The sequence below is a fragment of the Triticum aestivum genome, chromosome 7B, assembly GCF_018294505.1.
Source record: "Triticum aestivum cultivar Chinese Spring chromosome 7B, IWGSC CS RefSeq v2.1, whole genome shotgun sequence".
NCBI classification, from domain to species: Eukaryota; Viridiplantae; Streptophyta; class Magnoliopsida; order Poales; family Poaceae; genus Triticum; species Triticum aestivum.
The window spans coordinates 379,032,470-379,104,558 of record NC_057813.1 but is presented as its reverse complement, the minus strand read 5'-3'; the positions used below and the strand labels follow the sequence as shown (position 1 = coordinate 379,104,558).

The 72,089-nt window shown below is 45.2% G+C and overlaps 1 pseudogene; it reads left to right on the top strand.

Annotated features, from left to right (window-relative positions):
* Window positions 1-25,954: 25,954 nt before the first annotated feature.
* On the top strand, window positions 25,955-52,385 carry LOC123156337 (uncharacterized protein At1g01500-like; annotated as a pseudogene).
* The last annotated feature ends 19,704 nt before the right edge of the window (window positions 52,386-72,089 follow it).

Genomic DNA, 72,089 nt, shown 5'->3' with positions numbered 1-72,089 from the left:
TGAACTACTAATCACATTCATGTTAGCCTCAATATATAGTGACGTTAGGGGGGCAGGGCCCTTGCTGCCCCCTGTCTTTGCCACTATGCGCGCGTCTGAGAGATGAAGCGGATGGCATGGATGAAGAGAGGGGGGCGTTGGATATATAATTAATGTGGGTGTATTAGCTATGTAATCCTACATAGAGAGGTATAGATTGATTAATGTGTATGTGGAAAAGAGGGTGAGACCTCACTAGATATATAGATTGATCGGTTTGTGTGGAAAACTGGGAAAGACCTAGCTATATATACACACACATAGAGGAATATTGATAGTTGCGCATGCACGTGAGAGATAAAGAATGCCCGATATGATGAAGAGGCGGACGTGTGTGTGTGTATGTGTGTGTGCATGCATGGGAGACCGACTTGAAGAAAAAGATTGGTGTGCAATGGATAATGTCGATTGGTAGTGTGTGTGCATGCATGCACGAGAGAAAGTTAGTGGTAGAATTATAAAGAGAAGACAACTGTGTGGGTGTAAAAGAGTAGGTGAGGTCATAATCAATGTAAAGTTGAATTCAAATATTTGAATAAGAGATCATGATGTTTGAAACCCATGCATGCATGAATATAACTGAGATATACGCGGTGTGGTTTGGAAACGAGCATGATATACTGTGTACACATTGAACAAGGTCGGACTGATTTGAATTTGAGATACCGATGGCAGACATCGTTTGGCCACATTGCATCCGTGCAGGGACACACTATTCTAATTGGAGATGATGGGTGGCTTTCGCATCACATATCTATATCTATACCCCTATATATTATATTTTATATTTTTTATATAGTGTGCGAACAACTTTAACTTTGAAAGATGGTCGTTGGATGAAGCCAACCCGACGTGCAGAGATGGCAAATTCGAGCACTACTGGCCGTTGGATATCATCTACATTCCACCAGATTTTGCCACATGTACAATCTAGAAGACTTCATGGTTGAACTTAAGCATAATGCACAAACTTCAAAACACAAGCACTTCTTCTTTGTTATAGAATCTTCCATATCATAATTGCTCAAATGTTTTTCTACATGATTTGCCATTATTTGTTTTTTACTTTATGCTTTACAACACACAATTCCATGAATCTTAAAATAGATTAGCTTTCTTATAAAAACTAGATGATTTTGAATGAGATGGACTATAAGAATTAAACGAACATCTACATCATGCATATATGACTCAAAGCTTACATGTTATATGTGGTATTTATTCATAATTTGGTTGCCAAACCTCATGTGTGCAATGCACGTGTACCTTACTAGTCTAAATGGTGTTTGTGTGTGTGTGTTGTGCGTGTTAAACACATTGTACGTAGTATCATACATGGTTTAGATTCCGAACATCTAGCTAGAGTACATGTACTATGATTTGAATTCAACATAAAACGGATATATATATTTGAATTTGAGATCGTATGTACATGTAGTTCGTATTTATTCAGGAATTTACTACTCCTATATTCATGTCATGTGTTGTGAAGATAATATTTAGATGGTTGTATAACTAACCCGAGTATAATCCCATTCAAACAGGGAAAATGTACTCAAATTTAGTCCATATGCTAGACAACATGAATTGTCTTTTTATTGTTGAGGGAAGTGCAAATTGATTTGGTATTGTACACATTATGTTTGTTGTCCCATTTTTTTAGTTTTTTTGTTGTTGTATTTCAATGCATTTCTAGTAATATAGTATACGGGACATGGCTCTCTCTAGTGATAAGGTGCGAATTTTCTTTTTTGTACACATTAAGCTTGTTCTCCCGAAATTTCAAGCCGCGCCTTGTTATGCCGAAATTTCAAGCTAGCATCTCTGTCTATCGTGCTGCGAAACTCCTGCCTCTTCAACCTGCGCCTTGTTACCCTGAAATATTTAAGATATATCTTTATCTCGTTGTGCTCCAAAAACTCCCTCCATCTCAACCGTGCCTTGCTATCCTAAAATTACAAGGCACGCAAAAACTCCCACCTCCTGCGAAATCCCGACACGCGAAATACCCGTGATACCCCTGAACCGAGAGAACCGCCTAGCTCAAATCAGTGGGGGTACTTTCGTAACTTACTTCACATTTCGGACAAGCGCGTCCCTAAGCCATGGTTTCCCCCTCCCATCCCATCCGCCGACCCATTCGTACACCGAGGCCGCAAAAACCTGCGAAGCCCCACACCCTCCTCCATCCGCCACCCAGCCGGAGCCTCTTCCCCAACGACGTCGTCCACAGCAACACCTCAACGTCCCTCGTCCACCGCACCGGATGAGGATCTGTCATCGATCTCGTCGTTCCGCCAGTTCAGCCACCCCGTCCTCCACCTCCAAGGAGTTGCCCCGATGTTCCCCTCGTATTTCACGCCACCTCCGTTTCCACACTGCCGTCTTCACCTGCACCACAGGAAGAGCAGCATCGTCATCGATTCCTCAGATGAAGTTGAGGCCTAATCGGCGCCACCAAAGAAGTTCTACACTAATCGCCGCATTTTCTTCTTGATCCGATCTCACCGTGCTGCCGGCGCTTGGTCACGAGCCAACATGGCGCGGCTCCATCCACGGCGATGTCGCGGGCCACTTCCTCCACGGTGTCGCTCCCTCGGCGGCGACGTCCACATCAGTAGGAGCTGCTGCTGCTCTGCTCTTGCTCTCAGTCCCCTATCTGGTCTGCTCTTGTTCTTGCTCTTGCTCGCATTGTTGCTCTCGCTCTTGCTCTTTCTTGCGCTGCTACTCCAATTTAGCTACACTTCAGTCGACTGAATCGACTTTTGGGTAAGTCGATTTTCAGGGGGTGGGGAGCTCGCCGGAGTTAAGGAAGAACCAGCCGCAGCAGGGAGGGGGGTTTGCTGGAGAGGTACCCCACTATCTATCTTAGGGTTCAGGGTGGGGGCGATGGTCATCGGCGATGGTGGGGCGGTGGCATGGGGATCGTCAGAGAAAAAGCTCGGCGCGGGGGGCCAAGAGGGATGGCCGGGGTGGCGGCGGACCGGTGGTGAGGAGTGGTTTTGGGAAAGGCGGGGTGGCGAGGCGGCGCGGAAGCGCAACCAGCCGGTGGTGGCTGGCGGCTCAGGGGGGTGGAGGTTGAAGATGAACTGCACGCCCTTGATTTCGTTTCCAACGGCTGGAAAATCGACTGACCAGAGATGAAAAAGTCAGTCGACTGCTATTGCACAAGCAGCAGATACTGCTCTCGCTCGAACCCCTACAGCTGCTACCCAAGATGCTGCTACACGACCTACTGCCCCGGCTCTCGCACGCGCTGCTGCTCCTGGCGCTGCTGCTACTGCCTTTCTGCTACTAGTGAGTTCGGTTTTGACAGTAAAATTCAGTTTCGATAGCAAAATTCAATTTTGATAGTTAAATTCGGTTTCGACAGTTAAGTTCAGAGATGAGCGGACTATGTATTTTACATCTAGCACTTTGTGGTTATGTATTTTACATCATCTATTGGAGATGCTATTAGAATTCCACTCATGTTAACGTTGTCTCTCTTGTCCTGCTTCAGCCTCGCCGTCGTACAACTCACCAGAGCTGCTCCAACGACGAAACCCTCCATCGCAGCGGAGCAGTACCCCGGGCTCCATCTCCAGACGCCTAAGATCTTCTTCCGCTCCTCCGACAGCCAAATCAGCCGGAGCATCCTCACCGACCAATCCAATCATGCTGAGATCGACATGGCTTCGCCAAAGAGGTTGTACACTTGTTGCATCTCGTTTTTACTCTAAAAGTTATATATATTGTCCACTGAGCACACGTAGTAACATGAAATATGATTAGTTTCTCCTACTATATGACAAGCAGTGAGGTACCAGGCAACTTAGCTATCCATGATGGACTCTCTTGAACGCCATCATTATTTATCTCTGCGCGTTTGAGCTGTGCATTTGTAGATGGGCCTAGGATTTGAGCTAGTAGGGCAGTGGCTTGGGTCCAAAGTAGTAGAAGTAGCACAATTTTTTTTGACTGTAGGATTTTCCCTGCTCAAGCCTGCCTACTAGAATCGCCAGTGCTTGAAAGGAAAAGTGAAGGAAAACATAGGAATTGAAACGTTTCCTGTGGTATTACTATTCATGCATTTGGTTCAAAGGAATGGAGCAAAGGAAACCTGTAGGATTTGTTCCTTTAGTGTCTCCTTGAAAGAAAAACCATAGGAATTTTAATATCCACTTGTCCTCCTTTTCAAATTCCTATTCATGAAGCACAAGACTAGGAGATAGTAGGATAATAGCATTATAACCGTACATTTTCTTGTGGTTTGACTTAATCTCCCCATGCTTCTTTGCATCCTATGATCTTCCAATTCTTATGAACCAAACATTTAGATTGGCAGAAATCCTGTGTTTCTAAATTCTCTATTTTGCACATGCATTCCTATTCTATTCTTGTGCATTTCCTATCCCTGCATTGTTAGAATCCTCAAATTCAAACAAGCCCTTACACAATTACTTATGTTACAGATATGTGTCAAAGAAAACCTTGTGTGGTTTATTCCGCTCCTGCTGCGCTGTGTTCCACCCCCGCTCAGCTGCTCCAACGACAAAAGGGTTCACCATAGTAGGGATCCACTCTCCTGACTGTCTTTCGTCGCCTCAGATCTTCTTCCCCACTGTCGGCAGCCAAGACAACTGAGCAGATGACCTTGAGGACTACACGGGTCCGCAAGAGAGGTCGCGCTCTTCCGTGTCTGCTTACGTTATGCATCACTTAATATGATGACATGCTACTTTATCGTCCTGTTCACCTATTAGACTCCGAGTCAGGTCCAAACTAATGCCGAGACTTGAGTTTTTAAATGGTTGTGCGGTACATATTAGGGCAGCAATCAGTACTATTTGTCTACTATCTGGTTAATCTTGGGTGTCTACTATGAGTTTCATGTTGGATGCAAACGAACATTAAAGGAGCCATTATCTGTATTTTTTAACTAAAACTATTATCTGCCTGCTATCATTGGTTTTGGGTCTATCCATAGTTTGCTACCATCACTCTAGATTTGTGCATGCACTCCTTACATAATCTCACTATGTTTTATTCTTGTGCATGTTAGTTATTGTACACAATGGAACTGAACATGTAGAGCAAAAGAGACGAGCCTTGTGTGGCAATAAAATTTCATGCAAACATCGCTCCATGGTGGGTGCAAAGGAAGCCCCCCTCCACCCATTTCAGATTGTAATCAAGAGGAAGATAACTGTTCCGAGGGGGATTCGGAAGGAGAAGACCACTCCTATTTACAACCTGAGGTCTTCGCTCTAACTTGGCATGCTGATGTTGGTAATATCATGCATATGGTGCCTTGCATTGCTTACTTTATACATCAAATATGTCATCTGCTTAGTTTATACATGCTTTGTGTGAATGACATATGTTTAGTTTCTTTATCGTATATGTGAATCATGCAATGCCATCTTGTTTAGCGAGGCATCATATATGTGAATTTTGCAATGCCACCCTGGTTAGCCAGTCATCTTATATGTGAATTATATCATGCCAACATTTTTTTATTATGTATTACATTTGTCAACAATTTTAGTACATTCAATTACTCTTCCTGTGCATCAGCCATTCGGCACAGTCATGGAAAAATCTGGAGTGGAAACAAGGTCTTCGGAGCAGACAATGCTATCTGATGGAGCGCGTGTCTTGCTAGTTACGGATAGCTCCTCAGAGGAGGATTCAGAGACAGATGACCAGTCCTATTTCCCCCCTGAGGTGCATGCTCTAACTTGGCAGGGTTATGTTGCTCATATCGTGCGTATGGTGTCTTGCATTGTTATGTCATTTGCTTACTTTAGACATGCTTTGTGTGAATGCCACCTATTTAGTGTCTAATTACCATATATGTGAATTATGCAATGCCATCTTGTTGCAAGACATTATATATGTGAATTATGCAGATATCTTGTTGCAAGGCATTATATATGTGAATTATGTAATGACATGTTGTTTAGCCAAGCGTCATATATGTGAGTTATATCATGTCGTCCTTTTTTGTATTTCTCATTGTAGTTGTCGACAATGTTTGTATATTCAACTGCTCTTCCTATGCATCAGCCATTTAAATTGGTGATGGAGAAATCTGGAGTGAAAACAAGGTCTTCAGAGCAGACAATGCTACCCGCTGAAGCAGATATCTTGTTGGTTACAGATAGCTCCTCAGAGGAGGATTTAGAGGCAGAAGACAAGTCCTATTTTTTCCCCTGAGGTGTATGCTCAAACTTGGCATGGTTATATTTGTCATATCATGCATATGTTGTATTGCAATGCTTAGTTTTTACATCATATACACAATATTGAATGTCATCTCCTTAGTTGACACATCATATATGTGATTGCCCTCTGCTCATGTGCTTAGTATATAAATCATATATTTGAATTATATGATGCCATGATTTTTACATAGACAGCATGTATCTGAATTATGGCATGCCAACCCATTTTTTAAAGACATAATATAGTTATATCATCTCATCCTGTTTACATAGTCGTCATATTTTGAATTATGTCATTCTATCCGTGAATTATATCATCCCATCATGTTTCCATCGATGGCATGTTTGTGAATTATGGCATGCCAACCACTTTAATAGACACATTGTATAGTTATATCATGTCATCCTGTTTACATAGTCATCATATTTTGAAGTATGTCATTCTATCCTATTTAGTTAGCCATCATACATGTGAAATTGTGTCATGCTATCCCGTTTAATTAGCCATCATATATGTGAAATTATGTCATGCTATTCTGTTTGGTTAGACAACATAAATGTGGATTATTTCATACCTAGTTTTGTTCCCTACTATCCATTGCACCTGTCTATCTTACAATGTTTGTACATTAAATTACTTTTCTTGTTTATCAGCCATTTGAATTGGAGGGGGTGATGGAAGTATCTGTGGGAGTGAAAACACAGTCTTCAGAAAAGATCGTGATACCGGTCAATGCAGATAGAACCACGGCTGTACTTGCCCAAGAACCAGCCCCACCACACATAACCCAGACTCACGCAGATTGTAACCCTACCCAGTTGGACAGAGAACCTGCTAGACCCCTTCTAACCCCAACCCCAGCAGATAGTAACCCAGTTCCAGTTGACACAACACCGTCTCCACCACAGAGCACCCAAACACGAGCAGTTAGTAAGGCAACTGCAGTGCCCAAAGCACGAGGACCATGATACGTCCATTTTGCATCATACTTTTATATCGATATTGAAAGTGCAACTATCCCTAGGTGGTTTTGGTAATTCATAACAACGTATAGCTCATTGAGCTAATGCTATTCCAAGACTATTATTTCAGGAAAGCTCAATGAATGGCATGGCATGGATGATGAAAGTGGATCCCTCAAAATACTAAGGACAAAGGATTGGCTCAAGCTCAAAAGCTCAAGACTCTTCATTTTACATTTTAGTGATCCAAGATCACATTGAGTCTATAGGAAAAGCCAATACTATCAAGAAGGGATGATGTGTTGCTTAATGAGCCTCTTGATTCATGTGCTTAGTGATATGCTCCAAAACCCTCAACTACTTCCCCACATCCACAAATGACCTAAACCTAAAGCCAAAATCGGTCACACCGATTCTTTCTATCCGGCGCCACCGATTCCAAAAGTCATAGCCACTACCACAAACCCTAAGCAAATCGGTCTTACCGATAGGGATCTCGGTCTCACCGAGATGGGGTTGCAATCTCTCTGTTTCCCTTCGTAACGTTTCGGTCTAACCGAAGTGAGTGATCGGTCCCGCCGAGATTGCAATGTAAACTCTCTGTTTCCTTTTTGTAACATTTCGGTCTCACCGAAAAGAGCAAATCGGTCCCACCGAGTTTACCTGACCAACTCTCTGGAAAGCTTATTACCAAATCGGTCTCACCGAGTTTGTGTAATCGGTCTTACCGAGATCACGTTATGCCCTAACCCTAACCAAATCGGTCTCACCGAGTTGCATGTCAGTCCCACCGAAAATCCTAACTGTCACTAGGTTTGCTAAATTGGTCCGACCGAGTCTGTTGAATCGGTCCCATCGAGTTTGGTAGATTGTGTGTAACGGTTAGATTTTGTGTGGAGGCTATATATACCCCTCCACCTCCTCTTCATTCATGGAGAGAGCCATCAGAACAAACCTACACTTCCAACTTACCATTTCTGAGAGAGAACCACCTACTCATGTGTTGAGGCCAAGATATTCCATTCCTACCATATGAATCTTGATCTCTAGCCTTCCCCAAGTTGCTTTCCACTCAAATCTTCTTTCCACCAGTTCCAAAACCTATGAGAGAGAGAGTTGAGTGTTGGGGAGACTATCATTTGAAGCACAAGAGCAAGGAGTTGATCATCAATGCACCATTTGTTACTTCTTGGAGAGTGGTGTCTCCTAGATTGGCTAGGTGTCACTTGGGAGCCTCCGACAAGATTGTGGAGTTGAACCAAGGAGTTTGTAAGGGCAAGGAGATCGCCTACTTCGTGAAGATCTACCGCTAGTGAGGCAAGTCCTTCGTGGGCGACAACCATGGTGGGATAGACAATGTTGCTTCTTCGTGGACCCTTCGTGGGTGGAGCCCTCCGTGAACTCGCACAACCGTTACCCTTCGTGGGTTGAAGTCTCCATCAACATGGATGTACGATAGCACCACCTATCGGAACCACGCCAAAAACATCTATGTCTCAAGTTGCGTTTGAATCCTCCAAACCCTTCCCTTTACTTTCTTGCAAGTTGCATGCTTTAATTTCCGCTGCCTATATACTCTTTGCATGCTTGCTTGAATAGTGTGATGGTTGCTTGACTTGTCCTAAGATAGCTAAAATCTGCCAAACTCTAAAATTGGGAAAAGGTTAAGTTTTTATTGGTCAAGTAGTCTAATCACCCCCCCCCCCTCTAGACATACTTCAAGGTCCTACAAATATTTATTGCATTATGGGTTGTTATTACACATTATGTCACAATACTTATGGCTATTCCCTCTTATTTTACAAGGTTTATCATGAAGAGGGACAATGCCGGCAGCTGGGATTCTGGCTGGAAAAGGAGCAAATATTGGAAACCTATTCTACACAGCTCCAAAAGACCTGAAACTCCACGGAAGTCATTTTTGGAATTAATAAGAATTATTGAGCGAATAAAATACCAGAGGGGGCCCACACCCTGGCCAGGAGGGTGGCCCCCCCTACTGGGCGCGCCCCTGTCTCCTGGGCCCCCTGGTGGCCCTCTGGTGCCCACGTTCTGCTATATGAAGGCTTTTACCCTGGAAAAAATCATAAGCAAGCTTACGGGACGAAACTCCACCGCCACGAGGCGGAACCTTGACGAAACCAATCTAGGGCTCCGTCGGAGCTGTTCTACCAAGGAAACTTCCCTCTGGGAGGGGGAAATCATCAGCATCGTCATCACCAACGATCCTCTCATCAGGAGGGGGTCAATCTCCATCAACATCTTCACCAGCACCATCTCCTCTCAAAACCCTGGTTCATCTCTTGTATCCAATCTTGTATCAAAACTACAAATTGGTACCTGTGGGTTGCTAGTAGTGTTGATTACTCCTTGTAGTTGATGCTAATTGGTTTACTTGGTGGAAGATCATATGTTCAGATCCTTAATGCATATTAATACTCCTCTGATCATGAACATGAATATGCTTTTGTGAGTAGTTATGTTTCTTCCTGAGGACATGGGTGAAGTCTTGCTATTAGTAGTCATGTGAATTTGGTATTCGTTCGATATTTTGATGAGATGTATGTTGTCTCTCCTCTAGTGGTGTTATGTGAACGTCTACATGACACTTCACCATTATTTGGGCCTAGAGGAAGGCATTGGGAAGTAATAAGTAGATGATGGGTTGCTAGAGTGATAGAAGCTTAAACCCTAGTTTATGCGTTGCTTCGTAAGGGGCTGATTTGGATCCACTAATTTCATGCTATGGTTAGGTTCACCTTAATACTTCTTTTGTAGTTGCGGATGCTTGCAATAGGGGTTAATCATAAGTGGGATGCTTGTCCAAGAAAGGGCAGTACCCAAGCACCGGTCCACCCACATATCAAATTATCAAAGTACCAAACGCGAATCATATCAGCGTGATGAAAACTAGCTTGACGATAATTCCCATGTGTCCTCGGGGGCGCTTTTCTCATTATAAGAAATTGTCCAGGCTTGTGCTTCGCTAAAAAAAGGATTGGGCGACCTTGCTGCTCCTTATTTACTTTCATTGCTTGTTACCCTTTACAAATTATCTTATCACAAAACTATCTGTTACCTACAATTTCAGTGCTTGCAGAGAATACCTTACTGAAAACTGCTCGTCATTTCCTTCTGCTCCTCATTGGGTTCGACACTCTTACTTATCGAAAGGACTACGATAGATACCCTATACTTGTGGGTCACCAAGACTCTTTTCTGGCACCGTTGTCGGGGAGTGAAGCGCCTTTGGTGAGTGGAACTTGGTAAGGAAACATTTATATAGTGTGCTGAAATTTTCTGTCACTTGTTACTATGGAAACTAATCCTTTGGGGGGCTTGTTCGGGGTATCTTCACCCCGACCAGTAGAGCAAAGAGTTGCTCCTCAACCTAATGAACCTATTGAAATGTTTACTTTGAGATTCCTTCGGGTATGACAGAGAAACTGCTAGCTAATCCTTTTGCAGGAGATGGAACATTGCATCCCGATTTACACCTTATCTTTGTGGATGAAGTTTGTGGATTATTTAATCTTGCAGGTATTCCTGATGATGTTGTTAAGAGGAATGTCTTCCCTTTATCTTTGAAGGGAGATGCATTGACATGGTATAGGCTATGTGATGATACGGGATCTTGGAACTATAAATGATTGAAGTTGGAATTTCACCAGAAGTTCTATCCTATGCATCTTGTTCATCGTGATCGTAATTACATGTATAGTTTCTGGCCTCACGAAGGAGAAAGCATCGCTCAAGCTTGGGGGAGGCTTAAGTCAATGTTATATTCATGCCCCAATCATGAGCTCTCAAGAGAAATGATTATTCAAAAAATTTATGCTCGGTTTTCTCTAAATGATCACACCATGCTCGATACTTCCTGTGATGGTTCTTATATGCTGAAGACTACTGAATTCAAGTGGGATTTATTGGAAAGAATTAAACGCAACTATGAAGATTGGGGTTCCGATGATGGTAAGGAGTCAGGTATAACACCTAAGTTTGATTGTGTTAAATCTTTTATGGATACCGATGCTTTTCGTGGATTTAGCGCTAAATATGGACTTGACTCTGAGATAGTAGCTTCTTTCTGTGAATCTTTTGCTACTCATGTTGATCTCCCTAAGGAGAAGTGGTTTAAATATAATCCTCCCACTGAAGTAAAAGTAGTTGCTCCTGTTACAGTTGAAGAAAAGACTATCACATATAATGATCCTATTGTTCCTACTACTTATGTTGAGAAAGCACCTTTCCCTGTTAGGATTAAGGATCATGCTAAAGCTTCAACTGTGGTTCATAAGAGTAATACTAGAACATATACACCTCCTAAGCAAATTAAAGTTGAACCTAGTATTGCTATGGTTAAAGATCTCTTGGATGATAATATAGATGGGCATGTTATCTACTTCTGTGGTGAAACTACTAATATTGCTAGACCAGATGCTAAGATACATAGACCTGTTGTAGGCATGCCTGTTATTTCTGTTAAAATAGGAGATCATTGTTATCATGGCTTATGTGATATGGGTGCTAGTGCTAGTGCAATACCTTTTTCCTTATATAAAGAAATTATGCATGATATTGCACCCGCTGAGTTAGAAGATATCGATGTTACAATTAAGCTTGCTAATAGAGATACTATTAATTCTTTTGGGATTGTTAGAGATGTAGAAGTTTTGTGTGGGAAAGTTAAATACCCTGCTGATTTTCTAGTTCTTAGTTCCCCACAAGATAGTTTTTGTCCCATTATATTTGGTAGACCCTTCTTGAATACTGTTAATGCTAGGATTGATTGCGAAAAGGATGTTGTTACAATTGGCTTGGGGGATATGTCTCATGAGTTTAATTTTGCTAAATTCGGTAGACACCCCCGTGATAAAGAATTGCCTAGTAAGGATGAAATTATTGGTCTTGCTTCTATTGTTGTGCCTCCTACTGATCCGTTAGAACAATATTTGCTAGACCATGAAAATGATATGTTTATGAATGAAAGAAGGGAAATAGATGAAGTATTCCTTCAATAGGGTCCTATTCTAAAACACAACTTACCTGTTGAAATCCTAGGGGATCCTCCTCCACCCAAGGGTGATCCCGTGTTTGAGCTCAAACCTTTTACCTGATAATCTTAAATATGCTTATCTTGATGAAAAGAAGATATATCTTGTTATTATTAGTGCTAACCTTTCAGAGCAGGAAGAGGAAAGATTATTGAAAACTCTGACGAAGCACTGTGCTGCTATTGGATATACTCTGGATGATCTTAAGGGCATTAGTCCCACTCTATGCCAACACAAAATAAAATTGGAGAAAGATGCCAAACCAGTTAGAGATCCTCAACGACGATTAAATCCTAAGATGAAAGAAGTGGTAAGAAGGAGATACTAAAGCTCCTTGAGGCAGGTATAATTTATCCCGTTGCTGATAGTGATTGGGTAAGTCATGTCCATTGCATCCCTAAGAAGGGAGGTATTACTGTCGTTCCTAATGATAATGATGAATTGATTCCGCAAAGAATTACTATAGGTTATAGGATGGTAATTGATTTCCGTAAATTAAATAAAGCTACTAAGAAAGATCATTACCCTTTACCTTTTATTGATCAAATGCTAGAAATACTATCCAAACATACACATTTCTGTTTTCTAGATGGTTATTCTGATTCTCTCAAATACCTATGTCAGCGGAGGATCAATCAAAAACTACTTTTACTTGCCCTTTCGGTACTTTTGCTTATAGACGTATGCCTTTTGGTTTATGTAATGCACCTACTAACTTTCAAAGATGCATGATGGCTATATTCTCTGACTTTTGTGAAAAGATTTGTGAGGTATTCATGGATGACTTCTCAGTTTATGGATCCTCTTTTGATGATTGCTTGAGCAACCTTGATCGAGTTTTGCAGAGATGTGAAGACACTAGTCTCGTCTTGAATTGGGAAAAGTGCCACTTTATGGTTAATGAAGGCATTGTCTTGGGGCATAAGATTTCTGAGAGAGGTATTGAAGTTGATAAGGCTAAAGTTGATGCTATTAAAAAGATGCCATGTCCCAAGGACATTAAAGGTATAAGAAGTTTCCTTGGTCATGCCGGTTTTTATAGGAGGTTCATTAAGGACTTTTCTAAAATCTCTAGGCCTCTAACTAATTTATTGCAAAAAGATATTCCTTTTGTCTTTGATGATGATTGTGTAGAAGCATTTGAAATACTTAAGAAAGCTTTGATCACTGCACCTATTGTTTAGCCACCTGATTGGAATTTACCGTTTGAAATTATGTGTGATGCTAGTGATTATGTTGTAGGTGTTGTTCTAGGGCGAAGAGTGATAAGAAATTAAATGTTATCCAGTATGCTAGTAAAACTCTTGATACTACCCAGAGAAATTATGCTACTACTGAAAAAGATTTTTTAGCAGTTGTATTTGCATGTGATAAGTTCAGACCTTATATTGTTGATTCTAAAGTTACTATCCACACTGATCATGCTGCTATTAATTACCTTATGGAAAAGAAAGATGCTAAGCCTAGAATTATTAGATGGGTTCTCTTGCTCCAAGAATTTGATTTGCATATTATTAGTAGAAAGGGAGCTGAGAACCCTGTTGCAGACAACTTGTCTAGGTTAGAAAATGTTCTTGATGACCCACTACCTATTGATGATAGCTTTCCTGGTGAACAATTAGTAGTCATTGATGCTTCTCATGCTGCTCCATGGTATGCTGATTATGCTAATTACATTGTTGCTAAATTTATGCCACCTAGTTTCACATACCAGCAAAAGAAAAGGTTCTTTTATGATTTAGGACATTACTTCTGGGATGACCCACACCTTTATAAAGAAGGAGTAGATGGTGTTATTAGACGTTGTGTACCTGAGCATGAACAGGAACAGATCCTACGCAAGTGTCACTCCGAACCATATGGAGGACACCATGCTGGAGATAGAACTACACATAAGGTATTGCAATTCGGTTTTTATTGGCCTACTCTATTCAAAGATGCCCGTAAGTTTGTCTTGTCTTGTGATGAATGTCAAAGAATTGGTAATATTAGTAGACGTCAAGAAATGCCTATGAATTATTCTCTTGTTATTGAACCATTTGATGTTTGGGGCTTTGATTATATGGGACCTTTTCCTGCCTCTAATGGATATACACATATTTTAGTTGTTGTTGAATACGTTACTAAGTGGGTAGAAGCTATTCCAGCTAGTAGTGCTGATCACAACACCTCTATTAAGATGCTTAAGGAAGTTATTTTTCCGAGGTTTGGAGTCCCTAGATATCTCATGACTGATGGTGGTTCACATTTTATTCATGGTGCTTTTCGTAAAATGCTTGCTAAGTATGATGTTAATCATAGAATTGCATCTCCTTATCACTCGCAGTCTAGTGGCCAAGTAGAGTTGAGCAATAGAGAGCTCAAATTAATTTTGCAAAAGACTATCAATAGATCTAGAAAGAATTGGTCCAAGAAACTTGATGATGCATTATGGGCCTATAGAACTGCATATAAGAATCCTATGGGTATGTCTCCGTATAAGATGGTATATGGAAAAGCATGTCACTTACCTCTCGAACTCGAACATAAAGCATATTGGGCTATTAAAGAGCTCAACTATGACTTCAAACTTGCCAATGAGAAGAGGTTATTTGATATTGGCTCACTCGATGAATGGAGAACCCAAGCTTATGAGAATGCCAAGTTGTTCAAAGAAAAAGTTAAAAGATGGCATGACAAAAGAATACAAAAGCGAGAATTTAAAGTAGGTGATTATGTGTTGCTATTCAACTCTCGTTTAAGATTTTTTGCAGGAAAACTTCTCTCTAAGTGGGAAGGTCCTTACGTCGAGGAGGTCTATCGTTCCAGTGCCATAAAAATCAACAACTTCGAAGGCACAAATCCAAAGGTGATGAATGGTCAAAGAATCAAACATTATATCTCAGATAATCCTATCAATGTTGAAACTGATATTATTGAGACCGTAACCCCGGAGGAATACATAAGGGGCACTTTCCAGAACGTTTCAGACTCCAAAAAGGAATAGGTATGTGGTACGGTAAGTAAACCGACTCCAAAACAATTCTAATGGCAATTTTTCTCCATTTTGGAATATTTAAGAATTTTAGGAAGCAACAAGTAATCCGGGAAGGACACGAGGCCTCCACGAGTGTGGAGGATGCGCCCACCCTTATTGGGCGCGCCCCCTGTCTCGTGGGCACCTCGTGTGCCTCCCGGACTCCGTTTTCTTACACGTTACTTCTTTTGGTCGGTAAAAATTCATTATATAATCTCCCAAAGGCTTTGACCACCGTATCACGCAAAAATCCTCTGTTTTTGTTTCAAGTTGTTTTTCTGACAGATCTATAGCATCATGATGTCACCCTCCTTCAACAATGAATACAAGGATGCTTGGCTATTAACGATAGAGCTGAAACGAGAAGAACCTGAGGATATCAACAAGAATGAAGGGATCAAGAAGGCCATGGAGGATCAAGCTCCGGCGGTGGAAGAAGAAAACATCCCTCAACCTCTACCTAACCTCTTTACTCCAACTAACATTGAAGCTTTCAAGATGATTGAGCTAGCTTGCATACAAAACAAGTATCTCACACAGGAAAGTATTTTGTTGAAGGATCATATTGTCGGACTCAAGGGCATTATCCGCAAGTTGGAGGAGCTTTTACGCTTGATGTGCGATTATCCACCATCATCATCACCACCTTCATCGCCTCCGAGGACATAATTACATGGGTATGGGCACTCCCCTTGGCAACTGCCAAGCTTGGGGGAGTTGCCCCGGTATCGTATCACCATCACACTCTTATCTTTACCATTTTACTTAGTTCGATCCTTTTAGTAATATCTTGATCTAGTAGAATAAAGTTTTGGTATGAAGTAGTTTTGGGTTTTGCTTTGTGATCTCTGTATGTAATCGAGTCCGTAAGCTATATAATAAAAATTAGTGTTGAGTCAAGGGCTTTGCTTTCTTGCTATGATCTTGAGAAAATAGAAAGAACAAAAAGAATAAAAGAGTTCATATTGATCTTATGGATAGTAATGACTTCACATATAAAGAGTATGAGGCTTAAAAGTTGTTGACAGTTGACAAGCATAGTTTTGGTCATCGTTGCAATTAATAGGAAGTAATAAAGAAAGAGAGGTTCTCACATATAAATATACTATCTTGGACATCTTTTATGCTTGTGAGCACTCATTAAGTATGACATGCTAAAGAGTTGATGTTGGACAAGGAAGACGACGTAATGGGTTATGTTTTCTCACATCCTAGTTAAAGTATATTGTCATGGATCATTCCAACATGTTGAGCTTGCCTTTCCCCCTCATGCTAGCCAACCAAGTAGAGATACTACTTGTGCTTCCAAATATCCTTAAACCCAGTTTTGCCATGAGAGTCCACCATACCTACCTATGGATTGAGTAAGATCTTTCAAGTAAGTTGTCATGTTGCAAGCAATAAAAATTTCTCTCTAAATATGTATGACTTATTAGTGCGGAGAAAATAAGCTTTATATGATCGTGTGATATGGAAGCAATAAAAGCGACGGACTGCATAATAAAGGTTCATATCACAAGTGGCAATATAAAGTGATGTTCTTTTGCAATAAGATTTTATGCATCCAACCCTAAAAGCACATGACGACCTCTGCTTCCCTCTGCGAAGGGCCTATCTTTTACTTTATGTCTTTTACTTTATGCAAGAGTCAAGGTGATCTTCACCTTTCCCTTTTTCATTTTATCCTTTGGCAAGCACCTCGTGTTGGAAAGATCTTGATATATATATCCAATTAGATGTAAGTTAGCATGAACTATTATTGTTGACATCACCCAAAGGTGATGTGACACCCCAAAAAATTTAACCTTGTTTTATTAATTAAAATTTTGCCAGGAAACTTAAACTTTTATTTTCTGGATTTCCTTTTGATTTCAGAACCATTCTTTTCTTTATTATTATGGAGTTTTACCCAAGTGAAAACTTTTCAGTCATTATTGGACTTATTTCCCCTCTCAAATAAAACAATTCTCTTATCAGTGGGATTATCTATATAATTATTTTCCCCTGAGTCTTATTTCTCTAAATTGGTTTTTCATAAGTTTTAGGGTTCCATTTGCACTGCAACCCTTTGATAAATTTATTTTAAAAATCCCACCAAAGCTTGGGGATGTCAGGTGATGTTTTTAAATAATTTTTGTGCAAAAATATATTTCATTCTTTGGATATTTTGAGCTCTACATCAAATTTTCAAATCTGGTCCAGTGGGCAATTTTGCACTACAACCTATTTAAATATTTCTTTAAAACTGCTACCAAAATTAGGGGAGGTCAATAGGAGCATATTATTCAACTTTATGCAAAAACCCAGTGATGTTTTTTGAAAAAATTGAGTAAATCATACTCATCTTCATTCTGGTGCAACTTGGTGATTTGTACTGCAACCATACTTTTTCTTGCCCTCTTTCCCTTGATTCTTTCTCCTGCTTGTAGTACACCCTACCAAACCCTTAAGTCCAGGAGATTGGACCCATTGGGAGATTTTTGGTCCATGAAATGGTGCCCTTAACCTTCTGTCTAGAATTGGTTTTCTTAAAATCTTGCACTAACAAGTTTCTAGTTTTGCCAAACTAACTTTACCACCCTCTTATTCATCCAAAGAGAGTATGATCTGGATATTTTGGCCCCTCCAAGAGTTGCCTAGATGCCATTGGCATTCTCTCAAACACCTAGAGTGCATGGACAGCTTTGGCATAATTTTTGTTTTGCACTGTGACCTTGCACCTATGGACAGACTAGCATGTCCACTAAGCTCCTAGGCGACCCTAAACCAGGCCTGCTAATCCCCAGCCTCATCCTAATCCTCTAGCACTCGCTGACATTGTGTCGAGCACCTGGCGTGCATGCTCTGGGTGCGGCCAGAGCGCGCGTTTTACACGTGCGTGCGCGCGAGTCGCCGCGTCCCGCTGCCGCCTCCCCCGCGCCCATTCTGGCCCCTCCCGTCTCCCAGTCGACGCCCCGACCCCCCCCCCCCTTGCCGCAGAGCCACCCCGACCACTCCTGGCACCCCACAGCGCCACCGTCAGGTCGGCCATGGCGGCTAGCTGACGGCCGCATGCAGGCCCCGGCCGTGTCGGCGCCGCCCGAGCCACAGCCGTGCGCCAGCTGCCCTCTGGAGCAGTCTGAACTTATCCCCTTGCTCGTCTACAAGCGGTCGTCGCCGCCACGTCCTCCTGCAGCAAACAGAGAGGCAATTCGTCGGCATCCTTATCCACCGCCGCGGAACCGACCTCGATGCGCTATAAAAGGGAGGCCCCGGGCCTGTCCAGCCACCCAGGCGACCTCAGGCCACCCCCATAGCACCCCCACAGCCAGCAAGCATCGGGGGAAGGCCGTCTTCCCCAATTCCGGCCGGTTCAGCCGCCGCCACGTCCCAGCCCCGTTCACCGCAACCAGAGCCCCTCCCATCCGTCCAACGCCACCACCAGACTCCACATGATCTTGCGGAGCCGCCCAGACCTTCAGCCTCGACGGAGAGCCACCGTAGCGCGGACCCCCAATCGTGCCCGAAGTCACCTCCGCCGCGGAGCTCGCCGCCGGCAACTCCCTTCACCCCCGCCGACCCAACAACCACTGGGAGGACCGCCCCGGCCTGGAGGAGCCATCCCTGCCCTTGGATCCCCATGGGGAGCCACCGTCCGTCGGCAGCAATTGCCGGAACCCCGCCCCGCTCGGGCAGAGGAGGGAGAAGACGCGGGCGACTGGTCAAACCTGACCAGTGGGCCCAGGGGACCCACTGTCAGTGACCAGCCCCGCCGCCTCGTGTTTTAAGTGGAGGCGTAAAGCGCAGAGTACGCCTTCCCCTCGAACCGTTTTTTTCTTTTCTGTTTCTTTTATTTAAATTGTTTTTAAACAGAAAATTGACTAAACTTTGACTAGCTATATCTTTTTAAATATAACTCCAAATGAGATGATTCTTTTTCCTACCTCTCTCAAATTTAATCTAGTTTATTTTAAGATTTATTTGAAAATTTTCCAAGCAACTTTTTATTACTGTTTTTGAAGTATGTGTTATTTGTATATTTTTGAAAATAGGATTTGTTGGAGAGAGAAGAAAACTTTCAAAAGTTTTGGGATACACCCTGCCTCTCCACAACTTGAAGGCAAGCATTTTGAACCCTGGCATGATATTTTTGTGTGTTAGTTGACACGATTATAACACCATCTCAATACGGAGAACTCGTTATTTTATGTGGTGACGCGATCATTTGCATGAATGCATATTGGAGATTTCGTTGCTGTTGGAAACAGATATACTTGTGGTGATATTCACCCTCGAATGCCTTGCATGCATGCCGGGAAGAAATCTGGGAAAGCGTCTGCCTTGGGTAGACGTGAGCTTGTCTCCGGTCTCCGTTGGGACGGTTATGTCCGGTATGGCATGGTGAGGTATAATGAGTGGTGATTTTGTTAGTTGGAATATATATTGGTTACACTTATCATGCAGGGAATTTATAAACCTCCTGAGTCGACCATAGATCGAGTCTTGTTCCAGTAACCCCCATACTTGTTTTCGTACTACCACTTGTCCCTGCCGCACGTAGGGTATGGTTTAGTAAGTTGTCAACCCCTTTCTTGGCACACACCGTACAGAGAAGCCATGGTGAAAGATACCGGATGCATCCGGTAGGCATGCCACCTGGTCCGGGGGCATGGGTGTTTCCGGTTGAGACTGAGAGGGGGGCACCCCTTAGAGCGCGTCATAAATTTGATCCCACGCTACGCGAGGTTGTAGCCTCCCCACTTAGAGTTTTACTTGCCAGGTGTCGTGGGTGATTCCATACACCGGTAAGTTAAGCTGGTGCGTGCAAGTCAGGTGTGTTCTCAATTAAAAGACCATAGACGGAATTAGTCCTGATGGACTAAAGGAAATCCGTTACTCGTGGGTAAAGAGTACACCCTCTGCAGAGATAATATCTATTCGAATAGTCGTGTCCATGGTTAAGGACTACAGTCTGGGATGGGTCAAGTGTCGGTCTTAGTGTCGGTCTTCGGAGGAGAAACTACTAAACTAGAACATTGATTATGACCGGTGACATATGATGATTATGATTATTATTATTGTGGACTAACTATTTTTATTACTTGATTTATTGAGTATCCCAGGGACGGTTCTACCTCCTGGATATTCACTATGATTGTTTCTTTATAAGCCCTTTATGTGGTGTCGCTGAGACGCCCGACTGTGGTATGCTTGTTATTTATTTACCCTATAAGCCCTTTATGTGGCATCGCACAGACGCCCGACTGTGGCATGCTTGTTATTTATTTACCTTATAAGCCCTTTATGTGGTATCGCTCAGACGCCCGACTGAGGCATGATCTATATTATTATCCTTTCGAGGCGTCGCTTCAGACACCCGATCGGTGCATTCCATTTTTATTCACTGATTGCATAGTCATGTTTTAATATAAATAACCCACTTGCATGCATCAAGGATTTTATTTTATGACTAACGTTATGATCATAGAATATTTCAGAGCATGATCATCGTTTGTTATATTATACCTGTGTTCATAATGTTTGTGAGTACATTCAAAGTACTCACTGGCTTGTCCCTGGCTATTGTCTTGGCCAGATTTCGTGCATGGAGAGGAGCGTTGCGATGACAGCCCCGAAAACTAAGCAACGGTGATAGCAGCCTCGCGAAGATAGGAGTTAACCTGGTCAGCTATTCCTGTGGGAAATGGAGTCCCATAGACACTGATGATCCACAAACCGCTTCCGCCATCAACCACTAGAAACCATTTGTTGTACTCATAGGCCAGAATGGTCTTGTACTACATATTTTGTATTTTGCTTGGAATTTCTGTACCAAGTTGGTGCCTCATCAACTAACAGTAATCTTGGGGCTGGTGAGCACAAGGGCCATTTTCTGGAAATTAATACCCGGAAAACCGGTTGTGACAGGTGAATACGTTGGGAGGCGAAACTATAAGCCCCTGTCTGTCTCAGTGTTCGATTAAAACTCCATAACCATAAGTATTGTGTGAGTGTTAGCAATTGTAGAAGACTATATGATAGTTGAGTATGTGGACTTGCTGAAAAGCTCTATTCTTGACTCTTTCCGATGTTATGATAAATTGCAATTGCTTCAATGACTGAGATTATAGTTTGCTAGTTCTCAATAAAGTTTATGATCCATACTTGACATTGTGAATAGATTGTTACTTGAGCATGAGAAATCATATGACAAAATCTATTTATGTTGTTGTTATAAGAATGATCATGATGCTCTCATGTCCGTATTTATTTTTATCGACACCTCTATCTCTAAACATGTGGACATATTTTTCGATATTGGCTTCCGCTTGAGGACAAGCGAGGCCTAAGCTTGGGGCGTTGATACGTCCATTTTGCATCATGCTTTTATATCAATATTTATTGCATTATGGGCTGTTATTACACGTTATGTCACAATACTTATGGCTATTCTCTCTTATTTTACAAGGTTTATCATGAAGAGGGAGAATGCCGGCAGCTGGGATTCTGGCTGGAAAAGGAGCAAATATTGGAAACCTATTCTGCACAGCTCCAAAAGTCCTAAAACTCCATGGAAGTCATTTTTGGAATTAATAAGAATTATTGAGCAAAGAAAATACCAGAGGGGGCCACACCCTGGCCAGGAGGGTGGGGGCGCTAGGCGCGCCCCTGTCTCCTGGGCCCCCTGGTGGCCCTCCGGTGCCCATCTTCTGTTATATGAAGGCTTTTACCCTGGAAAAAATCATAAGCAAGCTTACGGGATGAAACTCCGCCGCCACGAGGCGGAACCTTGGCGGAACCAATCTAGGGCTCCGTCGGAGTTGTTTTGCCGGGGAAACTTCCCTCCGTGAGGGGGAAATCATCACCATTGTCATCACCAACGATCCTCTCATCGGGGGGGGGGGGGTCAATCTCCATCAACATCTTCACCAGCACCATATCCTCTCAAAATCCTAGTTCAACTCTTGTATCCAATCTTGTATCAAAACCACAAATTGGTACCTGTGGGTTGCTAGTAGTGTTGATTACTCCTTGTAGTTGATGCTAATCGGTTTACTTGGTGGAAGATCATATGTTCAGATCCTTAATGCATATTAATACTCCTCTGATCATGAACATGAATATGCTTTGTGAGTAGTTACGTTTGTTCCTGAGGACATGGGTGAAGTCTTGCTATTAGTAGTCATGTGAATTTGGTATTCGTTCGATATTTTGATGAGATGTATGTTGTCTCTCCTCTAGTGGCGTTATGTGAACGTCGACTACATGACACTTCACCATTATTTGGGCCTAGAGGAAGGCATTGGGAAGTAATAAGTAGATGATGGGTTGCTAGAGTGACAGAAGCTTAAGCCCTAGTTTATGCGTTGTTTCATAAGGGGCTGATTTGGATCCACTAGTTTCATGCTATGGTTAGGTTTACCTTAATACTTCTTTTGTAGTTGCGGATGCTTGCAATAGGGGTTAATCATAAGTGGGATGCTTGTCCAAGAAAGGGCAGTACCCAAGCACTGGTCCACCCACATATCAAATTATCAAAGTACCAAACACAAATCATATGAGCGTGATGAAAACTAGCTTGACGATAATTCCCATGTGTCCTCGGGAGCGCTTTTCTCATTATAAGAAATTGTCCAGGATTGTCCTTTGCTACAAAAAGGATTGGGCCACCTTGCTGCACCTTATTTACTTTCATTGCTTGTTACCCTTTACAAATTATCTTATCACAAAACTATCTGTTACCTACAATTTCAGTGCTTGCAGAGAATACCTTACTGAAAACCGCTTGTCATTTCCTTCTGCTCCTCATTGGGTTCGACACTCTTACTTATCGGAAGGACTACGATAGATCCCCTATACTTGTGGGTCATCAGACCACCACTCTGAACCCCAAGTCAATGCTTAAAGCAGAAGAAGAATTGTTCTCATGTCAAGTTCCGTAGCTATGGTTCATACTCCTTTACTCTTGCATCACTATATTTACTCATACCAACTAATTTTAAATTTGAAGGATGCAATTGAAACTCCAATGGTGCAACAGGTATGATTTAAACCTGTTTCTTTAACGTGTTTGTTGTTGTAACTTGCTCTATGTTGAGTTCAGTTTCAATTGAATAAACAGTTATGTTCTCATGCCATGCACATTACAAGTGTTGTTATTGCTATGTAGTTTCCCACACTTATATTATGTCTATGTTGCTTTGTCTTAAATAGATATGATTTGAACTCTCTATCTTGATTTGGCAACATAAACTAGAATGATATAGACCATACTGTGACCATACTACATAGATATATGTTTGTTTCATGTTGTTATCCTATCCACCTTACTACTGAACTGGTTTACCAAAATGAGTTTCATATATAACGTGGTAAACCTGTGATGTGTCTGTTTGTTTCTCTTTTAGAATGCGGATAAAATATTGGAAGAGTGCCCCGTTATGCAATGGTAAAGGAAGTAATGAAGATAAGGTTCAAGATAGTGAGACATCCTTGTTGGTCTCCAAGAAAGATGATACAAATTGTATTGAAGACACTGAGACAACCCCAAAGTCCTGTCTGGATGTAGTGTTCGCGTTACTACTGCTGGCACTGATATGTCTCCAACGTATCTATAATTTTTGATTGTTACATACTATTATAATACCCGTTTTGGATGTTTATGGGCTTTACTTTACACTTTTATATCATTTTTGGGACTAACCTACTAACCGGAGGCCCAGCCCGAATTGTTGTTTTTTTGCCTATTTCAGCGTTTCAAAGAAAAGGAATATCAAACGGAGTCCAAACGGAATGAAACCTTCGGGAGCGATCTTTTTGGAACAAACGTGATCCAGAGGACTTGGAGTAGAAGTCAAGCAACTACCGAGGCGGCCACGAGGGTGGAGGGCGCGCCCCGGGGGGGCGCCCCTAAGGCTTGTGGGCCCCTCGAAGACCCCTTGGCCTCCTACCTTGGCCTATAAATTCAGAAATATTCTAGAAACCCTAAGCGTCCACCAAAATACTTTTCCGCCGCCGCAAGTCTCTGACCTCGTGAGATCCCATCTGGAGGCCTTTTCCGGTACTCTATTGGAAGGGGATTCGATCACGAAGGGCTTCTACATCAACCCTATTGCCCTTCCGATGAGCGTGAGTAGTTTATCTTAGACCTATGGGTCCATAGCTAGTAGCTAGATGACTTCTTCTCTCTCTTTGATCTTCAATACAATGTTCTCCTCGATGTTCTTGGAGTTCTATCTGATGTAATCTTCTTTTGCGGTGTGTTTGTCGAGATCGGATGAATTGTGGATTTATGATCAGATGAATCTTCTCTGAATTCTTATATGCATGATTTGATATCTTTGTATTTCTCTTCGAATTATCAGTTTAGTTTGGCCAACTAGATTGATATTTCTTGCAATGGGAGAGGTGCTTAGTTTTGGGTTCAATCTTGCGGTGTCCTCATCCACTGACAGTAGGGGTAGCGAGGCACGTATTGAATTGTTGACATCAAGGGTAAAAAGGTGGAATTTATATCATATTGCTTGAGTTTATCCCTCTACATCATGTCATCTTGCTTAAAGCGTTGCTCTATTTTTACGAACTTAATACTCTAGATGCAGGCAGGAGTCGGTCGATATGTGGAGTAATAGTAGTAGATGTATTTCAGTCTACTTGACACGGACGTGATGCCTATATTCATGATCATTGCCTTAGATATCATCATAATTTTGCGCTTTTCTACCAATTGCTCGACAGTAATTTGTTCACGCACCGTATTTATTTTCTTTTAAGAGGGAAGCCTCTAGTGAAACCTATGGCCCCCAGGTCTATTTTTCATATATTATTTTTAGATCTGTAAACCAAAAAAACCAAAAAATACCCCGCTGAGTTTTATTTACTTTTATTTTGTTTTACTTTTAGTAATTTTTTATATTTATCTCTATCATAACTCACCTTTGCAAGAGACCGTGAAAGAATTAACAACCCCTTTATCGCGTTGGGTGCAAGTGTTTGATTGTTTGTGTAGGTGCATACATTGGGGACTTGCGTGTTTCTCCTACTGTATTGATACTTTAGTTCTCTAATTGAGGGAAAGATTTATCTCTACTTTGTTGCATCATCCTTTTCTCTTCAAGGAAAAAACCAACGCAAGCTCAAGAAGTAGCATCTATCAGGGGACAAATGACTCATTGATTCTGGAAACATATGTTTGCAGAGAAGCTCTATCTCTTGCAGATGACTTTGCGGTTCTGAAAATTGGTGTGGCCTCGGACTGTCTGGGTGTAGTGAATGACATCTTCAGTGGGACAGGAGACCATCATGGAGCTATAGTACATGAAATCGTGCAGCGTAGTACTAGTTTTACTTCTTGTATTTTCATTCATGAGCGTAGGAACTTTAATTTCGAGGCTCATAATCTCGTCAAGTTGTAGTTTAGGCATAGGTAGGCATGTTTGGTTGGGCAACCACATGACCCAAACCGTGTATCTATGAACATTTTGTTCAATCAATAAAGTGGCGAGAATTCTTAAAAAAAACTTATGATCTAAAAAAACTTATGGTTCTAAAAAAAACTACCTTGTTTATTTACACCAGTAGTTGCTTTCTGTTCTGTAATCTCAAAATCAATTAACCGTACTCGTCCCCACCTTTAAGCCTCCCAATGGCGGAACCCTAAGCTAATTCCACGCCTCCCACCTCGCGCAGCGCGCATGGACCAGCCGGCGTCGGATGCCGGCGGCTTTCTCGAGGTCCGCCTCTTCTACGTGCGCCTATCGCCCCGCGGCTCCGTAGCTGCTGCCCCGCCACGGCTCTAGCTGGCCATCCACCACGCCGGGGCCGAGGCCTCCCCCTCCTCGCTCCCTCTCCGCCTCGACCGCCGCGACCCAGTCTCTGGCGAGGCCACCTACGTCTCCACCGCGGCTGCGCGCCTCCCCCCGCCCGACGCCTCCTTCGAGGTTGCAGACCACCGCGACGCCGCCCTCCTCCGAGGCACCCTTCGACGGTGCCCTGACGCCAAGGCCGATTCCCCTGCCTGGGCGATGGACTGCGTCCCCGCCGATGCAGCGGCGGCCTCAGCCTCGGCCTTTGAGGTCTATGTGTGACGCCCGGGTAATCAAGCTACAGTAACTCTCGGGTAATTATGCCACGTCACCTCGATTATTGTCGATAATCTCGCGTTAGTTCAGAACTGATTCAAATTCAAATTCAAAATCAAATCAAACGGTAAAAGTTTCCAAACTTTAAAACTAAAATGTTTGAGTTGAACCAAATAATACATAGGTAATTATGGTGGAGAAACCAAACTTTGATAAAATGTTTAAAGGCCCTAAAACAATTAAAACAATAGTGAAAACAATTAAACAAATGCCTATTAAATTTATAAAATGCTAACACTATTTTATTATGGGTTAAGAATTAATCTCGTAGTAGTTTATTGGTAAATACAAATTAGGCACTAGTGGTAATTTTATAAAACTGAAAATAAAAGAAACTACAAATAAAAAGAGACAAGAAAATATATATAAAAAGAAAAAAAGGAAGAAAACCCCCAGGCCAACTAGGCCTCGGCCCAGCCAGTGGCCTGACAGGCCGGCCCAACTGGCCCAGTCGGCCACACCTTATCCCCACACCCCCCGCAAACCCTAACACAACCACCCGCACTCCCCCCCCCCCACATCGTTCCCACCCTCCTCCCGATCCAGATTGGATCGGGGACGAACCCCCCACTCCCCCCTCGCTCCGCGCCGTTCCCCCCTCTGCCTGATTTGGGCCGGGCACGACGCCCCACCCTGCCGAAGCCGCCGGCGCTCCTCGCCGTCCTCGACCTCCTCCTCGCCGACCCTCCCTCTCCCTGCCCCCCCCCCCCCTCTGCCCGATTTGGATCGGGAGGGGGCCGTCCCGACGTCGCCGGCGCCCTCGACAACGCCGCCGCTCGCCGTCCCTGGGACCACCTCGACGCCGCGCCTCGTCGCCCGATGCCGTCCGAAGCTACTCCACCTCGCCAACCTCGCCGGACCGCCGTCGTCCTCGTCCTCCTCCTCGAGCTCGAGCCCGCTGCCCCGTCCCTACAACTCCCGGTGAGGCCACGGCCTCCGCCCTCCTCCTTACCCTCTCCCTCACGCACCTCATCGTTCCCTGCTCGTGGCCCCGCTCCCCACGGCCCTACTCGCCGGCCCGCGCGCGCCTGTCTTGTCCGCGTCCGGCCACGGCCCTCCGCCCCGTCTCTGGGCCCCGTCCCCGCTCACCACCGTCGCCACCTCGCACTGCTGCCGTGCTGCTCGCCCGTGACGGCCGCGCCCTGCGCCCCTCCTGGCGAGCCCCGTCGCCGCTCCCGCTGTTGCTTCGGCCTCCGGCGGCCGCCCCTGCATCACGCGGCCAGCCCCGCTCCGTGCCTCGCGGGCGCCCCCCCCCCCCCCCACCGTTCGCCTGGGCCAGCGCCCAGGCTCGCCCCATCGAGCGCTCGTGCCCGCGTGCTCGCACACCTGACCCGATAGACCCCAGTGGCCCACTGACATGGGGGCCCCACCCCACAGAACGTTTAAAAGAAGTATTAAAAATAAAAATAATAGATAAAAATAAAAATGATTTAATAAAATTAATTATTAATTAATTAATTATCTAATGAATTAATTAAGTTAATTAATCCTACTTAATTAGTAATTAACCTGTTAGTCTAACTAAGCAGTAGTTAGTTAACCTAACCCTAATTAATTAAACAGAGTATGACAGGTGGGTCCCACACGTAAGCCTGACCAGTCAACACCTCTGTTGACTGATGATGTCATGCTGACGTCATGCTAATGCAGTAATACTATTTTTTGAATTTAATTAATAATTAACGAATTAGAAAATGATTTAAAAACTTTAAAAATTAATATAAAATAAACCGTAACTCGAATGAAAATACTTTCTACATGAAAGTTGCTCAGCGCGACGAGACGAACCCGGATACGCAACCCGTTCGTCCGCCACACCCCCCTAACCTATCGAACCCGCAACTTCCCCCCCCCCCCTCCGGCTCCTCTGCCCGAAAACACGAAAACACCGGGGATATTTTCCCGGATGTTTCCCCCCTTAACCGGTACCACCTCATACCACGCTAGGGCACCCCTAGCATCGTTACTTGTCTTGTCATGCACCGCCATGCTTATGTTTGCATTGTAATTATTGTTTCTTCCCCCTCTTCTCTCCGGTAGACTACGAGACCGACGCTGATGCCACCGAGTACGACTACGTCACCGACGACCCCTCCTTATCTGAGCAACCAGGCAAGCCCCCCCCCCTTTGATCACCAGATATCGCCTACTCTTCTCTATACTGCTTGCATTAGAGTAGTGTAGCATGTTACTGCTTTCCGTTATTCCTATCCTGATGCATAGCCTGTCCTTGCTACTATTGTTGTTACCATTACCCGCAATCCTAAATGCTTAGTATAGGATGCTAGTGTTCCATCAGTGGCCCTACACTCTTGTCCGTCTGCCATGCTATACTACTGGGCTGTGATCACTTCGGGAGGTGATCACGGGCATATACTATATACTTTACACAGTTACATTACCTGTGATACTGTTCGGAGATGGGGGCTGAAGGGGCAGGTGGCTCCATCCCGGTAGAGGTGGGCCTGGGTTCCCGACGGCCCCCGACTGTTACTTTGTGGCGGAGCGGCAGGGCAGGTTGAGACCACCTAGGAGATAGGTGGGCCTGGCCCTGTTCGGCGTTTGCGGATACTTAACACGCTTAACGAGATCTTGGTATTTGATCTGAGTCGGCTACTGTAACGCCCGGATAATCTTGCTATAGTAATCCCACGCTAATCTTGGCACATCATCCCGATTACTGTTGCTATCCTCGCAATAATTCGAAACCGTTCAAATTCAAAATTCAAATTGATGAAAACAATAAAAAATTTCAAAATTTAAAATAAAATTGTTCGGTGGTTGACGAATATTACAAGGGTAATTATAGTGCAACAGGCATATTTTTATAAAATGGCTAAATGGATTAAATGATTTAAACAGAAAAGAAATAATAAAAGAAAATACAAAAGGAAAGAAAAACAAAAAACAAAAAAAAACAAAAGGAGGCAAGCCCCTCCCCTGCTGGACCGCGGCCCAGCTGGCCATCGGGCCAACCAGGCCGGCCCAGGTCGCCCCCCCCCCCCTCCTCTCCCTTATCCACTCCCCCCCCACTCCCCACCGACAGCCCCCCCCCCACTTCCCCCCGAAATATCCTCCCTTTCCCCCCCCCCCCCGATCTGGATCGGGAGGAGGCCGTCGCCACCCGTCGGACGCCTCCCCGCCCTCCTCCTCGCCGGTCGCCTCCAAGCTCCATCGCGCCCGCCTCCTAGACCCTACGCGTCCCCCCGTGAGCTTTCCCTCCCCCCTTCGCTCCCCCGATCCCCCTGGGATCGATCCCATCTCCCCCCCCCCCCCCCCCGCGCGCTCGGTCGCCGTGGCCGGAGCCCGCTCCGGTGCCGCGCTCCGGCTCGCGCCGGCTCACCGCGCCCGCGTCCCTCCCCTCGCGCCTCCTCGCTCGGCCGAGGTCCCCCTCCTCTTCCCCCTCGTTCCCCACCGCACCCGCCGTGGCCGCGTTTGGTCATCGGACCACACCGCCTCGCCCGCTCGATGCCGTGCTCCGGCACCCCGGAGCCCCTCTACCCCCTGCGGCCATCGGCCTACGCCCGCGTGCGCGCTCGACGCGCCGGGCCCGCGCCTCGGCCGCGCTCACAGCGGCGCCCCTGCCGAGGCCGCTCCTCCCTCCGTCCGCCCCTGTTCCGTGCGCCGTCGCAATCCCCGTCCTTCGCCCGGTTGGCGCCCGGCGAGCCCCGCCGTGGTCACCAACCCCCCTGCTCCGGCGATCTGCCGGCTCCGCCCGCCCCTGTGGTGCGCCCGAAAGAGCGGGTGCTGGGCACCGTTGCGCCCGCGCCCGTTCGGGCGACAACCGCGCGGCCATGCGCCCGAAAACCGCAAGGCCCCCTGGGGCCAATGACATGGGGGCCCCACGCCCAGAACGGTTTTATTAAAAAAAAAAAGAATTAAAAAATATATATATATTAAATAAATAAATAATAATTAAATTAATTAATTAATTAAGGAATTAATTAAGTTAATTAATCATAATTAGATTAACCTAATTAACTAATTAGTTTAATTAAACAGTAATTAGATTAGCTAAACATTAATTAGACTAAACAGTCAATGACGAACGGGACCCACCTGTCAGGTTGACCAAGTCAACCCTGTTGACTGCTGACGTCAGCATGACATCATGCTGACGTCATAAATCCATTTTCGAATTAAATAATTAATTAATTAAATTTCAGAAATTAATAAAATCTTTAAAAAATCATATCTTTTAATCAGTAACTCGGATTAAAATATGTTCAACATGAAAGTTGCTCAGAACGACGAGACGATTCTGAATACGCAGTCCGTTCGTCCGCCAAACACCCCTAACCTATCGAACTCGCAACTTTTCCCCTCCGGTTCATCTGTCCGAAAACACGAAACACCGGGAATACTTTCCCGGATGATTCCCCCCTTAACCAGTACCACCTCATACCACGTTAGGGCACGCCTAGCATCGCTTCTTGACATGTCATGCATCGATATGCATCTGTTTACTTGGTATTCATTGTTTCTTCCCCCTCTTCTCCCCGGTAGACTACGAGACCGACACTGCTGCTGCCCAGTTCGACTACGGAGTTGACGACCCCTCTCTCTTGCCAGAGCAACCAGGCAAGCCACCCCCCCCCCTTGATCACCAGATATCGCCTATTCTTATCTATACTGCTTGCATTAGAGTAGTGTAGCATGTTACTGCTTTCCGTTGATCCTATTCTGATGCATAGCCTGACATTGTTGCTACACCTGTTGATACCTTACCTGCAATCCTAAATGCTTAGTATAGGATGCTAGTTTATCATCATTGGCCCTACTTTCTTGTCAGTCTGCCTTGCTATACTATTGGGCCGTGATCACTCGGGAGGTGATCACGGGTATATACTATACATACATACATACTATACAGATGGTGACTAAAGTCGGGTCAGCTCGAAGAGTACCCGCGAGTGATTCACGGATTGGGGGCTGAAAGGACCTTTGTCCCGACGGCCCTCTGTGTGGATCTTTGTGGCGGAGCGACAGGGCAGGTTGAGACCGCCTAGGAGAGAGGTGGGCCTGGCCCTGTTCGGCGTTCGCGGACACTTAACACGCTTAACGAGATCTTGGTATTTGATCTGAGTCTGGCTACGAGCCTATACGCACTAACCATCTACGTGGGAGTAGTTATGGGTATCCCGACGTCGTGGTATCAGCCGAAGCACTTCAGACGTCAGCGACGGAGCGGCGCGCGCCGAATTGGACTGGAACGCCACTAGGCTAGGTCTGCTTTCGGCCGCCCTCGCAACGTGCAGGTGTGCTATGGGCGATGGGCCCAGACCCCTGTGCGCTTAGGTTTAGACCGGCGTGCTGGCCTCTCTGTTTTGCCTAGGTGGGGCTGCGACGTGTTGATCTTCCGCGGCCGGGCATGACCCAGGAAAGTGTGTCCGGCCAAATGGGATCGAGCGTGTTGGGTTATGTGGTGCACCCCTGCAGGGAAGTTTAATCTATTCGAATAGCCGTGATCTTCGGTAACAGGATGACTTGGAGTTGTACCTTGACCTTATGACAACTAGAACCGGATACTTAATAAAACACACCCTTCCAAGTGCCAGATACAACCGGTGGTCGCTCTACCTCAGGGATATGAGGAGGGGATCGCCGGGTAGGATTATGCTATGAGATGTTACTTGGAGATGCTACTTGGAGGACTTCGACCTACCCTCTTCTGCCTGTTGCAAGACGAAGGTGACCAGAAGCGTAGTCTTCGACAGGATTAGCTATCCCCCTCTTATTCTGGCATTCTGCAGTTCAGTCCACTGATATGGCCCTTTACACATATACCCATGCATATGTAGTGTAGTTCCTTGCTTGCGAGTACTTTGGATGAGTACTCACGGTTGCTTTCTCCCCCCTTTTTCCCCCTTTCCCTTCTTTCTGGTTGTCGCAACCAGATGTTGGAGTCCAGGAGCCAGACGCCACCGTCGACAACGACCCCTACTACACTGGAGGTGCCTACTACTACGTGCTGCCCGCTGACGACGACCAGGAGTAGTTTAGGAGGATCCCAGGCAGGAGGCCTGCGCCTCTTTCGATCTGTATCCCAGTTTGTGCTAGCCTTCTTAAGGCAACTTGTTTAACTTATGTCTGTACTCAGATATTGTTGCTTCCGCTGACTCGTCTATGATCGAGCACTTGTATTCGAGCCCTCGAGGCCCCTGGCTTGTATTATGATGCTTGTATGACTTATTTTATTTGTAGAGTTGTGTTGTGATATCTTCCCGTGAGTCCCTGATCTTGATCGTACACATTTGCGTCCATGATTAGTGTACGATTGAATCGGGGGCGTCACAAGTTGGTATCAGAGCCGACTGCCTGTAGGAATCCCCCTTCCACACTCCTTGGCCGAAGTCGAGTCTAGTCACTACAAAACTTTTACTAACATGGCTGTGAGCCTTACGGGCCCACGTCGCCATTGGGTGGTACTAGGATCTTTTACTCCTCGACCTTTACTCTGGGACTCTGAACTCTTTTCTACTCGGGTTAAACGAAATTACTAACTCTGACTTTAGGATCCCGTTACCACGTTCACCCCAAAGTTGGATAAGCCATAGTTATTCTGCAGGATAGCATTTTGAATAGTGCCCATGTTGTCATTTGACTCCATTGAAACATCTTTGTTTTCAGATGGAACCCACGAGGCAGGTCGTGCGCCACATTGCGGCCATTGGTGCCTCAGGATCACCTACTGTGCTAGCTGATATGATGACCTATCTGGGTTATCGCTGGCACCCTGAGTACACCGTCTACGAGGAGTACCAGGACTTTAACCAGGAGCAGTATCGTGCCATCGTCCACCTCTACTCTCGGGAGTATGAGTCCACTACCGTGCTGCACACCGCCCATGGTGTTGGAGTGACCATCGAGATGGCAGTCCACGATGCGGCTCATGCTGCTCTGACACGTCTTCGTGGAGAGTATCAGGCATTGGACACTTCCCCTTTCAGGCACATTCCTATCGCATCTGACGTTGGTGCGGAGGGATACTACACTGCCGCCTACTCCACCGTCACCCGAGAGCCTTTCCACCATCAGCGCCTGGTTCTGCATGCTGATGGGCTGGACCGAGCAAACAGAGCTCTTCGCCACGAGTTGTACACCACTCGTCAGCACCTTTACAGGGCTCTGACGCGGTTGCACCCCTTTGTCCGATCTGGACAGCTGCCGCGTTCTGCGATCTACCCAGCCAGGACCGTGATGCCCCACGGTGTCGGATGGCCAGAGGTGGGAGGCTACTCTCCCGCACTTGGTCCTCTTCTGCCACCTGAGCGTCGGGTTCTACACCAGAGTATCCGCGGCCCCCAGGCCACTGACGTGGAGGACTATCCGTTGCCTCACTACCAGCTGTCAGGTTACAGCTACCTTCACAGTACCTCCTGGGACTGATGTAGTCTTGCTCATTAATCTTAGATGCACTCGCGAGCCTGCGTGCCACCTATGATGACTTAGTCTATGTACGGAACTCTGTGTACTGAACTCTATGTCCGACCCCTTTTGTAAGTTATGCCGACTATCTATGTGGTATCTGTCGTGCTCCTTTCATTATGCATGTTTCATCATGAATGACTCTTGTCTATGCAAATTTCTCAATACTGAACTACCCCTGTTATATATTAGCAGGATGGTTAGACCAGCTGGTCGTGGTCGTGGTGGCAACTTCCCACCACCGCCTGAGTACATGGCTGGTATGATCCAACAGCTTGAGATGAATCGCCAGTTCATGGAAAACATGATGGCTCAGTTTCCTCGCCCCAATATGAACCAGCATCCAAACACAACAACTCTGCAGGATTTCATACGCCTCAACCCAAGTGTGTACCGCAGCTCAACCCAGCCGCTGGATGCTGATGACTGGCTCCGTGACATCACCTATGAGATGGAGTCTGCTGATGTAGCCCCTGCCAGCTATGTCACTTTTGCTTCCTTCTTCCTGAAGGGACCCGCAGCTCAATGGTGGGACAGCCATAGGCGTACTCTGCCAGTTGGGACAATCATCTCCTGGCCAGACTTTCAGGCTGCCTTCCGTGCCCGCTTCATTCCTCAGGGAATCATGGACAGGAAGAAGCGTGAGTTTCGCAACCTCACCCAAGGCAACAAGACTGTTGAAGCTTATCAGCGGGAGTTTCTGGACTTATCCCGCTATGCTGAAGAAGACATTGCAACTGATGCTCGCAGACAGGAGAAGTTCCGTGAAGGCCTTCAAGCTGACATCAAGCTCACACTTCTAGTGCATGACTTTGCCGATTTCGCCACCTTGGTGAACAAGGCCATCAATGTCGAGACTGGTCTGCAGGAACACCAGAGCTCTCAAAGGCGCAACCGTGACACGGGCTCATCTTCGGGCCCGCCCTCGCAGAAGCGTAAGATATGGATCCCGAACAGCATGTACCGTCCAACTGCACCTGCCCCAAGGCAGTCTTATGCTGCACCTCGTCTGCCGGCTGCTCCAACTAGGCAGCCGAGGCTTCCAGCTCCACCACCCCAAGCTCCTGTTCCTACCCCCGAGAATGGGTTGTGCTTCAGGTGCGGACAACCAGGGCACCGTGCTAGGGAATGCAACCAGAAACAGAATCAACTGGCCCTTCCAGCAACTGGCCGTGGGAACAACCAGGCCCGCAACAACAATGCCAAGTCTTATGGCCGTGTTCATGCCAACCACATTGATCTGAATGAAGCTCAAGACCAGCCTGCTACTGTGATGGGTACACTCCTCGTAAATTCAGTACCAGCATCTGTTTTATTTGATACAGGAGCATCACATTCATTCATGTCAGAAGATTTTGCATTCATGCATGGCATTAAAAGTGAAGACATGAACGCTTCTCTATTAGTGCACACCCCTGCGGGCCAATATCAAACCTCCATGATTTGCAACGACGTCCCTGTAGAAATTGAGGGACTGGAATTCCTTGTCTCTCCCATCGTACTGAAGTCCTGTAGCATTGATCTCATTCTGGGAATGGATTGGTTAAAGGCGCATACCGCTTCTATCGTTTGCGCCACCAAGACCGTCCATCTACTACACCCTTCTGATGAAATAATTAGCTACGATGCTCATCTGGTTCGGAATGCCGAGGCCAGACTTTATGCCTTAAACGCATTGAACGCTGCACCACTTGAGGGCATTGAAAACATTCCCGTCGTGCGTGAATTCCTAGACGTATTTCCTGAAGAACTCCCAGGGATTCCCCCTGCTAGAGCTGTCGAATTCGTCATCGACTTGAAACCAGGCACCACTCCTATAGCCAAGCGACCCTACAAGATGCCGCCGCATGAACTCCTTGAGCTTAAGGAGGAAATCGATAAATCTCTTCGAAGTGGTTTCATTCGCCCAAGTTGCTCTCCTTGGGGAGCACCTTCTCTCTTTGTCAAGAAGAAAGATGGGACAAACCGATTGGTCCAAGACTACCGTCCTATAAATCAAGCTACCATTCAGAATAAGTATCCTCTTCCTCGGATCAATGATCTGTATGATCAATTGGCTGGATCATCAGTGTTCTCTAAACTCGACTTGAGGTTGGGTTACCACCAGATCCGTGTTCGTGAGGAAGATATCCCCAAGACCGCCTTTGTGACTCGTTATGGTTCATACGAGTACACCGTCATGTCTTTCGGCTTAACCAATGCTCCAGCCACCTTCTCTCGCCTGATGAACTATATATTCATGGATTACCTCGACAAGTTCGTCGTGGTTTATCTGGATGATATTCTGGTATTTTCCAAGAACGAAGAGGAACATGCTGAACATCTTCGCCTCGTGCTGGAAAAGCTACGAGAGCATCAACTTTATGCCAAGTTCTCCAAATGTGAATTCTGGCTTCCCGAAGTAACCTATCTTGGGCATGTCATCTCTAAGGATGGTATTGCCGTCAACCCTGAACGAGTTCAGGCTATTCTCGATTGGACTCCTCCGAAGAACGTTAAGCAAGTCAGAAGTTTTCTCGGTCTCGCCAGCTACTGCCGTCGATTCGTCGAGAACTTCTCCAAGATTGCCAGGCCTCTGACTAACCTATTACATAAGGGCGTCAAGTTCCAATGGACAGATAAATGTCAGGAAAGTTTCCAGGCACTCAAGGACAAGTTAACTTCTGCCCCAGTACTAGCTCCTCCTGATACTAAGAAGGACTTCGTCATTTACTGCGACGCTTCCCGTCAAGGACTAGGCTGTGTCCTAATGCAAGAGCGGAAAGTGGTTGCTTATGCCTCTCGGCAATTGCGCCCTCACGAAGAGAACTACCCAGTTCACGACCTCGAACTTGCTGCTGTCATTCATGCGCTAAAATAGTGGCGACATTACCTACTCGGTAATCGCTGCGAGATCTTCACTGACCACCAAAGTCTGAAGTATCTGTTTACTCAGCCAGACCTGAACCTCCGTCAGCAGAGATGGATGGAGACTGTTGCAGATTTTGATTTGGGTATTTCCTATACCCCAGGCAAGGCTAATGTAATGGCTGATGCCTTGAGCCGCAAGTCTTACTGCAACCACCTCCAGGTTCACAAAGTTCAGCCCTCACTTGTTGAAGAATTCAGAAAGCTGAACCTCCATATTGTTCCTCCGGGTGCACTCGCTCCCCCTCCTCCGGAGTTCCGCAAGATGAATCTCCGTGTTGTTTCCCAGGGATCCCTCTATACCCTGGCTGTTGAACCCGATCTCGTGGGCACCATAAAGACAATGCAGGGATTTGACTCTGAAGTCTACAAGATTAAGCAAGACCTCAAAGAAGGAAGTTCCTCATCCTTCACTATTGCTGATGATGGCGCCTTGTACTTCAAAGGCCGCCTAGTGGTGCCGTGTAAGAAGGAAAACCTGAATATGACTCAGGAGGTTATGAAAGAAGCTCATGATACGCCTCTATGTATCCATCCTGGTAGTACGAAGATGTATCAAGACATTCGTCAGAGATTCTGGTGGTCTAACATGAAGCAAGACATTGCTCGTTATGTTGCTGAATGTGACGTTTGCCGTCGTATCAAAGCAGAACATCAAAGGCCTGCTGGAACTCTGCAACCTATATCTATTCCTGAATGGAAATGGGACCATGTCGAGATGGACTTCGTTACTGGATTCCCCAAATCGCAGAAAGGTAATGATGCTATTCTTGTCGTCATTGACCGACTTTCTAAGGTTGCACATTTTCTGGCGGTCAAAGAAACGATCACTGCTAGTCATCTTGCAACTCTCTACATGTCCAGAATTGTTTCGCTTCACGGTATTCCACTGGTTATCAGTTCAGACCGTGGCAGTTTATTCACTTCAAGATTCTGGGTGAGTTTCCAAGAAGCTATGGGCACTCATCTGTCTTTCAGCACTGCTTTTCATCCTCAGTCACAAGGGCAAGTTGAACGTGTCAACCAAGTTCTCGAAGACATGCTTCGAGCTTGTGTTATTTCCTTCGGCAAGAAATGGGAGGAATCTCTTCCGTATGCTGAGTTCTCTTATAATAATAGCTATCAAGCTAGTCTGAAGATGGCCCCCTTCGAAGTGTTATATGGACGAAAGTGTCGAACCCCTCTGAACTGGTTAGAAACGGGGGAACGTCCACTCTTTAGTCCGGATATTATCCAACATGCCGAAGAGCAAGTCCGCATTATTCGCGAGAATCTCAAGACTGCTCAGTCACGCTAGAAGAGTAATTATGACCGTCATCATAAAGACATGGTCTATCAACCTGGCGAAAAGGCCTATCTTCGCGTTACACCAATGAAGGGTGCTCACCGCTTCGGGATCAAGGGCAAGCTAGCTCCTCGCTATATTGGCCCATTCCCTATTCTGGAAAGGCGTGGAAAAGTGGCATATCAATTGGAGCTTCCGCCGAACCTTTCTCAGGTTCACGATGTGTTTCATGTGTCACAACTCCGCCGTTGCTTCAAGGACCCAATCCGAGCTGTGGATCATGAAGTGCTCGAATTGCAACAGGACCTCTCCTATAAAGAGCATCCGGTCCGCATTCTCGACCAAGCTGAACGCCGCACACGCCAGAAGGCGATCAAGTTCCTCAAGGTCCAGTGGTCGAATCACTCTGAAGACGAAGCCACCTGGGAACGCGAGGATCGCCTGCGTGATGAATACCCCGCACTGTTTCCTTCTACCTCCTAAAATCTCGGGACGAGATTTCTTGTAGTGGAGGAGATTTGTAACGCCCGGATAATCTTGCTACAGTAATCCCACGCTAATCTTGGCACGTCATCCCGATTACTGTTGCTATCCTCGCAATAATTCGAAACCGTTCAAATTCAAAATTCAAATTGATGAAAACAATAAAAAATTTCAAAATTTAAAATAAAATTGTTTGGTGGTTGACGAATATTACAAGGGTAATTATAGTGCAACAGGCATATTTTTATAAAATGGCTAAATGGATTAAATGATTTAAACAGAAAAGAAATAATAAAAGAAAATACAAAAGGAAAGAAAAACAGAAAACAAAAAAAAACAAAAAAACAAAAGGAGGCAAGCCCCTCCCCTGCTGGACCGCGGCCCAGCTGGCCATCGGGCCAACCAGGCCGGCCCAGGTCGCCCCCCCCCCCCCACTCCTCTCCCTTATCCACTCCCCCCCTCACTCCCCACCGACAGCCCCCCCCCCACTTCCCCCCGAAATATCCTCCCTTCCCCCCCCCCCCGATCGGGATCGGGAGGAGGCCGTCGCCACCCGCCGGACGCCTCCCCGCCCTCCTCCTCGCCGGTCGCCTCCAAGCTCCACCGCGCCCGCCTCCTAGACCCTACGCGTCCCCCCCCGTGAGCTTTACCTCCCCCCTTCGCTCCCCCGATCCCCCTGGGATCGATCCCATCTCCCCCCCCCCCCCCCCGCGTGCTCGGTCGCCGTGGCCGGAGCCCGCTCCGGTGCCGCGCTTGCCGCGCTCCGGCTCGCGCCGGCTCACCGCGCCCGCGTCCCTCCCCTCGCGCCTCCTCGCTCGGCCGAGGTCCCCCTCCTCTTCCCCCTCGTTCCCCACCGCACCCGCCGTGGCCGCGTTTGGTCATCGGACCACACCGCCTCGCCCGCTCGATGCCGTGCTCCGGCACCCCGGAGCCCCTCTACCCCCTGCGGCCATCGGCCTGCGCCCGCGTGCGCGCTCGACGCGCCGGGCCCGCGCCTCGGCCGCGCTCACAGCGGCGCCCCTGCCGAGGCCGCTCCTCCCTCCGTCCGCCCCTGTTCCGTGCGCCGTCGCAATCCCCGTCCTTCGCGCAGTTGGCGCCCGGCGAGCCCCGCCGTGGTCACCAACCCCCCTGCTCCGGCGATCTGCCGGCTCCGCCCGCCCCTGTGGTGCGCCCGAAAGAGCGGGTGCTGGGCACCGTTGCGCCCGCGCCCGTTCGGGCGACAACCGCGCGGCCATGCGCCCGAAAACCGCAAGGCCCCCTGGGGCCAATGACATGGGGGCCCCACGCCCAGAACGGTTTTATTAAAAAAAAGAATTAAAAAAATATATATATTAAATAAATAAATAATAATTAAATTAATTAATTAATTAAGGAATTAATTAAGTTAATTAATCATAATTAGATTAACCTAATTAACTAATTAGTTTAATTAAACAGTAATTAGATTAGCTAAACATTAATTAGACTAAACAGTCAATGACGAACGGGACCCACCTGTCAGGTTGACCAAGTCAACCCTGTTGACTGCTGACGTCAGCATGACATCATGCTGACGTCATAAATCCATTTTCGAATTAAATAATTAATTAATTAAATTTCAGAAATTAATAAAATCTTTAAAAAATCATATCTTTTAATCAGTAACTCGGATTAAAATATTTTCAACATGAAAGTTGCTCAGAACGACGAGACGATTCCGGATACGCAGTCCGTTCGTCCTCCACACACCCCTAACCTATCGAACTCGCAACTTTTCCCCTCCGGTTCATTTGTCCGAAAACACGAAACACCGGGAATACTTTCCCGGATGATTCCCCCCTTAACCAGTACCACCTCATACCACGTTAGGGCACGCCTAGCATCGCTTCTTGACATGTCATGCATCGATATGCATCTGTTTACTTGGTATTCATTGTTTCTTCCCCCTCTTCTCCCCGGTAGACTACGAGACCGACGCTGCTGCTGCCCAGTTCGACTACGGAGTTGACGACCCCTCTCTCTTGCCAGAGCAACCAGGCAAGCCCCCCCCCCTTGATCACCAGATATCGCCTATTCTTATCTATACTGCTTGCATTAGAGTAGTGTAGCATGTTACTGCTTTCCGTTGATCCTATTCTGATGCATAGCCTGACATTGTTGCTACACCTGTTGATACCTTACCTGCAATCCTAAATGCTTAGTATAGGATGCTAGTTTATCATCATTGGCCCTACTTTCTTGTCAGTCTGCCTTGCTATACTATTGGGCCGTGATCACTCGGGAGGTGATCACGGGTATATACTATACATACATACATACTATACAGATGGTGACTAAAGTCGGGTCAGCTCGAAGAGTACCCGCGAGTGATTCACGGATTGGGGGCTGAAAGGACCTTTGTCCCGATGGCCCTCTGTGTGGATCTTTGTGGCGGAGCGACAGGGCAGGTTGAGACCGCCTAGGAGAGAGGTGGGCCTGGCCCTGTTCGGCGTTCGCGGACACTTAACACGCTTAACGAGATCTTGGTATTTGATCTGAGTCTGGCTACGAGCCTATACGCACTAACCATCTACGTGGGAGTAGTTATGGGTATCCCGACGTCGTGGTATCAGCCGAAGCACTTCAGACGTCAGCGACGGAGCGGCGCGCGCCGAATTGGACTGGAACGCCACTAGGCTAGGTCTGCTTTCGGCCGCCCTCGCAACGTGCAGGTGTGCTATGGGCGATGGGCCCAGACCCCTGTGCGCTTAGGTTTAGACCGGCGTGCTGGCCTCTCTGTTTTGCCTAGGTGGGGCTGCGACGTGTTGATCTTCCGCGGCCGGGCATGACCCAGGAAAGTGTGTCCGGCCAAATGGGATCGAGCGTGTTGGGTTATGTGGTGCACCCCTGCAGGGAAGTTTAATCTATTCGAATAGTCGTGATCTTCGGTAACAGGACGACTTGGAGTTGTACCTTGACCTTATGACAACTAGAACCGGATACTTAATAAAACACACCCTTCCAAGTGCCAGATACAACCGGTGGTCGCTCTACCTCAGGGATATGAGGAGGGGATCGCCGGGTAGGATTATGCTATGAGATGTTACTTGGAGATGCTACTTGGAGGACTTCGACCTACCCTCTTCTGCCTGTTGCAAGACGAAGGTGACCAGAAGCGTAGTCTTCGACAGGATTAGCTATCCCCCTCTTATTCTGGCATTCTGCAGTTCAGTCCACTGATATGGCCCTTTACACATATACCCATGCATATGTAGTGTAGTTCCTTGCTTGCGAGTACTTTGGATGAGTACTCACGGTTGCTTTCTCCCCCCTTTTTCCCCCTTTCCCTTCTTTCTGGTTGTCGCAACCAGATGTTGGAGTCCAGGAGCCAGACGCCACCGTCGACGACGACCCCTACTACACTGGAGGTGCCTACTACGCGACGACCAGGAGTAGTTTAGGAGGATCCCAGGAAGGAGGCCTGCGCCTCTTTCGATCTGTATCCCAGTTTGTGCTAGCCTTCTTAAGGCAACTTGTTTAACTTATGTCTGTACTCAGATATTGTTGCTTCCGCTGACTCGTCTATGATCGAGCACTTGTATTCGAGCCCTCGAGGCCCCTGGCTTGTATTATGATGCTTGTATGACTTATTTTATTTGTAGAGTTGTGTTGTGATATCTTCCCGTGAGTCCCTGATCTTGATCGTACACATTTGCGTGCATGATTAGTGTACGATTGAATCGGGGGCGTCACAGCTACGAGCCTATACGCACTAACCATCTACGCGGGAGTAGTTATGGGTATCCCGGCGTCGTGGTATCAGCCGAAGCCTTCTTGACGTCAGCGACTGAGTGGCGCGCGCCGGGTTGGACTGCGTTAACGCAACTTCCTTTGTAATGGAGGTTGCTAGGTCTGCTCACCGGCCGCGTACGCAACGTGTAGGTGTGCTAAGGGCGATGGGCAGACCCCTGTGCGCTTAGGTTTAGACCGGCGTGCTGACCTCTCTGTTGTGCCTAGGTGGGGCTGCGACGTGTTGATCTTCCGAGGCCGGGCATGACCCAGGAAAGTGTGTCCGGCCAAATGGGATCGAGCGTGTTGGGTTATGTGGTGCACCCCTGCAGGGAAGTTAATCTATTCGAATAGCCGTGATCTTCGGTAACAGGACGACTTGGAGTTGTACCTTGACCTTATGACAACTAGAACCGGATACTTAAATAAAACACACCCTTCCAAGTGCCAGATACAACCGGTGGTCGCTCTCTCTCAGGGATACGAGGAGGGGATCGCCGGGTAGGATTATGCTATGCGATGTTATTTGGAGATGCTACTTGGAGATGCTACTTGGAGGACTTCAATCTACTCTCTTCTACATGCTGCAAGACGGAGGCTGCCAGAAGCGTAGTCTTCGATAGGACTAGCTATCCCCCCTCTTATTCTGGCATTCTGCAGTTCAGTCCACTGATATGGCCTCCTTACACATATACCCATGCATATGTAGTGTAGTTCCTTGCTTGCGAGTACTTTGGATGAGTACTCACGGTTGCTTTTCTCCCTCTTTTCCCCTTTCCCTTCTACCTGGTTGTCGCAACCAGATGCTGGAGACCTGGAGTCAGACGCCACCGTCGACGACGACCCCTACTACATCGGAGGTGCCTACTACTACGTGCAGGCCGCTGACGACGACCAGGAGTAGTTAGGAGGATCCCAGGCAGGAGGCCTGCGCCTCTTTCGATCTGTATCCCAGTTTGTGCTAGCCTTCTTAAGGCAAACTTGTTTAACTTATGTCTGTACTCAGATATTGTTGCTTCCGCTGACTCGTCTATGATCGAGCACTTGTATTCGAGCCCTCGAGGCCCCTGGCTTGTATTATGATGCTTGTATGACTTATTTATGTTTTAGAGTTGTGTTGTGATATCTTCCCGTGAGTCCCTGATCTTGATCGTACACGTTTGCGTGCATGATTAGTGTACGATTAAATCGGGGGCGTCACAAGTTGGTATCAGAGCCAGGTTTCGATCCTGGGACCTGTGGGTTAGTCAGTTGTATCTATGATCCGGTGCACTTGCATTCCTTCTTCCTTTGATAGAGTACCGATACCCACACCAGCTCCGTTGTGGACCATCGGTTCCTTTGTTGGATTTTATGCCCTTCATAATTAATCACCTTGTGAGCTCTTTCCCCTGATACATAATGCCTTTGGTACATTGTATCCTCTGCTTGACCAACAATGCTCTACTTTCGAGCTTGTATTAATTACCCCGAAGTTTGTGGTATATGTTCGTAAGATGCCCGGATGGGTTGAACCTATGCCTTCCTTAATATGTGTGAACTCGGAAGATTTCACGAGTCATACTCATCTGGTATTTCACCAGGTAAAACTTTCAACACTAATGCCTTTATCAAAGCGAGAAGTGAATGGAAGATTATACATTGAAGAAGTGGGAGTCGACCTTGAACTTTGTGTTCATGCCCATAGACACGATGTAGATCTTCTCATCGAAGCTTCTTTTAAAATTAATTATTCCCTTGGTATAAGTTCATCTTATATCTGGGATCTGGCCTTTTTCAATCGTGGTTCCGACCATGTTCTCCTTTAAATACCAATTCTCGTGCAAGTTTAAGCCCTTGTCTTCTGTAGAGCAATACCCCAGTCCAACCTCTATTTTGATCTGTCGTCGAGTATTACCCCCGGTATCTCGAGATTATCTTGAAACTGCATAACTTATTATGAGTTCTTCATCAAGTACTACATTCTCACTGATTACAATTTTCATGGGCTCTGAGTTATTAAACCCTCAAAGACACCGATAACTGAACCGAGTCTGCCCTACGGTTCAACAACTCTTGATAATCTTCTTCAAGTCCGAGTTTGTACTCGATCAGGTCATTCCTAGCCTGATCGGCTATATCATTAACGTGCTAAATCTTAACTGTGCTACCTGGTCCTTCTTCCCGGAACACAATTTTTGACGCTGAGCTAAGCTTATGTTGATTTCCTTGTCTTATCATTCCACCTCAGACAACAAGCTTGGATTCGAGTTTGTGTCGTACCCATGGTTCCAATAACCTCTTACTTCATCATTCTTTTGACTTGATGTGATCGCATATCGATTACATCTTCAGGTAATCTCTCGACGAATGTGTCGTGATCATTATCAACTTTCTGGCCTATTCCAGAATATCAATCAAATTCATGATAAGAATTACCATCCTTGCCCCTCGATGATTTGTGTCATTGACTACTTCCTTGCCTTCTTTCCAACACAAACTTGTTCGTGTTGTGGCTGTACCTTGGTTTCCTTGCTATCCACCAATTGTTCTTCTTTACCTCAGAAGTATTACCATCTCTTTTTGTCAAGAATGTGGTGAGAATTTCACCACCTCTTAATAATTCTTGATATCATAATACTTCTTGCCATCTTCGTTCATTCCTTGGTCCCCGTATTGTTTTCAACCGGAATACCGACAATGGAGCTATGACGTGTGAATTCAAAACTTCTAACAACCCTATTGCTCTGAAGTGAATGGGTGATAGTTCATTCTAAGTCCTTCGCTAATTGAATCACCATTCTGACATTGGTCGTGCAACCCAACCCATATTTCGGGCGCACCTTTCAACCAATGTTTAATTGTGTATGTTTTCCTCGAGCATACTTCCTTATATCATTTGATCTGACAAATGTTATCTCCTTGTTCACTTAATGGTGGAAATCCATCTTTTGGGAATCTCGGTGAATTGCCGTTGAGTTCACCAGACACCTCCTTGTCCTCTCCTTGGGGTAATGATGGACTCTTGTTAACGGAAATCACTTCATAGTTCATTTCCCCGAGAATCTTACAATGTCATCTCGTCAATTTGCGTTGCACCTTTTCTTCTCAGGTATCCTAAGTCTGAGGTATCCTGACACCAATCGGATCTGAATCTTGGTTAGATATGATGGATGGGACAACTTTCCAGGAGTTATGTTGTTTGTCCTTTGATGACCCGGTAACATGATGCCATGCCTAGCACCCCCCCCCCCGGCTGGAGGACCTATCATTATAGATTCCTTTTCAGCAAGGTTATCCGTTCATCCATGGGGAAATTGTAAGACTTATTCTACAAGTTATTCCTGACGGATCCTTCGTGTTTCCAAAGTTTGATCTTCACCTGAAGACCATGTCAATGCTACCTCGAAGCATGTCAATGGTACTCCGATTTTCAACAGGAACATTTGAAGCACGATGCTAAATTTTGTTTATCATTTATCCTAACACCGTTGTATGGGTAATATCATGAGATTCCTCCCCCCCTTACCTAAATGGTTGTCTACTTTATATCCTGTCATGGATATCTTGCTCTGCTTGTCCTTGGGAAGGATATACCCATGATATATGTGCTTAAACACATTTTCCTTTCCATTATTTGGTTTAACCTTTCTTGTGATCTATATAATCTAAGCAGTAATAATTCACTGCGTAGGTAAAACACCTCGATGTACAACTCTGACAGTGAGACCCTGTTTCTATTGTTGATGGCATTTCGGTAACCGCCGATGGATGAGAACTTTGCCTCTTGGCCCGCCTCGTTCAACGAGCAGGAAAATAGTTCTCTTCGTCCCTCGCCCTTGGTATCGACGTTGTCGCCGACATAATCGACAGGCTACCCCCCCCCCCCCGACATGCCTTGCTTGCATGATCACGCAAGACGTCTCCGCCCTTCCTACTTCTAATCCACATGGTGGGCCCATAACCCACAGGTCCACTAGATCGAAACCTGACTCTCCTGTACGACCCTGTTTCTAGTGGTTATTCCCCACGCTTGGCTTCGTATTTAATTCATGGGCCACCTTCCTAGTGCTCTATTATGGTATCAGACGCAATATTTATTGTCGCTACTCTGAACCCCTTTCTCACTCTGGTTCGGACTTCGAGCAACCACCTATCCGCTTGGAACCTCTTATTGTACCTTCGTACCTTACTCTCGATGTATTTTATATGTTCAACTCGAGAGATAATCTTATGCTCATTCATGGGTTAACCCCAGATTGTTTCCCTCATAAGCATTATGTCGTAGCCGAGCTGCCCCTTACCTATTCGTAAGTACGATGGAGATCCTGAAGAAAGGATGCTGACTTCATCATGATGACTGGAAGAAGAGTAATGAAGACATCAATGTAATGGATCGGTCTCTTCGAGAAGAGCAACCAAGACCGAGAAGATTCGTTAGAGTTTCATAACCAGATCTCCCCCTTACTCTCCCTCTTAAATCTCGGGACGAGATTTCTTGTAGTAGAGGAGAATTGTGACGCCCGGGTAATCAAGCTACAGTAACTCTCGGGTAATTATGCCACGTCACCTCGATTATTGTCGATAATCTCGCGTTAGTTCAGAACTGATTCAAATTCAAATTCAAAATCAAATCAGACGGTAAAAGTTTCCAAACTTTAAACTAAAATGTTTGAGCTGAACCAAATAATACATAGGTAATTATGGTGGAGAAACCAAACTTTGATAAAATGTTTAAAGGCCCTAAAACAATTAAAACAATAGTGAAAACAATTAAACAAATGCCTATTGAATTTATAAAATGCTAACACTATTTTATTATGGGTTAAGAATTAATCTCGTAGTAGTTTATTGGTAAATACAAATTAGGCACTAGTGGTAATTTTATAAAACTGAAAATAAAAGAAACTACAAATAAAAAGAGACAAGAAAATATATATAAAAAGAAAAAAAGGAAGAAAACCCCCAGGCCAACTGGGCCTCGGCCCAGCCAGTGGCCTGACAGGCCGGCCCAACTGGCCCAGTCGGCCACACCTTATCCCCACCCCCCCCGCAAACCCTAACCCAACCCCCCGCACTCCCCCCCCCCCCCACATCGTTCCCACCCTCCTCCCGATCCAGATTGGATCGGGGACGAACCCCCCACTCCCCCCTCGCTCCGCGCCGTTCCCCCCTCTGCCCGATCTGGGCCGGGCACGACGCCCCACCCTGCCGAAGCCGCCGGCGCTCCTCGCCGTCCTCGACCTCCTCCTCGCCGACCCTCCCTCTCCCTGGCCCCCCCCCCTCCGCCCGATTTGGATCGGGAGGGGGCGTCCCGACGTCGCCGGCGCCCTCGACAACGCCGCCGCTCGCCGTCCCTGGGACCACCTCGACGCCGCGCCTCGTCGCCCGATGCCGTCCGAAGCTACTCCACCTCGCCAACCTCGTCGGACCGCCGTCGTCCTCGTCCTCCTCCTCGAGCTCGAGCCCGCTGCCCCGTCCCTATAACTCCCGGTGAGGCCACGGCCTCCGCCCTCCTCCTTACCCTCTCCCACACGCGCCTCGCCATTCCCTGCTCGTGGCCCCGCTCCCCACGGCCCTACTCGCCGGCCCGCGCGCGCCTGTCGTGTCCGCGTCCGGCCACGGCCCTCCGCCCCGTCTCTGGGCCCCGTCCCCGCTCACCACCGTCGCCACCTCGCACTGCTGCCGTGCTGCTCGCCCGTGACGGCCGCGCCCTGCGCCCCTCCTGGCGAGCCCCGTTGCCGCTCCCGCTGTTGCTTCAGCCTCCGGCGGCCGCCCCTGCATCACGCGGCCCGCCCCGCTCCGTGCCTCGCGGGCGCCCCCCCCCCCCCCCCACCGTTCGCCTGGGCCAGCGCCCAGGCTCGCCCCATCGAGCGCTCGTGCCCGCGTGCTCGCACGCCCGACCCGATAGACCCTAGTGGCCCACTGACATGGGGGCCCCACCCCACAGAACGTTTAAAAGAAAGTATTAAAAATAAAAATAATAGATAAAAATAAAAATGATTTAATAAAATTAATTATTAATTAATTAATTATCTAATGAATTAATTAAGTTAATTAATCCTACTTAATTAGTAATTAACCTGTTAGTCTAACTAAGCAGTAGTTAGTTAACCTAACCCTAATTAATTAAACAGAGTATGACAGGTGGGTCCCACACGTCAGCCTGACCAGTCAACACCTATGTTGACTGATGATGTCATGCTGACGTAATGCTGATGCAGTAATACTATTTTTTGAATTTAATTAATAATTAACGAATTGGAAAATGATTTAAAAACTTTAAAAATTAATATAAAATAAACCGTAACTCGGATGAAAATACTTTCTACATGAAAGTTGCTCAGAGCGACGAGACGAACCCGGATACGCAACCCGTTCGTCCGCCACACCCCCCTAACCTATCGAACTCGCAACTTTCCCCCCCTCCGGCTCCTCTGCCCAAAAACACGAAAACACCGGGGATATTTTCCCGGATGTTTCCCCCCTTAACCGGTACCACCTCATACCACGCTAGGGCACCCCTAGCATCATTACTTGTCTTGTCATGCACCGCCATGCTTATGTTTGCATTGTAATTATTGTTTCTTCCCCCTCTTCTCTCCGGTAGACTACGAGACCGACGCTGATGCCACCGAGTACGAGTACGTCACCGACGACCCCTCCTTATCTGAGCAACCAGGCAAGCCCCCCCTTTGATCACCAGATATCGCCTACTCTTCTCTATACTGCTTGCATTAGAGTAGTGTAGCATGTTACTGCTTTCCGTTATTCCTATCCTGATGCATAGCCTGTCCTTGCTACTACTGTTGTTACCATTACCCGCAATCCTAAATGCTTAGTATAGGATGCTAGTGTTCCATCAGTGGCCCTACACTCTTGTCCGTCTGCCATGCTATACTACTGGGCTGTGATCACTTCGGGAGGTGATCACGGGCATATACTATATACTTTACACAGTTACATTACCTGTGATACTGTTCGGAGATGGGGGCTGAAGGGGCAGGTGGCTCCATCCCGGTAGAGGTGGGCCTGGGTTCCCGACGGCCCCCGACTGTTACTTTGTGGCGGAGCGGCAGGGCAGGTTGAGACCACCTAGGAGACAGGTGGGCCTGGCCCTGTTCGACGTTCGCGGATACTTAACACGCTTAACGAGATCTTGGTATTTGATCTGAGTCGGCTACGAGCCTATACGCACTAACCATCTATGCGGGAGTAGTTATGGGTATCCCGGCGTCGTGGTATCAGCCGAAGCCTTCTTGACGTCAGCGACTGAGTGGCGCGCGCCGGGTTGGACTGCGTTAACGCAACTTCCTTTGTAATGGAGGTTGCTAGGTCTGCTCACCGGCCACGTACGCAACGTGCAGGTGTGCTAAGGGCGATGGGCCCAGACCCCTGTGCGCTTAGGTTTAGACCGGCGTGCTGACCTCTCTGTTGTGCCTAGGTGGGGCTGCGACGTGTTGATCTTCCGAGGCCGGGCATGACCCAGGAAAGTGTGTCCGGCCAAATGGGATCGAGCGTGTTGGGTTATGTGGTGCACCCCTGCAGGGAAGTTAATCTATTCGAATAGCCGTGATCTTCGGTAACAGGACGACTTGGAGTTGTACCTTGACTTTATGACAACTAGAACCGGATACTTAAATAAAACACACCCTTCCAAGTGCCAGATACAACCGGTGGTCGCTCTCTCTCAGGGATACGAGGAGGGGATCGCCGGGTAGGATTATGCTATGCGATGCTATTTGGAGATGCTACTTGGAGATGCTACTTGGAGGACTTCAATCTACTCTCTTCTACATGCTGCAAGACGGAGGCTGCCAGAAGCGTAGTCTTCGATAGGACTAGCTATCCCCCCTCTTATTCTGGCATTCTGCAGTTCAGTCCACTGATATGGCCTCCTTACACATATACCCATGCATATGTAGTGTAGTTCCTTGCTTGCGAGTACTTTGGATGAGTACTCACAGTTGCTTTTCTCCCTCTTTTCTCCTTTCCCTTCTACCTGGTTGTCGCAACCAGATGCTGGAGACCTGGAGTCAGACGCCACCGTCGACGACGACCCCTACTACACCGGAGGTGCCTACTACTACGTGCAGGCCGCTGACGACGACCAGGAGTAGTTAGGAGGATCCCAGGCAGGAGGCCTGCGCCTCTTTCGATCTGTATCCCAGTTTGTGCTAGCCTTCTTAAGGCAAACTTGTTTAACTTATGTCTGTACTCAGATATTGTTGCTTCCGCTGAGTCGTCTATGATCGAGCACTTGTATTCGAGCCCTCGAGGCCCCTGGCTTGTATTATGATGCTTGTATGACTTATTTATGTTTTAGAGTTGTGTTGTGATATCTTCCCGTGAGTCCCTGATCTTGATCGTACACGTTTGCGTGCATGATTAGTGTACGATTAAATCGGGGGCGTCACACTATGTTGCCGGGTACTGCGCAGGCGAGCCCGCCGTTCTCACGCGAGCCCTGCGGCTGGCCACCCCCGAAGAGGTTGCTGGCGGGTTGGTTCGCCGGCGATCAGCGCCTTTGACGGTGAGTTAATCAAGATTCGACAACATTAGTTTGCTCCATCTTACTGATTAGTACGACCTACAAGGGATACAGCTTTGCTATATGAACAATTGTGGCAACAAAAAGGGATCCTAGTAATGTAGTATATGCATAGGCTGCAGAATGTGGTTGTGTGCCTACTTGTTTGAACTATTGATTGGCGCCAGGTGACAGGCAAATGCTCTGATAGCCAGATTATGTGTGGACTTCTCTTCCAGTTCTTCCTATATATATGCACGTATTAGTGCTCTAGCATTTTGGGGCATAGCCCCAGTCTCACTTTTATCAAATAGATATAGTAGTGTCTCGTTATTGTAACTGCTTTGCTCGTTCGGGTGTTTGTGGTTGCAAATTTGCCTTGCTTTTCAGCAAACATTTGTCGCCAACTGTGCTATCGCTACGCCCAAAAATGGGAAAGCTGCTTCCTCCCTGTAACTTTCTGTCGTTAACTGATTATGACTGGTATTCTGGTAAAAATGTCTTTTACTAGACTTTTGAATTTATGTGCTTTTGCCTATTGTTGCAAAGTACTCTTGTAGATTTATAAAACAATATTTAGAAGTGTCATGTTGATTATTATTTTTAGTATTAGTGTTGTCGGTACATTTGATAAATATATTCTATATGGATGGAAATTCTAGCCACAAAGTCTAATATTTATTTCTGCGTTGGCTAGTGTAGCTTGGAGTATTATAAAGTTGAACGTAACTTAATCTTTTTGCCATGTGATCATGTGTTAGATCATACATGTAGATCTCATCTTAAAAAGAATATCAAGTGGCATATTATGTAGTAAGATAGGAACTAGTGGTGTAGGGATGCTGCTATTATCCTTTAGTAGCCTGATTGCCATGTGCCCCCTCTTCAAAATTGGATCAAGCAGGTATTCTTATGTTATGATATTACCTAACAATGCAACAAAGGTGGCCACATTCACTTTGCAACCAGACTCATGTCGTATGTTAATAAGGGTTTGAAACTTCAAAGCACGGAGAATCACACCTGTTATCTTAGGTCTACTTTCCAGCCGTCTCTTGGTAACTTTTTTGTAGTGTTTTCCTTTGATGATTCGTGTGAGTCTGTCGGTGTCAGGTAATGGATAAGCTAGAGCAAGAGATCTGTCACAGGTATTAGGTGCCATGAGTTTTTGTTTTAATCTTACTATTTCGGATAATCTTGTTGCATTCAAGGTTCAGAGACAGTGGGAAATTATTTGCTAAGTCAGGGTATTACAACATTTGATGCCGTATCTATCACTGACATTATCTTGGTCTTTGCTTTGTCACACTTCAGTTGGAACAGCATGCTTGGGTGATTCCTAGTTTCTTGTCTATTGAACCCCTAAAACTTCGGTTAGTTAATTAGTGTCTCTTTGGCAGGCTATGTGTGATGAAGACGAGAGTGACATGAACATGGGAACCAGGGCATACCCTGAAGGCTGGTACTCTGACGACGACGACGGGCAACTCACATGGTTCAACGCTGGTGTTAGAGTCGGCGTGGGGATTGGCCTGGGAGTCTGTGTTGGAGTTGGTATAGGTGTTGGGCTCCTCATGAGCTCCTACCAAGCAACGTCCAGGAACCTGAAGAGGCGGTTCTTCTGACACTGTCGCTACAAAGGTACACAGGCTCGGACGGCCAGTAAGTAGAGACGGCCCATCCGATGATGTTCTGCAGTGAACCAACCGCCGTATGTATAGTTGGTGGATTTGTTGTTCGTTCCATTGTTGCTGGTCGTGTGGAGTTTTTGTCTTGTGTAGCTCTCATCTCTGTGTATGTAATCTGTGAAGGTGTCCCTGAACTTGTGGAAGTGGCAAAACTGGACTCGGCATGGAGCAGCCGCACTGTGGCCTTATTTTGTACGCTTCAGAATTGTGCTAAGCCAATAATGTGTATACAAGTGCGACAGCCTTTCGCTATGAGCGAATATTGTCGGATGTATGTTTCGTCAGCGTTTAGAAGCACATGATAGTACTTGTGGGTAAAGATTGTTCGTTAGGCAACTTGTCCATGATGAGCCGTTCTGCCCTGACAGAACAAAATTGTCAATGTGCAGAAGATGGGAATTTGGCGAAAGAGGGGGGAGGGGGGGGGGGGGGGGGGGGATGCCCGGAGAGGGATCGTGTACAGCAGTTGACAAAAACAAGGTGGATGAGAGAGAAATTATAAGAAGAAGTTTGTCTTCTCTTATTCGAGAGATGATCTCTTAGCAGTTTTTAGGAATAATTAGTTATTGAAGATAAGACTAAGAGGTAACTCATTGAAGATAAGACTAAGAGATAACTCATTGTAGATATGGTTTTATTATCATATCTAAATCACATGCAATGTTAAAGATAAAACTATCTTATCAATCACTGTATATGCCCTAAGACAATAAAAACATATGCAAAATCTTGGTCTTATCTGTAACTAGTATCCCTAAGTATGGGGTGAGAGAAATTGCGCTAGGAGCTCATCTCTTAATTAAGAGAAGACAATTTTTTTTATGATTTCTCTATCCTTCATCTAATCATTTATCCTATTTGACATTTTTTACACGCCCTAAGTGCAAGAAACAAGTAGTAGGTAATGTCGGCGCTGCCTTTCGCATGAGGTCTAAGTCCTTACAAACGCACCCTTACAAAAAAATAGGAAAAACATTCTTAAATATTTTTCCTCCTACATCCACCACCGGCGCGTCATGAGCATAGCATAGCTTGATGTTGTCTCTAGGTCCCCGCCTCAACGAAGCAAACTTTTTGAAACCCATGAAAGCTCCTGTGAACTCTGGATAGTACAAAATCAGTATAAGAAAACTACCCTGGAATTTAGCTTTTCTTTCCTCTCCCCCAAGACGGTTTGGGAAAGCCTTCCTCCTCTCGATCTTCGGCAGTGAGCCAATGAAATCGTCTCCCCTCCGCTTGCCGCTCCGACGGCCGGTGGCGGGGGGGAGATTCTCGGTGTCTCGGCTCCTCCTATTAGATAAGTAGAGTTTTAGTCCTGACTGGGCGGCGTTTGGACGGATGGCGGCGCTCCATTTTTGAGTCAGTCTTTTAGGCTCCGATCCTCCTCAAGTTCATCCGTTGGGACGAATTAGACGAAGCTCCAGCATACATTCCTACCAGCTCCCTGGAGCGGCGAGGTTAGGGTTTCTCGCCGTGCGTACGCAACGGCAATATTTGGTGTCGGGTTCTTCAGATTTATTCTAGGATTCAAAGGCAACGACTGCGGCTCCATGGCGCTGGTCCTTAGGGGCATGTGCATGAAAACTTCACGGCTGTTATCGACAAGGTCAGGCCGGTTCCGGTATGTGAGCGGCGACAGCGGCGCATCGTGGCTCGTTCTAGCGGCGGCAATGGTCGTTCGATGGCCCTGGACCTTGATATAATTTTTATTATGTTTGAGGCACTTTGTACTCCCGGCGAATCTTTATAATAGATCTCATCATTGTCGCAAAAAAGTCTAGGTAGTACAAATATCATAGGTTCACTCCGATTTGCATATCCTACGTACCTAAGAGAGTGGCGCCCACTATTTTCTATTTATCTGAGCATGCAACTATGCATGGAAGAAGGGTCACCTCAACATACTACCATGCATAAAAATCCACCACAATATGCAACCATGCATGTGGAAATTATCACACTACTTATATTTATAAATAATTTTCATCGATAAAATAATCAAATATTCATGTTCCAACTTCATCAAAATATATAGCGACCAATTTCTGCAACAATCGGATATCATCTACTGGCGATGAGCCCGTGGATTCACCTCCCCTCCACTTGCCGCTCCGGCGGCCGGTGGCGGGGAGGAGATTCCTGGTGTCTTGGCTCCTCCTAGTAGATAGGTAGGGTTTTAGTCCTCACTGGGGCGGCGTTTGGACGGATGGCGGCGCTCCGTTTTCCAGTCAATCTTCCGGGCTCCTATCCTCCTCAAATTCATCCGTTGGGACGAATTAGACGGAGCTCCCTGGGGCGGCGAGGTTAGGGTTTCTCGCCGTGCGTACGCAACAGCAATATTGGTGTCGGGTTCTTCAGATTTATTCAAGGATTCAAAGGCAACGACTGCAGCTCCAGGGCGCTGGTCCCTAGGGGCACGTGCACGAAAACTTCTCAGTTGTCATTGACAAGGTCAGGCCAGCTCTGGTATGGGAGCGGCGACAGCAGCGCATCGTGGCTCGCTCTGGCGGCGACAATGGTCGTTCGGTGGTCCATGGACCTCGATGTAATTTTTATTATGTTTGGGTGTTTTGTACTCTCAGCCAATCTTTATAATAAATCTGATCCTTGTCGCATAAAAAGTCTAGGTAGTACAAATATCATAGGTTCACTCCGATTTGCGTATCCTACATACTATTTTCTATTTATCTCAGCATGCAACTATGCATGCAAAAAGGGTTACCTCCACATACTACCATGCATGAAAAATCCACCACAATATGCAACCACGTGTGTGAAAATTATCACACTACTTATATTCTATAAATAATGTTCATCCATAAAATAATCAAATATTCATGTTCCAACTTCATCAAAATATATAGCGACCAATTCCTGCAACAATCGGGTATCATCTACTTTTTGAGATTTTAATCCTATTTAAATCTGTATGATTCCAAACAGCCTATTATCTATACACGTGAATCAACATGTGGTTACATGGTTAGGAGGGTGACTATAACTTAAACCACTAGGGGTTGAATCTCAACTTTAATGTTCTTGTGTGCTTCATTAAGGTAGAATATTCACATAGTGGGAAATGATGTCCCCATCAAAAGCAGTCCGTGTATGGTGGTTACCTCGATCTTGAAGCGAGTTAAGAGCATCTACAACCACAGTTGGAATCTCCGAGCTCCTATACGCCCGCGGACGCGTCTGGACGCGCCCGCCGGCACTAACCGGACATTTCTCAAGTTTCTTCTCAAACAACTATAGTAGGCATGATCGACGTAAACTACTCGTCCTCGTCGTTTGAGATGTCGACGAAGTTGGTGCCGGAGCCATCGGCCTCGTGGTCATTGGAGGCATGCGCATGTTCGACTCGTCCTCATCCTCCACCTCATGCTCTGACTCGAAGGACTCGAGGAGGGCCTGCTACTCCAGCAACTCCTCCGCCTGGGCCACCTCAAACTCTACCATGGTGTTGGCCATGCCAAAGCTCGCAGGCATCGGACCTGCCACTGCCTCCTCCTCGGATGCGCCCTCCGCCACTGGCTTCGACTCCTCCTGCATGGCAGTGGTGTCTTCCTCCATGGTAGCCTCCTTCTCCTCCTCTGGCTCCGGCGAATCCGGAGGCAGACCGACAACGACACGAGCAGCACCCCTAGCTCGGATCTCCTCCAACAGCTGCAACGGGTGCTTCGGCATCAACTTGGCGTATGTGGTGATCCTCTGTCGAGACATGGCTAGTGGCTACAGTGAGCGAATGGAAGCTTGCGACACGGGTGGGAGGGAGAGGGAAGGAATGGGGACGAGCTAGGGTTAGGTTGCCGTTGTCCGACTTAAATAGCCGGACTTGCCCTCGAGTGGCACACTGGAATGACGCCACGCAAAGCCATTAATGCGTCCACATCGAGGACCGAAGGAGGCGCGCGTCAGACCGACAATCTCTGCGTGTGACTGTGTGGGCCCTTGCGGTCAGTCCTACATGGAGGGTGTGTTCGAGCATGTTCGGGCGTCCTCATATCCTTCCCAGATATGGGGACTGTCAGTTAGTCTGGGCGTTTGGGCCAGATTTGTGAGGTGCGGGGGTGGCACTTTCTCGTCGGGCCAGTGACCGGAAAACCATCCCGGACATTTGGGACGTGTATGGGGGGTCCCATTGTAGATGCTTTGAGTGAGTGTGTACATGTAGTGGTAGTGGTGGTGGTGACGGGAACGTCTATATTGCTTGGTGCTTCTAATTATTATTATTATTGCATATGCTTGGGCTTGACAAACATAATTGAAACACCTAACAAAATTGAAACATAAAGAAAAAACCGCAGTTGTCTTGACTTACTTACCTTTATGTTGTTTATATGGAAGAAAAGTTTTTCATTTTTGTAATTTTGCATAGTTCTTAAAAAACAAAAATATATCTTAAATCTAGCATTTTACATAGGCACACTCTTTTGAATCTTTGCATAGGTCGACCATCGTAGAATTTTATGCTAAGTTATATTCCTTTAAAAAATATTAATTTCATTAGTATATTCAAAAGTAAAAAAGTATAGAAGTAGTTAGTTGAGTGAATCTCAAGAAAAGTCTTCTCCCTCCTTCCGGCGGCGCCGCCATAGATCCGCCCCACCTCCGATGGCCTTTGGGCCATGGAGGTGCAGAGGATCTCGGCCCCCCTCTGGCGGGAGGGACCATGTTCTCCTTTTTTGTTAGGTTCAACGTCTTGGTTGGCGTTGTGTGACGGTGGCTGATACGTCTCCAACGTATCTATATTTTTTGATTGTTCTATGCTATTATATTATCTATTTTGGATGTTTAATAGGCATTAATATGCTATTTTATATTATTTTTGGGATAAACGTATTAACCGAGAGCCCAGTGTCAGTTTATGTTTTTTTGTCTATTTTAGAGTTTCGCAGAAAAGGAATACCAAACTAAGTCCAAACTGAATGAAACCTTCGTGATGATCTTTCTTGGATCAGAAGGAAACCAGAAGACTTGGAGATGAATTCGGAAACGCAACGAGGCGGCCACGAGGCAGGAGGGCGCGCCCCCTACCTCGTGGGCCCCTAGTAGCTCCCCTGACCTAACTCCTTCGCCTATATGTACTGTTATACCCTAAAAACATTAAGGGGTACCACGAAACTATTTTTTCACCGCCACAATCTTTTGTACCCGTGAGATCCCATCTAGGGGCCTTTTTCAGCGTCCTGCCGGGGGGGATTCGATCATGGAGGGCTTCTTCATCAACACCATTGCCTCTCTGATGAAGCGTGATTAGTTTACCACAAACCTACGGGTCCATAGCTAGTAGCTAGATGATTTTCTCTCTCTCTCTCTTTGATTCTCAATACCATGTTCTCCTTGTTGTTCTTGGAGATCTATTCGATGTAATATTCTTTTGCGGTGTGTTTGCCGAGATCCGATGAATTGTGAATTTATGATCAGATTATCTATGAATATTATTTGGTTCTTCTCTGAATTCTTATATGCATGATTTGATATCTTTGCAAGTTTCTTCGAATTATCGGTTTAGTTTGGCCTACTAGATTGATCTTTCTTGCAATGGGAGAAGTGCTTAGCTTTGGGTTCAATCTTGCGGTGTCATTTCCCAGTGACAATAGGGGCAACAAGACACGTATTGTATTGTTTCCATCGAGGATAAAAAGATGGGGTTTTCATCATATTGCTTGAGCTAATTCCTCTACATCATGTCATCTTACTTGATACAGTTACTCTGTTCTTCATGAACTTAATACTCTAGATGCAGGCAGGAGTTGGTCGATGTGTGGAGTAATAGTAGTAGATGTAGAATCATTTCGGTCTACTTGACACAGACGTGATGCCTATGTTCATGATCATTGCCTTGGATATCATCGTAACTTTGCGCTTTTCGATCAATTGATCGGCAGTAATTTGTTCAGCCACCGTAATATTCACTATCTTGAGAGAAACCACTAGTGAAACCTATGGCCCCGGGGTCTCTTTTTCATTATATTGAATCTCTTTTACATCTTACTAGTTTCTGATCTACTATTTTGCAATCTTTTACTTTCCTATCTGAAGGAAATATGCCCTAGAGGCAATAATAAATTTATTATTTATTTCCTTATATCATGATAAATGTTTATTATTCATGCTAGAATTGTATTAACTGGAAACATGATACATGTGTGAATACATAGACAAACTAAGTGTCACTAGTATGCCTCTACTTGACTAGCTGGTTTATCAAAGATGGTTATGTTTCCTAGCCATGGACAAAGAGTTGTCATTTGATTAACGGGATCACATCATTAGGAGAATGATGTGATTGACTTGACCCATTCCATTAGCTTAGCACTTGATCGTTTAGTATGTTGCTACTGCTTTCTTCATGACTTATACATGTTCCTGTGACTATGAGATTATGCAACTCCCGTTTACCAGAAGAACACTTTGTGTGCTACCAAATGTCACAATGTAACTGGGTGATTATAAAGGTGCTCTACAGGTGTCTCCGAAGGTACTTGTTGGGTTGGCGTATTTCGAGATTAGGATTTGTCACTCCGATTGTCAGAGAGGTATCTCTGGGCCCTCTCGGTAATGCACATCACTATAAGCCTTGCAAGCAATGTAGCTAATGAGTTAGTTACGGAATGATGCATTACCTAATGAGTAAAGAGACTTCCCGATAACGAGATTAAACTAGGTATTGAGATACCGACGATCGAATCTCGGGCAAGTAACATACCGATGACAAAGGGAACAACGTATGTTGTTATGCGGTTTGACCGATAAAGATCTTCGTAGAATATGTAGGAGCCAATATGAGCATCCAGGTTCCGCTATTGGTTATTGACCGGAAACGTGTCTCGGTCATGTCTACATAGTTCTCGAACCCGTAGGGTCCGCACGCTTAAGGTTTCGATGACAGTTATACTATGAGTTTATGAGTTTTGATGTACCGAAGGTTGTTCGGAGTCCCGGATGTGATCACGGACATGACGAGGAGTCTCGAAATGGTCGAGACATAAAGATTGATATATTGGAAGCCTATATTTGGATATCGGAATCGTTCCGGGTGAAATCAGGATTTTACCGGAGTACTGGGGGGTTACCGGACCCCCCCCCCCCCCCGGGGGGGGGGGTTAATGGGCCTACATGGGCCCTAAGGGAGAAGAGGAGGGCCGGCCATGGCAGGCCGCGCGCCCCCTCACCCCTAGTCCGAATAGGACAAGGAAGGGGGGGCCTTCCCTCTTTCCCCCTTCCCCCTTCCTTCTCCAACAAGGCAAGAGGGGGGAGTCCTACTCCCGGTGGGAGTAGGACTCCTCCAGGCGCACCCCTAGGGTCCGGCAGCACCTCCCCCCTCCCTCCTTTATATACGGGGGCAGGGGGCACATCATGACACACAAGTTGATCTTTGTGATCGTTCCTTAGCCGTGTGCGGTGCCCCCCTCCACCATATTCCACCTCGGTCATATCGTAGCGGTGCTTAGGCGAAGCCCTGCATCGGTAGAACATCATCACCGTCACCACGCCATCGTGCTGACGGAACTCTTCCCCGACACCCTGCTGGATTGGAGTCCGGGGATCGTCATTGAGCTGAACGTGTGCTGAACTCGGAGGTGCCGTACGTTTGGTACTTGGATTGGTCGGATCGTGAAAACGTATGACTACATCAATCGCGTTGTTATAATGCTTCCGATTTCGGTCTACAAGGGTACGTGGACTACACTCTCCCTTCTCGTTGCTATGCATCACCATGATCTTGCGTGTGCGTGGGAATATTTTTGAAATTACTACGTTCCCCAACAGTGGCATCCGAGCCTAGGTTTTACGCGTAGATGTTATATGCACGAGTAGAACACAAATGAGTTGTGGGCGATACAAGTCATAATGCTTACCAGCATGTCATACTTTGGTTCGGCAGTATTGTTGGATGAAGCGGCCCGGACCGACATTACGCGTACGCTTACACGAGACTGGTTCTACCGACGTGCTTTGCACACAGGTGGCTGGCGGGTGTCTGTTTCTCCAACTTTAGTTAACCGAGTGTGGCTATGCCCGGTCCTTGAGAAGGTTAAAACAACACTAACTTGACGAACTATCGTTGTGGTTTTGATGCGTAGGTAAGAACGGTTCTTGCTCAGCCCGTAGCAGCCACGTAAAATTTGCAACAACAAAGTAGAGGACGTCTAACTTGTTTTTGCAGGGCATGTTGTGATGTGATATGGTCAAGACGTGATGAAATATAAGTTGTTGTATGAGATGATCATGTTTTGTTGAAGTTATCGGCAACTGGCATAAGCCCTATGGTTGTCTCTTAGTTGCATAAGATGCAAGTGCCAGATAATTGCTTTACTTTATCGCTATGCGATAGCAATAGTTGCAAGAGCAATAGTTGGCGAGACGACCATGTGACGACACATTGATATAGATCAAGATGATGAAGATCATGGTGTCGTGCTGGTGACGATAGAGATCATGACAGTACTTTGGAGATGGAGATCAAAGGCGCAAGATGATCATGGCCATATCATGTCACATATTTTGATTGCATATGATGTTTATCTTTTATACATCTTATTTTGCTTAGTTTAACGGTAGCATTTTAAGATGATCTCTCACTAATTATCAAGAAGTGTTCTCCCTGAGTATGCACCATTGCGGAAGTTCTTCGTGCTGAGACACCACGTGATGATCGGGTGTGATAGGCTCTATGTTCAAATACAACGGGTGCAAAACAGTTGCACACGCGAAATACTCAGGTTATACTTGACAAGCCTAGCATATACAGATATGGCCTCGGAACACGGAGACCGAAAGGTCGAACATGAATCATATAGTAGATATGATCAACATAGTGATGTTCACCGTTGAAAACTACTCCATCTCATGTGATGATCGGACATGGTTTAGTTGATTTGGATCACGTGATCACTTAGATGACTAGAGAGATGTCTAAGTAATATGATTAATTGAACTTTAATTTATCATGAACTTAGTCCTGATAGTATTTTGCAAATTATGTTATAGATCAATAACTCGCATTGTTGCTTCCCTATGTTTATTTTGATATGTTCCTAGAGAAAAATATGTTGAAAGATGTTAGTAGCAATGATGCGGATTGGATCCGTGATCTGAGGTTTATCCTCATTGCTGCACAGAAGATTTATGTCCTTGATGCACCGCTAGGTGACAGACCTATTGCAGGAGCAGATGCAGACGTTATGAACGTTTGGCTAGCTCAATATGATGACTACTTGATAGTTTTGTGCACCATGCTTTATGGCTTAGAACCGGGACTACAAACGTTTTTGAAACGTCACGGAACATATGAGATGTTCCATGAGATGAAATTGATATTTCATACTCATGCCTGTGTCAAGAGGTATGAGACCTCTGACAAATACTTCGCCTAAAATATGGAGGAGAATTGCTCAACTAGTGAGCAAGTGCTTAGATTATCTGAGTACTACAATCGCTTGAATCAAGTGGGAGTTAATCTTCCAGATAAGATAGTGATTGACAGAGTTCTCTAGTCACCATCACCAAGTTAGTAGAACTTAATGATGAACTATAGTATGTGAGGGATGACGAAAATGATTCCCGAGCTCTTCGTGATGCTGAAATCGACGATGGTAGAAATCAAGAAAGAACATCAAGTGTTGATGATTGACAAGATCACTAGTTTCAAGAAAAGGGCAAAAGGAAAGAAAGGGAAACTTCAAGTAGAATGGCAAGCAAGTTGTCACTCCCGTGAAGAAGCCCAAAGCTGGACCGAAGCCTGAAACTAAGTGCTTCTACTGCAAAGGAAATGGTCACTGGAAGCGGAAATGCCCTAAATATTTGGTGGATAAGAAGGATGGCAAAGTGAACAAGGGTATATTTGATATACAGGTTATTGATGCGTACCTTAATAGTGTTTATAGTAGGCCCTGAGTATTTGATACTTGTTCGGTTGCTAAGATTAGTAACTCGAAACAGGAGTTACAGAATAAACAGAGACTAGTTGAGGGTGAAATAACGATGTGTGTTGGAAGTGATTCCAAGATTGATATGATCATCATCGTACACTCCCTATATTTTTGAGATTAGTGTTGAACCAAAATAATTGTTATTGGTGTTTGCGTGAGCATAAATATGATTAGATCATGTTTATTGCGATACGATTATTCATCTAAGACAGAGAATAAATTGTTATTCTGTTTACATGAATAAAACCTTCTATGGTCATACACCCAATGTTGATGGTTTATTAAATCTTGATCATGGTGATACACATATTCATAATATTGATGTCAAAAGATGCAAGGTTGATAATGATAGTGCAACTTATTTGTGGCACTGCCGTTTGGGTCATATCGGTGTAAAGCGCATGAAGAAACTCCATAAAGATGGATTTTCGGAGTCACTTGGTTATGAATCATTTGATGCTTGCGAACCGTGCCTTTTGGGCAAGATGACTAAAACTTCATTCTCTGGAACAATGGAATGAGCTACTGACTTATTGGAAATAATACATACCGATGTATGCGATCCGATGAGTGTTAAGGCTCGTGGCAGGTATCGTTATTTTCTGACCTTCACAGATGATTTGAGCAGATATGGGTATATCTACTTGATGAAACATAAGTCTGAAACATTTGAAAAGTTCAAAGAATTTCAGAGTGAAGTGGAAAATCATCGTAACAAGAAAAATAAAGTTTCTACGATCTGATCGTGGAGACGAATATTTGAGTTACGAGTTTGGCCTTCATATAAAACAATGTGGAATAGTTTCACAGATCATGCCACATGGAACACCACAGCGTAATGGTGTGTCCGAACGTCGTAACCGCACTTTATTGGATATGGTGCGATCTATGATGTATCTTACCGATTTACCACTATCGTTTTGGGGTTATGCATTAGAGACAGTTGCATTCACTTTAAATAGGGCACCATCAAAATCCGTTGAGACGACACTGTATGAACTATGGTTTAGCAATAAACCTAAGCTGTTGTTTCTTAAAGTTTGGAGTCGCAATGCTTATGTGAAAAAATTTCAACCTGATAAGCTCGAACCCAAATCGGAGAAGTGCATCTTCATAGAATACCCAAAGGAAATTGTTGGGTACACCTTCTATCACAGGTCCGAAGGCAAAATATTCGTTGCTAAGATGGACCCTTTCTAGAGAATGAGTTTCTCTCGAAAGAAGTGAGTGGGAGGAAAGTAGAACTTGATGAGGTAACTGTACCTACTCATTTATTGGAGAGTAGTTCATCACAGAAATCAGTTCCAGTGATTTCTACACCAATTAGTGAGGAAGCTAATGATATTGATCATGAAACTTCAGATCAAGTTACTACCGAATCTCGTAGGTCAACCAGAGTAAGATCCACACCAGAGTGGTACGGTAATCCTATTCTGGAGGTCATGTTACTTGACCATGGCGAACCTACGAACTATGAGGAAGCGATGATGAGCCCAGATTCCGCGAAATGGCTGGAGGCCATGAAATCTGAGATAGGATCCATGTATGAGAACAAAGTGTGGACTTCGGTGGACTTGCCCGATGATCGGCAAGCCATAGAAAATAAATGGATCTTCAAGAGGAAGACAGACACTCATAGTAGTGTTACTATCTACAAAGCTCGACTTGTCGCAAAAAGGTTTTCGACAAGTTCAAGGGGTTAACTACGATGAGACTTTCTCACCCGTAGTGATGCTTAAGTCTGTCCGAATCATGTTAGCAATTGCCGCATTTTATGATTATGAAATTTGGCAAATGGATGTCAAAACTGCATTCCTGAATGGATTTCTAGAAGAAAAGTTGTATATGATGCAACCATAAGGTTTTGTCGATCCAAAAGGTGCTAACAAAATGTGCAAGCTCCAACGATCCATCAATGGACTGGTGCAAGCATCTCGGAGTTGGAATATACGCTTTGATGAGTTGATCAAAGCATATGGTTTTATACAGACTTTTGGAAAGGCCTGTATTTACAAGAAAGTGAGTGGGAGATCTGTAGCATTTCTAATACTATATGTAGATGACATATTGTTGATTGGAAATGATATAGAAATTCTGGATAGCATAAAAGGATACTTGAATAAGAGTTTTTCAAAGCAAGAACTCGGTGAAGCTACTTACAGATTGAGCATCAAGATTTATATAGATAGATCAAGACGCTTGATAAGATTTTTCAATGAGTACATATGTAGGACCTTGAGAAGAGGTGTCTAGAGGGGGGTGATTAGACACTAAGTACCAAAGTTGCAGTTTTTTAACTTCTTTAAGTTTAAGTGGAGTTTAGGCACAAGTTGAACATTCACAACATATAGCAAGCAAGCATGCAAAGAGTATATGAGCAGCGGAAAGTAAAGCATGCAACTTGCAAGAATGTAAAGGGAAGGGTTTTGGAGGATTCAAATGCAGTTGGAGACACGGATGTTTTTGGCGTGGTTCCGATAGGTGGTGCTATCGTACATCCACGTTGATGGAGACTTCAACCCATGAAGGGTAACGGTTGCGCGAGTCCATGGAGGGCTCCACCCAAGAAGGGTCCACGAAGAAGCAACCTTGTCTATCCCACCATGGTCGTTGCCCACAAAGGACTTGCCTCACTAGCGCTAGATCTTCATGGAGTAGGCGATCTCCTTGCCCTTACAAACTCCTTGGTTCAACTCCACAATCTTTGTCGGAGGCTCCCAAGTGACACCTAGCTAATCTAGGAGACACCACTCTCCAAGAAGTAACAAATGGTGCGTTGATGATGAACTCCTTGCTCTTGTGCTTCAAATGATAGTCTCCCCAACACTCAACTCTCTCTCATAGGATTTGGATCTGGTGGAAAGAAGATTTGAGTGGAAAGCAACTTGGGGAAGGCTAGAGATCAAGATTCATATGGTAGGAATGGAATATCTTGGCCTCAACACATGAGTAGGTAGTTCTCTCTCAGAACTGGTAAATTGGAAGTGTAAGTTTGTTCTGATGGATCTCTCCACGAATGAAGAGGAGGTGGAGGGGTATATATAGCCTCCACACAAAATCTAACCATTACACACAATTTACCAATCTCGGTGGGACCGAATCAACAAACTCGGTCAGACCGATTTGGTAAACCTAGTGACCGTTAGGATTTTCGGTGGGACCGAAATGCAACTCGGTAGGACCGATATGGTTAGGGTTAGGGCATAACGTAATCTCGGTGAGACCGATTACACAAACTCGGTAAGACCGATTTTGGTAATTAGCTAACCAGAGAGTTGGTCAGGCAAACTCGGTGGGACCGATTACTCAAACTCGGTGGGACCGATTTTGGTAATAAGTTAACCAGAGAGTTTGCATTGTAATCTCGGTAGGACCGATTGCTCAAACTCAGTAAGACCGATTTTGATAATGGACATACACAGAGAGATTACAATCCCATCTTGGTGAGACCGAGATCCCTATCGGTGAAACCGATTTGCCTAGGGTTTGTGGCAGTGGCTATGACATCTGAACTCGGTGGCGCCGGATAGAAAGAATCGGTGTGACCGATTTTGGCTTTAGGTTTAGGTCATATGTGGATGTGAGAAAGTAGTTGAGGGTTTTGGAGCATACCACTAAGCACATGAAGCAAGAGGCTCATTAAGCAACACCTCATCCCTCCTTGATAGTATTGGCTTTTCCTATAGACTCAATGTGATCTTGGATCACTGAAATGTAAAATGAAGAGTCTTGAGCTTGAAGCTTTAGCCAATCCCTTGTCCTTAGCATCTTGAAGGAGTTCCACATCCTTTAGTCCATGCCACTTCATTGTTGAACTTGTCTGAAATATACTACATAGAAGTGTTAGTCCAACAAGAGATATGTTGACATTAATTACCAAAACCACCTAGGGAGCACTTGTGCTTTCAATCTCCCCCTTTTTGGTAATTGATGACAACATACATCAAAGCTTTAGATAAGGATATAAAGAATAGCAAGTAAAGCTTTGGAAAGACATGTAACAAGCAAAGGCTCCCCCTACATGTATGCAATCATGTGAAATATAGAATATAGAAGCATGTTAGAGCATAACCATGGCAGAGTAAGCAATGTGTTACATGTATCTTGGCCATATGCATCAGAGCAAAGAATATTAAAGAAAATACCTTCATGCTCATGAGTCCTTCTTGCAAACAGTATGTACATCAGCAAGAAATCCTCATACACATGATTGTGATGCATATACTTACCTTGTAGTCTTGAGTTGGCTTAGGATGGAATGAACCTGCACAAACAAGGTTAGATAACACAGGTACATCCACTAACCAGGGCAAACAGAAGAAACCACAAGAATACCAAGACTGGGATGACATGTACATAGTGAGTACTAAGTACCACGTTGGATTAGACATGTCCCCAAGAGTAAAGATATGCAATGAATTTAAATGATTTCTTTCCCTTAGATGTCTTGCTCCCCCTGAATCTAGCATGGGATACTGGGAGAAGAGAGGGAACAGAAAATCAGAGCTGAAGAATATGAATGAACAGAGCTAGTGCAAACTAATGCAAGTAAGCACATATGAACATGTCTTTACCCCAAAAAGACATGTGGCATCTCTCTTCTTGAACACCAAGCATCTGGGATCCTTGAGAAATACTTTCTACTTGAGTATTTTCTCCCCCTGGAGATCTCTCTCTCTCCCCCTGTGGAAGTGATATTCTCTGATGTGATCTCTCTCTAAATGATAAGCTTTGATGTGATCTCTCTCTCCCCCTTTGACATCAATTTCCAAGAAGGGCTTCTAGAATTTGTCGTGAATGGGTTTGATCCTTGAGTCACAGCACAAAGCATTTGTAAAAATGTGATGCTTGTAGAGGACAAGATTCATTGAGTAGAGCTAGAACAGACGAAACACAGAATAAGTGGCAAACTGTTTTTCCTGTGGTGAAATCGGTGGCACCGAGTTGTATGCTTCGGTTTTACCAAAAGAATTCGGTTGGACCGAAAATAACTAATCGGTGGAACCGAGTTCATCGCAGAGAAAACACTTGGCACCTCAGCTCACTAGTCTAGTAGGATCTCACAAAGATTTGCAAGGAATTAACTAAATGATATGCAATGAATTGGATGCATAAAATGCAGAGCAAACAAGAAGAAAAGAAAGAAATCTAGATGAAGTTTTTTTTTGAAAGGGGAAACAAATATGCATGAGACAAATGCAAAAACACAGAGATGAACATAAGAGAACTTCATCTAGAGATGGTCGGCAACAAAGTCACCTATGTTAGAGTATATTGACTTAGGAGTCAAGTGAGATCACTTGATCATAGGTCATACTCATCGTTTAAGCTCAAAATGGGGTTACCATTTTTTGTTCAAGCATCTTGATGTATTCACATCTTGTCGAGTTGCTTTAGCTCATGTCTTGGAGTAAAGCTTCTCTAAGATGGAATAACATACCTTGGTTGGTGGTGTTGATCATGTAGTTGAACTTATGTGGGTTGCTCAAGGTTGATGTGCCTCATCAAGAGTTGGGAGCACCACTTGGAATTTGAGTCCATCTACCTACATGGGTTAGTTCTTGCAAGGAAGAGCACTTGTGTATCCAAAAATGACAATCATGAAGCTCAACATAGAATTTGTCAAATGATATGTTTGAATGGTTCCGTGCTTCCTTGTCTTCAACCACCTTTGTATAGAGACTTGGTGATGTAGAGATTGCTCAAGATGTGAGTAGGTTACAATCTCATGGAATTTGATTCAACCAAGTACCTACATGGGTTAGATAACATGCAAGATGCAAATATGTCCAAGATATAAGATTTTCATCATAAGAGAAATATCAAGGATTAGTCATAAGCTCATGTCTTGCATGTATCCAATGGAGTTTCTACTCCAAGTTTGAAGCATAAATGATGTTCAATTCTCCTCTCAACCTACAAAACACTTTCTCATCAAGAGGTTTAGTGAATATATCCGCTAATTGCTTTTCGGTGCGAACATGCTTAAGATCAATGTCACCCTTAGCAACATGATCTCGAATGAAATGATGACGAACTTCAATATGCTTAGTTCGAGAATGTTGCACAGGATTATGTCCAATTTTGATAGCACTTTCATTGTCACAAAGCAATGGAACATGTTTCACATATATCCCATAATCTTTAAGAGTTTGGGTCATCCAAAGTAATTGAGCACAACATGAACCAGCGGCAATGTATTCCGCTTCAGCGGTAGATAAGGATACCGAGTTTTGTTTCTTGGAGGACCAAGACACAAGAGATCTACCAAGAAATTGACAAGTACCCGAAGTGTACTTTCTATCAACCTTGTCTCCGGCATAGTCTGAGTCAGAGTAGCCAACAAGATCGAAAGAGGCCCTCTTAGGATACCAAATGCCAAAATTTGGTGTATGTATTAAGTATATCATTATCCTTTTCACAGCCTTAAGATGACATTCTTTAGGAGCAGCTTGATATCTTGCACACATGCACACACTTAGCATAATATCAGGACGTGAAGCACATATGTATAACAATGAACCAATCATAGAGCGATAGACCTTTTGATCAACTGGTTCACCATCTTTGGTCAAATCAAGATGTCCACTAGTGGGCATGGGTGTAGACATACCTTTGCATTCTTGCATATTGAACTTCTTGAATAAGTCCTTAGTGTACTTCGTTTGAGAGACAAAAGTACCTTCCTTAGTTTGCTTGATTTGCAACCCAAGAAAGAATTTGAGTTCACTCATCATTGACATCTCAAACTTCTTCGACATTAGCTTTCCAAACTTCTCACTAAAATGAGGGTTAGTTGAACCAAATATAATATCATCAACATAGATTTGGCACACAAATAGTTCTCCATTAACTCTTTTAGTAAAAAGAGTAGAATCAATTTTCCCAATTTCAAATCCCTTTCCAAGAAGAAACTTAGTTAAGCATTTGTACCAAGCTCTAGGAGCTTGTTTAAGACGATAAAGAGCTTTGTGAAGTTTGTAAACATGATTTGGTTTCTTAGGATTGACAAAGCCGGGAGGTTGTTTGACATAAACTTCCTCCTCTATTTCACCATTTAGAAAAGCACTTTTAATGTCCATTTGGTACAATGTGATATCATGGTGATTAGCATAGGCAAGTAAGATGCGATAGACTCAAGTCTAGCAACAGGAGCATAAGTCTCACCATAGTCCATACCTTCGACTTGTGTGTAGCCTTGGGCGACGAGACATGCTTTGTTGCGAACAACTTGTCCATCTTCATCTTGCTTGTTGCGAAACACCCATTTGGTACCGATGATGTTGTGGTTGTTGTCGGGCTTCTCAACCAATGTCCAAACTTGGTTTCTCTCAAAGTTGTGTAGCTCTTCATGCATAGCATTTATCCAATCCGGATCTTCCAATGCTTCTTCGACCTTCATAGGTTCAATGCTAGAGATGAAAGAATAGTTTTCACAAAAGTTAGCTAAACAAGTTTTAGAGCGAGTGATTCTCCCGGTTTGAATATCATTGTAGATTTGCTCGACGGGATGGTCTTTAGCAATTCTTGCTCGAACTCGTGAAAGCTTTTGCTTGGTCCTTGGTTGAACATCTTCTTCATCATCATCTTCTTCTTCTTCTTGATCTTCTTCATTGTTGGCGTTGTCGTTCTCTTGTCGTGGTGGAGAAGGAGGTTGTTGACGTTCTCGATGCACTTCCTCGTTTTCTTCATCTTGGTGTGTCCCACTTGTGGATGCTTCCGTATCAACTCTTGGTTCACCTTGTCGTGAAGTAGAAGCTTCCACTTGTACGGACGAGGTACTCTCCTTCACCTCCGTTGGACGAACCTTGCCAATAGACAAGTCTTGGATTGCTTCCGAAGGATCTTTGTCTCCTACATCAATTGGCAATTTCTCTACTTGCGAGCCGTTAGATTCATCAAACTTCACATCTACCGTCTCTTCAACCTTTTGGGTGAAATTGTTGTAGACACGGTATGTGTGAGAGTTTGAGCCATAACCTAGTAGGAAACCTTCATGAGACTTAGAAGCAAATTTAGAACGACGATGCTTATCAAGAATGTAGCACTTTGAGCCGAATACTCGAAAGTATCCAACTTGGGGTTTGTTACCGGTGAGGAGCTCGTATGCCATCTTGCCGAGTAGCTTGTGAAGATACAAGCGATTTGTTGCATGACAAGCTGTCTTAACCGCTTCTGCCCAAAAGTGCTTCGGTGTCTTGTACTCATCAAGCATCGTTCTCGCCATTTCAATGAGCGTCCGGTTCTTCCTCTCAACAACTCCATTTTGTTGAGGTGTGTACGTAGCCGAGAACTCGTGTGAAATCCCTTCTTCGTCAAGAAAGGTGTCCACATTTGCGTTCTTGAACTTCGTTCCGTTGTCGTTGCGAACCTTCTTGATCTTCACTTCAAATTGATTTTGGGCCTTCCTAGCGAAGTTCTTGAAGATCTTTTGGACCTGCGATTTATCATCGAGAAAGAACACCCACGTAAATCTTGAAAAATCATCAACTATAAGTAGACCAAAAGAATTTCCACCGAGACTCTTGTAAGAGTTGGAACCAAAAAGATCCATGTGAAGTAGCTCAAGTGGCCTCCTTGTGGTCATGATGTTCTTCACGGGATGCCTTCCTCCAACCTGTTTACCTGCTTGACAAGCACTGCAAAGTCTATCCTTATCAAAAATGACATCATTAACTCCAAGGCTATGATTCCCTTTAATAAGCTTGTCAAGGTTTCGCATGCCAACATGACCTAGTCGTCTATGCCATAACCAACCTTTTGAGGATTTAGCAATGAAGCAAGTTTTAGGTTGGGCCTTTTTAGTGAAATCAACAATGTAAAGATCACCTCTATGTATACCGGTAAAGACCATTTTATGATTGTCTCGATGAAACACTTGGCAATCAACTTCAGTAAATAAGACATTGAAACCAAAGTCAGCAAGTCTAGATACTGAAAGTAAGTTGTATCCAAGAGATTCAACGAGCATAACATTTTGTATGGAGCTATCATGTGATATGGCCACCTTACCGAGGCCAACCACCTTACCCTTTGAGTTGTCACCGAAAGTGGCATACTTTCGAGGACTATCATTATCAGCAAGCTCACGAAACATGTCTTTATCTCCGGTCATGTGATCGGTACATCCACTATCAAGAACCCATTCCTTTCCTCCTGACATATATCCCCGAAGATTTGCCATAAGACCAAAGTGTCTCATTGCATCATCAAGATCGAAGTCACTTTCATCATCCTCGTCATAGTATCCATGTTCAACATCGTCATGTGGTGGATCAAAACCTAGAGAGGGTGATTCGTTAGAGTGGGTTTGACAATGATCTTGTCTATGAATTTTTATAGCTTCAGAAATAATATCACTAATAATACCAACATTTCCTTTGGCACGCATGAGGCTCGTAAGCTCAAATAGACGATCACCAAACATAGGATCACTAGTATTCATCTTACTCAAAGCAATAGACTTATGGAGAATTTCATCAAGATTTTTCAAAGAATAATCTGGAAATCGTTCCTCAAGAAATTTCCATATAGTGTAGGCACACTCAAGAGTAGGCAATTTTATAATCAAGTTTCTAGGCAAGCCTCTAGTGATAAGATTAACAGTTCTAACATTCCTAATCATGTCAATAGACTCATCAAGGGTAGGATGCATAGGATCAACACAAGGTGCACAAGGACTAGCAATGTACTTGTTCAAATG